Below are 71938 nucleotides of genomic sequence, written 5' to 3' on the forward strand. Positions count from 1 at the left end.
TTAAGGCTATGTTTACCTTGCCAAGTTTCACTAATGTAAGTTGCATTGGTGTACTGCCAACAACATCTGTATATCCCTTGGATGTATGTATGCTTGGCTGCTTATGATGGCACTGCACATACCCACTAAGAGTGGTGGCAGCTATAGAAAAAGTGGTGCACTACGAATCGGTATCCCAGTGTGTCCTGTGCTGCCATCCAGTGCAATGCCTTATGGGACATTTTCACAATGCTTTGTGGGATACTAATGATTTGCCCACGGATTCCTGGGAACTAGGAGTCAAGTTCCCACACAAGCTTCTTTACCTTCCTAGGTTATTCAGGAGCAGGCAACTCATACCTGTTGCCTGGGTGCCTTATGTCATTAAGGATAATGGAGATTCGGGGGAGGGGAAGGTGGGTCCCATCTGAGATGGGGAATTAGGTGGAAATCCTCTAGTCATCCTTCTGCAGAAGTTCTCTTACTCATATGAATATTTGTAGTTGGTGGTGCCTCCAGAGAGACAGATACTATACAAACCTATAGGTATGCCTCAGTTGCCTCCAGGAACAAAAAGTATAAATATTTATACAGGCAATAAAACACCCAAAATAGAAAACACAATTTTATTTAAAAGGTTATCTGAGCAACATACAATGGCAAATGCAGTGGATTAATGCAGCGTTAGTTATTATAACTATCTGAGGTCAGTAGGTAGCACTTCTATAGTTCAGCTAATGGCTGCAGCTTTCAACTGCAACATAAACCTAACCAACACTCTTATTATACACAGATCCACCCCATTCCTGAATGCACCGTCTCCTTTAAGTTTATAGTCCTGGGCTCTCCTTTGTGCATTGGCATGCTGAAGTTCAGGCTAGTGCTCTGTAAGTCTGGCAAAGGCAATTTAGTTGAAATAAAAAGGAGTGAGGTGATTTTGAACTGTGACCAGTTTAGGATTGCACAGTACTAGCTGATAATACAGACAGTTATATCAGAGAGCAATAGCCTGTGAATTTGATCATACAATAAATCCCTCCTTCTTCTTAGACTTAAATGTAGCCACACAGCCTTAACACTGCATCTTCAGCACAGAGAGCATAAACCCAGCACTAGCATGTTGTCAACAGTAGCTCAGTCTTAACCCTGGTCACATATCTTCAAACGCTGCAATTCAACAAAAGGACTCCATCACAGCTTTTCTTTGCCCAAACCACAGAAAGGAGCAGCAACTCTCAGTTTCTGACCTGGGAAGCCCAGTTCAGTTCCAAAGGGCACCCACCAGGGGATCTGTAGTCCTTGATAGCCAGTGTCTAGTACACAGAGGTTGGTCTAATCAGAATATCTCGGATAGAGTTCAGAGGATCCTCAAATAAAGGCCTACACCATTTTTTCCATCCCATAATGCTTGTTCCATCCTATAATTTTTGTATTGTTTTTATAACTCCCACAGTCCTGTGCTCTGCTTTTTTAGTCTCCGCCATATCTTTGGAAGAAGCATGGACCTTGCAGAGCTCAATGCAGTTCTAATGACTGTTTCTAATATAGGATGCACAATTCTCATAGAATATCAGGGTTGGAAGGGACCTCTGGAGGTCATCTAGTCCAACCCCCTGCCCAGCGCAGGACCAATCCCGACTAAATCATCCCAGCCAGGGCTTTGTCAAGCCTGACCTTAAAAACTTCAAAGGAAGGGGATTCCACCACCTCCCCAGGTAACGCATTCCAGTGTTTCACCACCCTAATAGTGAAAAAGTTTTTCCTAATATCCAACCTAAATCTCCCCCACTGCAACTTGAGACCATTACTCCTTGTCCTGTCATCTGCTATCACTAAGAATAGTCCAGATCCATCCTCTTTGGATCCACCTTTCAGGTAGTTAAAAGCAGCTATCAAATCTCCCCTCATTTTTCTCTTCCGTAGACTAAACAATCCCAATTCCCTCAGCCTCTCCTCATAAGTCATGTGTTCCAGACCCCTAATCATTTTTGTTGCCCTTCGCTGGACTCTCTCCAGTTTTTCCACATCCTTCTTGTAGTGTGGGGCCCAAAACTGGACACAGTACTCCAGATGAGGCCTCACCAATGTCGAATAGAGGGGAACGATCACGTCCCTCGATCTGCTGGCAATGCCCCTACTTATACACCCCAAAATGCCATTGGTCTTCTTGGCAACAAGGGCACACTGTTGACTCATATCCAGCTTCTCGTCCACTGTCACCCCAGGTCCTTCTCTGCAGAACTGCTGCCTAGCCATTCGGTCCCTAGTCTGTAGCGGTGCATTGGATTCTTCTGTCCTAAGTGCAGGACTCTGCACTTGTCCTTGTTGAACCTCATCAGATTTCTTTTGGTCCAATCCTCCAATTTGTCAAGGTCCCACTGTATCCTATCCCTACCCTCCAGTGCATCTACCACTCCTCCCAGTTTAGTGTCATCCGCAAACTTGCTGAGGGTGCAATCCACACTATTCTCCAGATCATTAATGAAGATATTGAACAAAACCAGCCCCAGGACCGACCCTTGGGGCACTCCGCTAGATACCGGCTGCCAAATAGACATGGAGCCCTTGTTCACTACCCGTTGAGCCTGACAATCTAGCCAACTTTCTACCCACCTTGTAGTGCATCCACACAGCCCATACTTCTTTAACTTGCTGACAAGAATACTGTGGGAGACCGTGTCAAAAGCTTTGCTAAAGTCAAGGAACAACATGTCCACTGCTTTCCCTTCATCCACAGAACCAATTATCTCATCATAGAAGGCAATTAGATTAGTCAGGCATGACTTTCCCTTGGTGAATCCATGCTGACTGTTCCTGATCACTTTCCTCTTGTCTAAGTGCTTCAGAATTGATTCCTTGAGGACATGCTCCATGATTTTTCTGGGGACTGAGGTGAGGCTGACCGGCCTGTAGTTCCCAGGATCCTCCTTCTTCCCTTTTTTAAAGATGGGCACTACATTAACCTTTTTCCAGTCTTCCGGGACTTCCCCCGATCGCCATGAGTTTTCAAAGATAATGGCCAATGGCTCTGCAATCACATCCGCCAATTCCTTTAGCACTCTTGGATGCAACACATCCGGCCCCATGAACTTGTGCAGATCCAGTTTTTCTAAATAGTCCCGAACCACTTCTTCCTTCACAGAGGGCTGGCCACCTCCTCCCCATGCTGTGCTGCCCAGTGCAGTAGTCTGGGAGCTGACCTTGTTCGTGAAGACAGAGGCAAAAAAAGCATTGAGTACATTAGTTTTTTCCACATCCTCTGTCACTAGGTTGCCTCCCTCATTCAGTAAGGGGCCCACACTTTCCTTGGCTTTCTTCTTGTTGCCAACATACCTGAAGAAACCCTTCTTGTTACTCTTAACATCCCTCACTAGCTGCAACTCCAGGTATGATTTAGCCTTCATGATTTCATTCCTACATGCCCGAATGAGTTTGTAGGACTTCAAGTACTATAATAACCAGAAAACAATTTGACAGCTTCCTTTACTTTATATTCCTTTCCTAATTCTAGTAACCTGTGCAATGGGACAAAGCCAGGAATGGCTTAAAAAGCAAGGAATTGAAATTAGAAGGTCTGAAAGTCCTTCTTTGAAGACTTTCAAGTTTAACTGATATTTTTCTTATGGGTTTGTTTGTTCAGTAGTGTTTTTGTAAACTGTTATTGTTTTAGCACTAAGATTTATAAAGTTATTGGGACTATTTCCCCTTAAATGCAGCCTAATATCTATTAGAATGAAGCTACTCCCCCATTTTAGAAGTATTTTTTCATATTTGCGCAACATAAATTATTGCACTGTGACATCACAGAATATCTGTTCGGACCTGATAACAAGGGATGTCAGTTTATGCTTATTGGACTTTGACTTTTACCTAGTTACCAGAAATTTATTACTAGCACTGAATAAAGATCACTATGTAATAACTCATCATTCAGAGTTCAGATAAAAACAGATTACAGGATTTTTTTTTAGCCCTTTGAGCAGGTTTCCTGCATTGTAATAGTGAATATTTCTTAGGTCCTGGTTTTGCCATAGAACCTACAGAGCTCGTTGAAAAAGCAGGGCCCTTATATTTTGTTTCAAATAAGCATCGGACCCAACAAGTACATTACAGTTATTCCATTTTATTTAAGACTATACTTTATGCGGGGGGTGGGCGGGAGAGACCAAACAATCGTGAAAGCAACCAGCCACAAAAGACTTTTCAGATATTACATGTTCATTATTAGCCTATACTTTTTAGAACTATACAAGCCACAATGACGTTATTGGTCTTCACTGCTGAATAAAGATTTTTACCCCTCTCCCACCATACCGCTGCCCCTTTTAGTAGCAAAGACAATATTTTTCAGGGTCACTACATGGAATCCAGTTACCTGTGGATCTGGGATGTCTTCAAGATAGGAGTAAACTGTTTCCTTTGGGAAGACCCAGCTGTAAATACCATCTTCAGGAGGCACAATGATACATGCACCCTGAGAAGACAGGCGAAAACAAAAAGTCTCCCCCTAAACACATCTAAGTACAGAATAGCCAATGACAGTACCTGCAGGGCTGCTGTCCTGATGGCCCCTTCCAACACGTCCATATTTTTGTTCATCAGCATCAAAGCCTCTTCAGGAGAAACTGGTATTTTGGTGTCCTCTGACAACAGAATTGAGCGCTTGTACACTGCTGCAATGTAGCTGTCCAAGGCACAGGCCTTCAGGACAGGCAGAATAAAAGCTGCAGTGTAAACATGAGGCTGGGAACAGGCCATATTTGAAGCTTGATAGTTGCTCAAAATGACTGCAAGTGCAGGCAAGGTGAGGGGGGACTAAATCAGAAAAGGGATTGCCTCGCTTGGGAAACGTATTCCCTATTTAATCAAGGCATTCTGTTGCAAGAAGCCAACACTGTGCAACACACAGTTACCACATCTAGAAAGTCTTACACCATAAAGGACAAAAGGCCTGCACAAGTAATGCTGTGCCATTTTAATTACCTTTTTGTTGCCATAGAAGTCACTGGGAAAAAGCTGCAGAAACACAGCAGTGCTGATGTAGAAACAGAGCAAGTCTGTGGCAGAGCCAATGGTGTAAATGTAAACAAACTTGTTTGTCTTAGCGATTGGCTGAACAAGAAGTAGGACTGAGTGGACTTGTAGGCTCTGAAGTTTTACATTGTTTTCTTTGAGTGCAGTTACTTAACCAAAAAAAAAAAAAATCTACATTTGTAAGTTGCACTTTCATGACAGATTACAGTACAGTACTTCTATGAGGTGAATTGAAAAATACTATTTCTTTTGTTTATCATTTTTACAGTGCAAATATTTGTAATAAAAATATACATTTTGATTTCCATTACAACACAGAATACAATATATATGAAGCCAGTAGAAAAACAAGTAGGGGAAAAAGTCACAGCAGGATCTGGTTACTCTTTACCTTGTTACTTATTTATACATGCCGGGCTAAATCCTTCTGCCTTAAATCACACAAGCAGTTTCTTTACTGAAGTAGGATCGTTTGCATGAGTAAACCAAATAGGATTTAATGGAAGGAGATAAAAGATGAAAGGAGCCGGAACTCCTAGGAACAGCATTTTAATAAATAAAACTGATTTTAAAAATAGCTGATACAGTTAGACAATCTTGAGAACAATATTTTAGTAAGGAAAACTAATTAACAGCACACCTTCTTTAACCTGTTTGGGCCCAGAACCATTTTTAAGATTAAAAAAGCCCCAGAACATTAAGTTCTGAAGTTGCACAGATTACCAAGATTATACAAAATAGGTGAGAATAATCTAATGCTAATGAAAAACCCATCTGAACCGAGCTTTCACTGGCCATTCCAGAAAATAAATTGCTTTGTTACTAAAATCACTCCGAATACACTGCTCCAAAGTGGCACAGAGGATGAAAATGATACATACACTACAGCTAACTGGGAGCAACAGAATACTTATGAAAAAACAGACCATACTGACCTTTAACTACCCATTCTGGGCAACAAAGTAGTTATGTATTAATAAAGCCACTAGAGCTGTTGATTAATCGCAGTTAACTCACGCAATTAACTCAAAAAAATTAATCACAATTAATCGCAGTTTTAATTGTGCTGTTAAACAATAGAGTACTAATTGAAATGTATTAAATATTTTGGATGTTTTCCTACATTTTCATATATATTGTATTCTGTGTTGTAAAGGAAATCAAAGTGTATTATTTTTATTACAAATATTTGCACTGTAAAAATGATAAACAAAAGAAATAGTATTTTTCAATTCACCTCATAGAAGTACTGTACTGCAATCTCTTTGTCATAAAAGTGCAACTTACAAATGTAGATTTGTGTGTTACATAACTGCACTCAAAAAACAATACAATGTAAAACTTCAGCGCCTACAAGTCCACTCAGTCCTACTTCTTGTTCAGCCAAATCGCTAAGGCAAACAAGTTTGTTTACATTTACAGAAGATAATGCTGCCCTCTTATTTACAATATCACCAGAAAATGAGAACAGGCATTTGCATGGCACTTTTGTAGCCAGCATTGCAAGGTATTCATGTGCCAGATATGCTAAACATTCATATGCCCCTTCATGCTTCGGCCATCATTCCAGAGGACATACTTCCATGCTGATGACGCCCGTTAAAAAAAATGCGTTAATTAAATTTGTGACTGAACTCCTTGGGGGAGAATTCTATGTCCCCTCTGTTTTACCCACATTCTGTCATATATTTCATGTTATAGCAGTCTCGGATGATGAGCCAGCACATGTTAATTTTAAGAACACTTTCACTGCAGATTTCACAAAAGAGGGTACCAATGTGAGATTTCTAAAGATAGCTACAGCACTCAACCTGAGGTTTAAGAACCTGAAGTGCCTTCCAAAATCTGAGAGGGATGAGGCGTAGAGCATGCTTTCAGAAGTCTTAAAAGAGCAACATTCCAATGCGGAAACTACAGAACCCAAACCACCAAAAAGAAAAAAAAAAGAAAAAAAAATCAACCTTATGCTGGTGGCATCTGACTCAGATAACGAACATGAACATGTGCTGGTCCACACTGCTTTGGATTCTTATCGAGCAGAACCCATCATCAGCATGGACACATGTCCCCTGGAATGGTGGTTGAAGCACGCAGAGACATATGAATCTTTTAGTGCATCTGGCACATAAATGTCTTGCGATTCTGGCTACAACAGTGTCATGAGAACGCCTTTTCCCACTTTCAGGTGACATTGTAAAAAAGAACCAGGTAGTATTATCTCCTGCAAATGTAAACAAAAACTTGTTTGTCTGAGTGATTGGTGTAATAAGAATTAAGCCTGAGTGGACTTGCAGGCTCTAAAATTTTACATTGTTTTATTTTTGAATGCAGTTTTTTTGTACATAATTCCTCATTTGTAAATTCAACTTTCATGATAAAGAGATTGCACAACAGTACTTGTATTAAGTGAATTGAAAAATACGGTTTCTATTTTTTTATAGCACAAATACTTGTAATCAAAAAGAAATAGAAAGTGAGCACTGTACACTTTGTATTCTGTGTTGTAACTGAAATCAATATATTTGAAAATGTAGAAAACATCCAAAAATATTTAAATAAATGGCATTCTATTCTTGTTTAATAGTGTGATTAATCATGATTAATTTTTTAATTGCTTGACAGCTCTAAAAGCCACTCAAAACACTCAGTTTCGACACTGGATAAAGAATTAAAATATTGCATATAATACAACTAAGTGAAACTGACATAAATACTGCTTGAAAAAAAAACAAAAACTAATCTTCAGGTGCCCACTCCAGTCAGTATATCAGGGTATCCAGAACTACATATTGTTATGTTATTGTTTGGGGATTGATACTGCTTTTGGGGATTGATCCTGCTTTGAGCAGGAGGTTGGACTAGATGATCTCCTGAGGTCCCTTCCAACCCTGACATTCTATTGGGGGGGAGGGATAGCTCAGTGGTTTGAGCATTAGCCTGCTAAACCCAGGGTTGTGAGTTCAATCCTTGAGGGGCCATTTAGGGATCTGGGGCAAAAACGGGGGATTGGTCCTGCTTTGAGCAGGGGGTTGGACTAGATGACCTCCTGAGGTCCCTTCCTACCCTGATATTCTATGATCAGAGCAAAAAATATAAAGGTAAAGTGGGCCTATACCAAGAAAAAAACCCTGAGTTTTAACCCACACAAAGAATTCTAGAAGTATCTTTATTGAAATTGATTTAATTTGTAAGTACACTAAAATCTTCATTCTTTAAACTTGTAGAACATTTATGGTGGCAAATATTTTACAGAAGATACTGGTTACTTCCAATTAATGCTGTTTTCCACCTAAAGATGAAAACCCTTTGTTGTTTCTCAAATGCTTAAGATGGCATAAGCTTCTTACATACATTTACAAATATTTTGTACCTAAATGCCAGGCTTCATATAACAACTGCCTGATATTGTTGTATGAATAGCAAGATGTTTTATGTACAAATATAGCAAGGTAATTTGATGCTAGACTAATTAGCAATGTTAGAAGCCATTTAAGTATTGAATATTTATATTAATGGGGAAATTAATTACTGGCAGTGCACAAACAAACCCTCACCCAATACAGGAAAAAAATTCTCAGAAAATGAACTGGGACGGGAAGAAAAAGAAGTTATTTGGACCTTTATGGCTGCAATACAAACAAAGGCAACTACAGAAATGTTGCACATTCTTTAAAACAGACTATATATGGAGGAGCGGAAAGTGTAATTTAAGCCAACCCCAAAGGCCTGGAACCTAAGAAATAGTGCCCATTTAAATCTAAACAGGCACAAAAGAGGTGTGTTTTCCTACAATTTCATGAAAATAAGAAGGGCATAAAAGACTCTGAAGTGAGCACCTCGTACTTACATTCCCTGCTACTCTGCTAGCTGAAAAGCATTACCCAATACACCTTATCCATCTCTCCAAGCAACCTGCCACAAACAGATAAGAAAACAGAGAAGAAGCAAGAAGAAACCAACCCAAAGACACCTGCCCAAACTTTTAAACATGGATTGATAAAAGAGAGTTAATTAAGACACTGCCAAGGGGTTAGATTTAAACTTGTAAAATGATTTTATTGGGATATTAAAATTAAGATATTAACAGTTTCTCCTGTTAATCACCAAGTGGTTAGACCATGTATTCTTGGAGGAGATGAGGGCTAAAGATTGGTAAACAGAGACACAGTGAGATTTAATTGGATTTAAGATTCTTAATATTGGTTAATTGGCCCCTTTAAGACAGCTCCTTAAATGGCTTCTTCTAAGTAACTAATTTAAATAATTTTCTTCAGTTATAGTTAAGATTGCTTAATTTGCTGGCTATAAACTGACTAGTTATTTATTAAAAACCAACAGGTCCACCTGCCCTGAAATCTCAGGAGCGCAATCTCTGTTTAAAGCTCTCCACAAAGTAGCATACATTAAAAGGAGTGTAATGGAAATAACCAGTTTATAATTTGTGTTCAATGCTTTAATAATAAAATAACATTAAAACATTGATTATTTGCTTGGTGTTAATCATGGTATCACCTAAGGTATGTTAAAAAAACAACCATAGGAAGGACTAAACAATGGAGCCAGTCCACTGAATTGGCAGTAAAGAGAAACAATTATTCAAAATACGCCTATACCATTTCTTGTTTCTGTAAGTTGATTTTTTAAGTAATTTTCAAAGGAAAAATTACTTGGCATCCAACAATTTTAAAATCCCCTTTCAACTCACACATTTCATTTTGACCTTTTCAAACAGAGGGAGGCTCCCCATCCTGCCCTGCAGCCAGGAAGCGTGGGCTTCTGAGGACCCAGGAAGCTTGAACTAGTTGCAGGCCAGGTGAGCAAGTTGGTAGGAAACCTGCCTGATTTCCAATAGAATTGTGTCTAAAACACCACCTTTTCATGAAACTTTTGATTTCATGATAAAACTGGCATTTTCCAACAGAAGAATGGTTCCATCATGAAGTTTCCCACTAGCTCTACTGCCTGGGGGAAGCAAAGATGAAAATTGCAAATCTCAGAAAAATCCAACATCCTTTCAGCCAAGATTCTCAGTGTACTGTGAAGAGCTGTCTTGTGTAAGCATATCTGGGGTGGAAAAGTCAGTCAAGTTTTGGAAGCAGCTTTTGTTGAGGCTGTGGGTTTCAAAATTATACCCAAGTCCTCAACAAAAATGTCTGTGTACAGATATGAATCATAGAATATCAGGGTTGGAAGGGACCTCAGGAGGTCATCTAGTCCAACCCCCTGCTCAAAAGCAGGGCCAATCCCCAATTAAATCATCCCAGCCAGGGCTTTGTCAAGCCTGACCTTAAAAACTTCTAAGGAAGGAGATTCCACCACCTCCCTAGGCAACGCATTCCAGTGTTTCACCACCCTCCTAGTGAAAAAGTTTTTCCTAATATCCAACCTAAACCTCCCCTCTGCAACTTGAGACCATTACTCCTTGTTCTGTCATCTGCTACCACTGAGAACAGTTTAGATCCATCCTCTTTGGAACCCCCTTTCAGGTTGTTGAAAGCAGCCATCAAATCCCCCCTCATTCTTCTCTTCTGCAGACTAAACAATCCCAGTTTCCTCAGCCTCTCCTCATAAGTCATGTGCTCCAGCCCCCCTGATCATTTTTGTTGCCCTCTGCAGGACTCTTTCCAATTTTTCCACATCCTTCTCGTAGTGTGGGGCCCAAAACTGGACACAGTACTCCAGATGAGGCCTCACCAATGTCGAATAGAGGGGGACGATCACGTCCCTCAATCTGCTCGCTATGCCCCTACTTATACATCCCAAAATGCCATTGGCCTTCTTGGCAACAAAGACACACTGCTGACTCATATCCAGCTTCTCGTCCACTGTCACCCCTAGGTCCTTTTCCACAGAACTGCTGCCTAGCCATTCGGTCCCTAGTCTGTAGCTGTGCATTGGGTTCTTCCGTCTTAAGTGCAGGACCCTGCACTTATCCTTATTGAACCTCATCAGATTTCTTTTGGCCCAATCCTCTAATTTGTCTAGGTCCCTCTGTATCCTATCCCTGCCCTCCAGCATATCTACCACTCCTCCCAGTTTAGTATCATCCGCAAATTTGCTGAGAGTGCAGTCCACACCATCCTCCAGATCATTTATGAAGATATTGAGTTGTCCTGCACCAAAGAGTCTCATTCAGAACTCAATTTCAGAATATTTAGGTTAAAAAAATAATTGTTTGCGATAGGCACCTAGAAACAGGAAGGGCTATAGGATGCCAAGACGGAGAAAGAGTCCCTGACAGCCTATCAAACAGGGTTATCAAGGGCAAGCGGTCAAAGAAGGGTGTGAGAGACAGCATGCTTAAGCAGCTAGACCAATCATGAACAAAACATCCTAATTTTCCAGAGGTGTTCAAGTAAATAATACTGAAAACAAGGTATCACTGGTTTCATTATCATAAGCCAGCTGACCAACTTGCCACTGGCCCCATCACCCTACGATCCTCTTCTAGCATTTAGATTATCTTGGGATTCAGCTTCTGCTGACTTCAAGACTGGTATCAAAGGCATGCAAGGGATTTGAGCTACCCCAGATCCCAAAGCACATAAAACCAGAGATTTGGTGTGATTCATAGTCCGGCATGCACAATGGGGAATCACTGCAAGTGTGCCTTTGAAGAGAGGCAGGGAGCACTGCATTGGAGCAGGTGGCAAGAGCTACCCCCACCCTTCCCATTCCCAGAGAGAGAGTAAAGCACAAATAGGAACCACATGGGAAGAAGCAGAGGTGGTCAAATTTGGAATTTCTGTTCCATAGAATATTACAACATATTGAAAAAAATCCATTCTGTTGGAAAGTTTTTGACTAGCTCTAGTGAGAGGTTCCTTACCAAAAAACAAGTAGCACTTTGGCATCCTCCCCACTACAAAGCAATATCCAAATCAAGTGGAAACATGGTTTAATTATTGCTGCATGTTAATAGTACAGCTGGGGACAGGGAGCCTAAGGGTGAGAAGCCGGGCTGGCCTTACCATGAGGCGGCTGCCTCAGGTGCCAGACTGTGGGGGGGGGGGGGCGCCACAAGGACCCAGAGTGTAGAAAATTGTGTGTGGTGCATATGTATTCTCTCTGCTCTAGATGCACAGAGATGGTGGAGTGCTGTGCTGGAGGAAGGAGGGCACAAGAGACATAACAGGCAGGCAGGAGAAAAGGTGAGAGGCAATAACAGAAAGCAGCAGGAGCTGCAGGGAGAGAGAGGAGGAGGAGCCTCTTATGTACCTCTCTAGCACGCCCAGGAGCCTGGACTGATTAACACCAGCTTCTCAGGGAGCTTCCTGTTTCCTGCTGCTTCCCTGAACCCACTTGAGGAGAACAGGCAGTCAACTGAAGTAGTAGGAGCCAGTTAGCCCCTTAAGACGTTGATATCTTCCCTCACTCAGGCCCTGCTACCAGCCTGCTTATTTGTCCCCTTCAACTGAGTGTTGAGAGCCACTATAGCTGGCACAGAATAGCAGTCATGAGTGAAAGAAGAAAACGCCCCTCTGGGGCAGCATTCAGAAAAAAAGAAAGAAAGCAAAGGAAGCTTTTCTATCTAAGCAAGAAGGAGCTGTCCTGAGATACATAGACACAAAATGTTCACGGCGAGCCTTCCAGCCCCAGTGAGGATGTGAGAGGTTTGAGGAGATGCCTGTTCTAGTTAGTCAGAGTGCAGGTGACCCGGCAGCTACTGCAACATCCACATCTCCGTCTCAAATGGATGTAACCCTGCACATTTCTGAAGAAAAGTGTAAATCAGAGAAGAGTGTGGTGGAGGTGTAAGAAACAGCTGCTGCTGAGTTTAGTTCCTTAAGTCTAGATGATCCAGGACTGTGGACCCACTTGAGCAGCAGTCTGAGGGACTTCCTTGTACTGCATGGGCCACAGCAAGTGAAAAACTTCATGTTCCCCAAAGTCAATGAAAATAAAAGTTTCCATCCAACACATTACTAGTGCGAAATCCCCAATAGTGACAAAGTGGAGAGGCCATGGCTTACGTACTCAAAAACCCAGAATGCTGGATACTGTTTTTGTTGCAAACTCTTTCAGTCTAGTGTTCCAGCCACATTGGGTTCTACAGGAATAAAGGACTGGAAAAATCTGGCTAGAAATCTAGCATGCCATGAGAAGGCAGCAAATCACCAGAGAGCATTCCATAGGCAGAAAGAGTTTGAGAGGAGACTAAGGTTAAAGGCCACCATAGATGATCAGCATCAAGAGAGGATTGCATCAGAGTCTCTTTAATGGCAAAATGTTCTGAACAGGCTCATTGCCATTGTGAGAATGCTTGCTACCCAAAACCTAGCACTGCATGGCACTTCAGATCAGCTGTATGTGCCACACAATGGAAATGTCCTTAAAACTGTGGAGCTGATGGCTGAGTTTGATGCTGTATTCCAGGAGCATCTAAGAAGAGTCACCGCCCAAGAAATGTGCGCACAACATTACCTTGGAAAAACAATTCAAAATGAGATATCACAATTACTGGCAACAGAAGTCAAAACAGAAGATTGTGGCAAATCTGAAGTCTGCAAGCTATTACTCTGTTATTCTGGACTGCACACCTGACATCAGCCATACGGAACAAATGGCTTTAATGGTGCGTTTAACAGATCCTAGTGAGAAGGTCCCTGCAATGGTGACTGTCAGAGCATTTTCTAGAATTTATTGACACTGATGATACTACAGGAGCTGATATGACAAATGTGCTTCTTCAAAAGCTGGAAGATACGGGAATTGTGATAGCTGACATGAGAGGTCAGGGCTATGATAATGGTGCCAACATGAGAAGAAAGAGGAGTGCAGACACAGATCCGAAAGTTAAACCCTTGAGCCTTTTTTGTCCCATGCAGTTCTCATTCATTGAACTTGGTGGTCAGTGATTCAGCATCTAGTGAGGCTGCTGAATTTTTTAATGTAATTCAAAGCATCTGTCTTTTTCTCTGCTTCAACTCATTGATGGCAAATTTTGAAGCAACATCTGGGAACATCCTCTCTGACACTGAGAGCCACACGATGGGAAAGTCGAGCGGAGGCGATAAAGCCTATCAAACACCAAATTGGGAAGATAGATGATGCCATAGTTGCCATTATGGAGGATAATGCTATGACAGGAACTGTTCGTGGGAGAAAATGGAATCACCAGAAACATACATAACTTCAAATTTCTGTGTGGCTTAGTGTTGTGGCATTACATATGGTTTGAAATAAATGTTGTAAGCAAGAGACTCTGAGGTGTTGACCTTGATATATCTGGAGCAATGGAACAACTGGACAAAGCAAAGTCATACCTACAGTCTTACCGGTCAGATGAGGGATTTTGAAACGTTCTGAAGAGTGCACAGAAGTTGGCAGAGGAACTTCTCACTGAAGCTATTTTCCCACCCATTCAAGAATACAAGAGTCACCGAAGAAGATGACATTTTGATTACGAGGCATGGGATAATCCCATAAGAGACCCCAAACAACAATTCAAAGTTGAATTATTTAACCAGGTGCTAGATTGTGCAATGCAGTCAGTTGAATAATGTTTCATGCAGCTCAAGGAACACAGCAATATATTTGAGATGTTGTATGATATTCTAAAACTGCTCACTATACCTGAAGAAGACCTACACCAGCAATGCAGGGCACTAGAGACAGTGTTGACACACAATGACATGCGTAATATTGTTGCGAGTGATTTAGGTGATGAACTGAAAGCCCTTTCAAGATACATTTCAGCAGAATCAACTCCAAAGGCTGTTCTGGAACATATGTGCACAAATAAGAGGCCACCCTCTTTCTAAATGCTTTTGTTGCTCTGCGCATACTTCTAACACTTCCTGTAATAGTTGCCAGTGGAGAACGCAGCTTCTCCAAGCTGAAGTTAATAAAAACACATCTACGCTCCACAATGACACAGGAGAGGCTGGTCGGCCTTGCAACTATCTCAATAGAGCATGAGCTGGCCCAGACTGTGGACCTTCAATAGGAAGCAGTTCAAATCTTTGCAAATAAGAAGGCTCGGAAATCACCACTTTGATTATTCAAACAGATAAAAATGCCAGTGCTTACTATGCAGACAAGTTACATTTGCTGTTCAGGCATTTGAAAGATAAGTGTTACTTAAAATTTTTGAACAAGGCTTTTTAAGTTGTTAGTTCTCCTTTATTGGGGTAGGTAGCAGAGCAGTACCATGAGAGTAGAAGAACAGGAAGAAGGCAGAATTGAGATCTTTCAAAGGTTTGGCCTAAGCGAGGGGGCATGGGGGTGTCATTTGAGCTCCCCGCCTCAGGTTGTGGATCGGCTTTGCTGAGAAGGTGCCATCAGAACATGGCTCCAGAGATCAGGAGTGTCCATGTCACTAGAAGTCCTCAGAGTAGAAGCTAAAAAAGCTACCAAAACCACTCCCCTCACTCTCTTCTCAAGTAAGGGTGCCAAAAATCTCTCCTAAAGAGACAGAGGAAACCCCCACAGCTTCTATAATACCAAAATCCTTAGCCAAGAGAAAGGGCTACCTCTCCCAGTTCAATATTGCGACAGTTGTCATCAGCCAAAGTGCTTAAAATCCTCTTGGTATACAGCAAAAATGCTGCTGGCAGGTCGATCTTAACAAAAGCCCCTTGAGTTTGGGGCTCACTCCCCTCACTCCTAATTGCCTTCAGAGCCTATTTGTTTCTCCAAGACTTTGGGGAAGGTTGTGGTAGGGGTGGGGTTTATCATTAGAGTGCTGCTGGCTGCTCTCAAGACGTGAGGCTCACTGGGTGCTCCTGATACAAGTTATGGTGCTTTACAGCGATGGCAGAGTGCTCAGAGCTTTTTGAGACAGAAATCTTTCATGTATTTTTTATATATTGAAGAAATAAACTCCGCTATAATTGCAGAGGTAAGTGGCCCAACTGGCATCCACTAGTAATACAGGCCCAAAGTCCACCCAACTCCATCTTCATCACAAGCCAAATTCAGTCCTAGTCTAAATAGGCCCAACACCATACTACTTTAATATGACCCACTGTGTAAACTCAGCCCTCCCACTTTAGCCTTTCCTTCCCACTCCTGAGTTTATTAGGATGACATGGGAGATTGCGGACTTCCTTTCCACCCTCACTTGTAATCTCATTTGGCTAAAGAAATTCACAGAATTTAGAAATAAGAAGTTAATTGGCTTTATTTAACAGATCACTACGATCACTGCTTCACTATTTCAAAATTCCCTTTGAACATCTTATAGTATATTTTGATATTTTTAACCACTATCTTCCCCTTTAAAAAAGTAAAATACACACACATTGGGGGAAAAAAAATGGTAGTGACAGACTCTCTGGAATAGTCCCCAGCAGATATAAATACAAAAAGTAGAACATCTTGAAATAAAATTCTTTCACATTGGACAAAACCACTCTTCAGAACACTGTACAGTGAACACAGATAAGCAGACTGACATCTAATAGTTACCAGTTCAACCAATGCACAGCAGGAACATCCGAAAGAAAGGCATTCGATATTTAATATCCAAGTTTCAGAACAACCCTGGAGCAATGTATTGCAATTACAAATAAACCACAATTCATTGTGCATTATGGGAAGATATCCCTCCGCCCCCCAGCTCTAGAATTATGCAGCATTGCATGTTTGTGCGTGTGTGAAGTCCACTCTTCTCATCACTAAGTTAACTATAAAAAATGAACAGTGATCCAAAAATATTTCTGGCTATGTCTCACTAGCCAAAAGGTGAACTGTTTCTTCATTTGTACCTGGAGGAGTCTGCAGGCTGGATCTGTTTGAGTGGAGGGGAAAGGAAAAGAAGAAAAGGCAATGTGTGACAGAACTTCTGGATACTTTTTGCATACATAATGCTAGCATTATTTAACAAACACACAAACAAAAAAGCCAAACAAACAAATACAAGTGTGGTCTGTGCCCCCAGAAGTTTCTTTCCTTACTAAGTTGATTTTGTTTTCTCTTTAATGAAAGCCTTTTAAATCTGGTTGGAAATGGATGTAAAGAATAGAAGTACCACAGTACCTTCTTCTTCGTGAGGCCTCTAGGATATAGAATATTCCAATAGCTAGTCCCTTTAAAGAAATGGACACCAATTATTACAGTTGTAATATTTGTGTTATATTTTACAGTTGCAGTCTGCAATAAAAGCAACAAGCAAGAATACTATCTTTACTTACACTTAGTAATGCCCATCCTCCTTGTATGGCGGCAGCCCATTCAAACCCCAGCCTCTCATTTAGGAATCCACCTAATGTTGGTCCTACAAAACCTCTAAAAATATCAAAGAGAAGTATGGGTACCTCAAAGAAGAGATTACAACATCCACAGCTAAAAGAGATTCTTTATCACAATACGTTGAGACAAGAGGTTTCAGATCTATAACTTATGTACAGATAGCACATCAGCTGGCAGACCTCTAATGAGTAGTCCCATGCAAGAGTGGTTTGACATAAGGACTGTCAGTGTAGTCCATGCACCAATTTGAGGTTCTGTGAAGTGATGGGGAAAAAAAGCTACGCAGAATATAAAACTAACCTGTGTTTTCAGACTTGTGTCTTATTGACTCCTGTGTCCATGCAGAGTCCCACTGATTTAAATGGGACCATGCCCAGGTCTGTGCTAGAATTCAATGCAGGAGTGGGGCCTTGTGTTCAAAGTTAGACTACTTATACAGGGGCCTGGTTTTCTGAGGTGCTGAGAACCTTACAAGGTCCATTGATTTCCATGTGAATAGTGCGTGTTCAGCTTTTTTGAAAGCACAGTACAGTATCATTCTCATGCAGTATCACAACATTATTGTTTACAATTAACTTCACTTCTTGTAAAAAACTAGTTCAGTTTACACAACCTAAAGACATATTTAGCAACAGGAGGGGACTGGTACAGGTGACCTTGCACTGTACACATCTTTACTATGTCCACCAGGCTGCTGTCATATACCCAGCATTGCTCTCAACTCTCAGTAGGACATCCAGCATTTCAGTCACTCAGCAGAGAGCATCCATTCTTGTTCCGTTAAATCCCATCAGTTGCGGATGATAAATCAGGGCAGACTAACACTCTGGAAAATGCTGTCCAAAGCTATGGTTTGTGCTCCTGTTGCCTGTGTGCTGCTAGCAACACAAGCAGGGTGGGCAGAGCACTGGCTGTGGCATACCTCACGTCTTCCTCAGCTTCCACTCACTTGATGGCAGCAACTGGGTGAGAAACTCTGGGACCCCTCCTCTCTATCCAAATACATACAGGGCCGGATTCAGGGGCAGGTGACCCAGGCAACTTGGACTTGGGACACTAGGCTCAGGGTGCTGTTTTTCTCTTTAAATGACAAAAAGGGAAAATAGAATGTTTGAAGTAAAATGTTTCAGGTATTCCACATGTGGATTCATTTATCTTGGATGATAAATCAGGGCAGACTAACACTCTGGAAAATGCTGTCCAAAGCTATGGTTTGTGCTCCATTTGGTAGAGCTCCTTGGGAAATACAACATCATGAGTGAGCACCTACATCATCAAGTAGTTCATAAAGAAGCTATGGACCATTACTGTAGCAAAACAATTCAAAATGAATGGATTGACCTTATGGAAAGGAAGGGACTTAACATATTGATGTGGCTTGACAAAGCGAAGTACTATGCCGTAATAATGGACTGCAGTCCTGACATTAGTCACAATGAACAGATGTCATTTACAGTAAGATTTGTTGATAAGGAAGGCTGTATCCAAGTAAAGAAACACTATCTGTTTCCAGTCAGTGGATGGGCTCTACTGGAAAAAGCTTAACAGAACTGTTTATGAATGTTTTGAATGAGAATAAAATAAAGTTTCAGGATTGCCGCAACCAAGGCTACAACAACAGCATGAACACGAAGGGAAGAAACAATGGCATCCAGGCAAGGATCCTGGCACTAAATCCAAAAGCTTTCTTCATGCCTTGTGGTTGCCATTCCCTCAACCTAATTGTGCCAGATGCAGCAGCATCTTCTTTAGAATCAGTATCTCTCTTCAGAGTATTGCAAAGGATATACATCCTGTTTTCAGCATCAGCTATCAGGTGGAAGATCCTCATGGATAACGTGACAAATCTGACCATGAAGCTGCTAAATGACACTCACTGGGAGAGCTGTATCGACAACAGAAAGCCAGTGAGCTACCAAGTGACTGAGGTTTAGGACGCCCTGATAGAACAGGTGCAGTCGAGTAAAGCAGAGGCCAGAATCCGACCCGAGGTGCAAAGCCTGGCAAATCAGATCACGGACTTCAAATTTCTGATCTCAGTTGTGGTTTGGCACAATATCCTGTTCCAAGTAAACGTTGTAAGCAAGGCACTACAAACTCAGTCAATAGACATTGCAACCGCTGCTACTTTGACAAGGAGCTGCCTTGATTTCCTTGTGGCCTACAGAGATAATGCATTTGAAGGTGCATCACTGCTGCCAAAGAAATGGCAGAAGACTTGGGAGTTGAGCCTGTCTTCAAGGAAAGTTGTATTCATTGGAAGAAGAGAGAGTTTGGTTATGAGGGGAGAGATGAGGTGATGGGAAGCTCGGAAGAAAAATTCAGGAGGGAGTTTTTTTGCTCACTCATTGATGCTTCTCAAGTATCCATCAAAGAAAGGTTTAGACAAATGAAGTACCATGAAAAGACCTGGGGTTTTTTGTATGCCCTTAGTAAGCTGCCAGTAGACAGAAAATCACTCGAACAATTATACAGATCTTCACTGGATGCAGACACATGGGGTATGTTCGGATGTCAATGATAAAGACCTCCATGTCGAATTGGACAACATCCATCACATTTTGCAACATGGGAAGCACTCTTCACTCCAAGTTCTCCAATTCATTCGTAATGCAAAGCTGAAGGACACTTTACCTAATGTGTGGACAGCTTTGAGGATTCTGTTCACAGGGCCGATCACAGTCACGAGTGGTAAGCATAGCTTTTTGAAGCTCAGGCTTATTAAAAATGTATATCTGATCAACGATGGCTAAGGCTGCGATTCTGCCATGGAGATAGTGGAAGTCACGGATTCTGTGACCTTCCGTGACCTCAGTGACTTTTGCAGCTGCAGTGGCCAGTGAGGCTGATCCCGGGGCCAGCTGCTCGGGCACCCCGCAGCCAGCCACACTGGCCCTGGGGAGCCCCCAGAGCAGCTGTGTCCTGGGGGCTCAGGAACTGCTAAGTTTTAGTCGGGGGTATATATATAGTAAAAGTCATGGACAGGTCACAGGCCATGAATTTTTGTTTATTGCCTGTGACCTGTCCATGACTTTTACTAAAAATACCCATGACTAAATCTTAGCCTTAATGATGGTCAATGAGAGACTGACATCGCTTGCTATTTCATTGCTTGAAAACGCCATTGGCCAGTCTTTGGATCTCTGACACTGTACTTCAGCTCACAAGGGCAGAGGTGAGAAAACCTTCTGAACTAAAGGACTATGGCAGGAGTAGGCAACCTATGGCAAGCTGATTTTCAGCAGCACTCACACTGTCCAGGTCCTGGTCACTGGTCTAGGGGGCTCTGCATTTTAGTTTAATTTTAAATGAAGCTTCTTAAACATTTTAAAAACTGTATTTAGTTTACATACAATAGTTTAGTTTAGTCTAGTTTAACAAATGTTAAAATGTATTACTGGCACACGAAACCTTAAATTAGAGGTGAATAAATGAAGACTCGGCACATCACTTCTGAAAGGTTGCTGACCCCTGGACTAGAGTTAACATTCTAAGGCTGTCTCCTACTGTAACACTATTTAATACGGCTCCACCCAGAGTTGGTGCACAGTTCAATTTTGTGATGTTCATATACTTCAGTTATTCTTAAAATTAAAAAGTTTCTATAAGCTTAGAGGAAAACATTTTTTATATATGGCATGAATAAATGCAGATTTACAGATCCTAGCATGCAAGTCTTATATGACAGGGATAAATCATGCATGCAAATCGTGCATCAAAGTCATGAAATGGTCTACAAATGCAAAATTTTTATATATATAAATTTTCAAAAGTTTAACAAATGAGGGGAGGAGCACCAAAGGCACTCCTTGCCTGGGGCGCCATTTGGTCTAGAGCCAGCCCTGAACACACACACCCACCCTCAAAATGCCAAATTAGCCACACATCAAACTGTCCAGACAATGAAGGGGAAAAGGTGGCAATTGGCAGGAGAGCAGAGGGGGAGACAGAGGGAGTAGTGATGGGAACATCACTATATCCTTCATCTCAGGCACAAGCGTCCCTCCCTGTACTATTGGGAGGTTCATGGTCACTGTCTTTAAACTAGCACACACCAAGAGTTTGGATAGCCAAGAAGTAACCACACACAGGGGAAGTGCAGGCTCACGCAGCCTTAGTCACCAACAATTATTTCTTGATGTGAAAGACACCACCATCTAAAGGAAGATTAGTTCAGACTCCATCCTGTTATCCCTTTCCTGCACATTTTGAGTCACTGCAGAACATGCCCACCTGGCAGCAATTAAGTAATGAGCCTTTGGTCCAAGGTTAACTTTTATGCCTGTCATTGTGTTAAGTGATTTTTCTTTATCAATTTGTCACTGGGAGACTGGCCCCTTTAAGAGGAAGCAGGGTCCAGCGCATCTGTGACTGACTACCTGCTGCCCAATTAGGCTTAAGAAGAGGTATCCGGGAAACAGGAGACATGGAAGGGCTACCCATGGATCTCTCTCTCTCAACACAGGGAAAGAAGGGAAAAAATTACACAGGCAGCAGCTGAAACGGTCCCTGAAGGAAGCTACTGGGAGCCTGGAAGCACAGACTTTGGCAAACCAGTAAAGTGCCTGAAACCACTATGGCTTATTGCTAAAAGCAGCCAAGTCGGCAGGCTGTAAATTAGCCAAGTCAGCAGGTTTAGCTTAACAAAGGCATGGGGGGGTGGTGCCACAGAGAGGGCAGCTTGACCCACATCCTTCTTGATAAGGATTGTGTTGAAGTTGCTGATACATGCGTTTTAGAGGAGCAGGATGTGCCCCAGGAATGTCTACTGGGGCCTCAATGCTGCAAACTCTGGAAAAACCCACACCTGGTTAATCGATAATCAGAAGGAACCTCTCGCTTGACCATTGAAACTGCTTGCTTAACAAGTTTGCTTTAAGGGACATGTCATTCTATTACTAATGTATAAATAAGGGGAAAAAGTTTGAGGTAGGGGGACTCTTCAGGCCTGGACTCTCCCTCTGGATGCATCTTGTGTTTCCCACTGGCAGTGTCTGCCACTGTGCCACTCGAGAGCCACACTCAGCTTTGGTAATTATCAAGGGTTGGGGGTGTTTTACTAACCTCTTGCAGACGTGTGTATAAGTTCTTGAGACTAAGTAAAGTTTAGCTTGAAGTGAAAGCACTCTTGTGTTGTCCGGTTTGTGCCAGCCATCTATTGGTCGGACGGCCGTGTCTCCCCTGATTTATTTCCTGACACCACCTCTCACAGAATAAAAAGTTACCAAGAGCTTTGGGTTGGAAGAATCCTGGGTAACACCCCCTAGAAAGAGGGCTATGCAACCCCTGAACCTGAGGGGACAGAGACTGCAAGCCAAGGCGGCTTCATTTTGAATCTGGACAGAAGAGACTTTATTTCAAAAAAGTCTTTGGACTTCATAAAGTAGAACCCAAGCAGGGGAATTTCATGTTATACCTTTGGACTTTGTGGCCTTCTTAAGGGGTCCTGAGAGCACAGAATATTGAGGTAGGACATTGAAGAGCCATACTTAGCCAGCAGGGAGGTGCTACAGGGCAAACCAGCTCTTTTACACACTTAAGCAGCCCAGCAACGTTATAGTAACACAGAGCAACCAAAACACCAGAAGTTTATAGAGCATGACTGCGTACCTACCCAAGGGACCACACTGCACCACAGAGCCCAGACACCAGTCCCAAAGCACTTAGCCCCTGCTCGAATCCATTCTCACTGGAGAAAGACAGACAGGTTATTCCCACTAAGTACACTACTTTCCTTTTAAAGTGCTCCATTGCTGGGGGAGGTGGGGAATGTCCCCCCCCCACAGGGAAATATGAACTACATTAATATACCCACAAGTGCAGCCACTACAGCACAGAGAAGTTTCTCTGTGCAGAGGATCTACCACCTTTTCCCCCATGTCTTGCCTATTAAGCCATCTGGCACCACCTCCCTAGGAGAAGGAAGATAAGGACAATGTTAAGTGGGATTCCCAGCACTACAGTGTAATCACCTTTGAGAGTGTGATAAGTAGATATTAATATCACACACAGTCAGTCAGTCTTGTGATGGGGTATAGGAGAAGGAAAGCTGAGAGAGATGGGTCTGAAAAAGGGGAAAGCCCTTGGTTCCAAGGAGAAATACACATTGGCTAAACATGGAACCAAGAGGACCTCAGCCCACTATGGCCAAGCAGCATGAGAGATGGGAAACTGTATTTTAAGTAATCCTGACTCCTGCGGATAGAATTGTTGCTATGGTGTCTCCCAGAGAGACAATGGTATTTGCTGGATATTAATCCTTCCAATGACCTGTAATAAAAGTCCCCTTAATAAATACATACATTAGTCTTATGGCTTGCTATGCAAACCACCAAAACCAGCTGGACCCCATGACCCTATTGAGATCATCACACCCCCTTACCAATAGATAAAATTCAGAAGTGCTTAAGTGATATAGAAGCCCAGCTCATTTTTTTAAAAAAGCCAGAAAGACACTTGACAAGAGCCTAAGTCACTTTTTCAAAAGATTCACCCAACATCTGAGGCTCAGATCAATTAATTAATTAATTACTTCCCTCCTCCCTCCCTCTCAGAGAATGAAAGGGTGGCTGGAAATTGTTTGCAGAGCTTCCCATTATTAGTAATATAAACAGATAGAATTACTTACTAAGCACAACTGAGCATCTCAGGGAACAGTGGGATAGAAGTCAACGCAAAGGAAAAGCCACAAAAAACCAGCACTAGGACAAACATCCAGAGTTTGCTGCAAAATAAGCATTTAAAGAAGTTTTACGCCATTCCTTTCAAATTAAACTTTACTTTCATTAGTTAGGACTGTTACACCAGTTCTCCATGATTCAGAGATTAGTTTTCCCTTCAAAACATCGTTAGCTGTAATATTTGTTTTAAATCATCCAGTAAATAGCCCTGCATGTTTTGACAGAAGAGATTTCTTAAGAGTGCAGCTCCAATTTGAAAAATGGACTTTGTGAAAAACAACAAAATTCTGTGATTCCATTTTTGTTGCGTCAATGATTTTCTTATGCAGGGAGCTCAGTTTATAAACAGAGAATGGTTTTACCAACTGCTGACCCTGAAAATTCATCCTGGGATAGTTAAATCCAAGATATGGTCTTTGTTTCACAACACTAAAGATTCTGCAGTCCACAGTTACATCGGTGTAGAGATAGAGGATGGGGGAAAAAAAAAAAAACCCTACAAGCTACTTCCTGAAGTTTCTCCTCCACTCACCCCTCCTCCCCAAATGTTTGAAATTGGTTATGTTCTCCTTCAAAAGTTAGAAAAAAAACAACCAGCTCTACACCTTTGCAACCCTGGCCATCAGTGTCATTTCACAGATGTAATAGAATAGATCATTGGAAGACAATAGGGGTAGCACAGGTGGCTTTACAAATGGAACACAGACACTCTTTGCTTTTTTTGGGGGGGGGAATGATTTTCCATTGAGCGGCATTTCAATGTCATGAATATTCAAGGAGAGATAGGCACTGTAGTTTATTTCAGTGTAGTTAGTTGAGGTAGACATCAAATGCAGGCTATAGCATTTACCTCATCTAGCTACACGGAGGTTAAACAAATAAATCAAAACACAGTACCTGTCTCCCATTAGATATAACATCAAGATGGCTCTCTCAGTGGGAACTCTTCCTCCCGCCCTGTGAGGACATAGCTGTAGTTGCTTATGCATCCCAAGCACTAACCAAATAAATCACTTTGCTCTCCCACAGCCATGTTGGTCCTGGAGGACTTACCAGTAATAACAAAACTAAACTTTATTATTCTCCACCCCACACACAGACTAAAGTGAGCAGATACAACTCTGAAGAGGCAAAGGATGCAGGTCAATACAGAGTTATTTTTTCTAGTAATTTTCTAGTCATTTTTTAATTATAACCGTATGTAAGTATTCTGAAGCTCCCATTTGTAGTCTGCTGCTTGAGCAAGGAAAACAGTATCTCTTTCCAAAAGCTCAGTAGATAAAATCCTCTTGTATTGAATGGCTACATAAAGTGGTCATAATTAGACAGAATGCCAATTAATGGGGAAAGCTCACTTGATAGGGTTAGAGATAAAAGGCGGTAAACTGTACCTTTCAATGTGCAAGATGGGAGCAGGTCCTAACAGGAAAAAGGACAGTGCTGCCAGTAAGCCCCCAACGACCAACCACCATTTCCTTAGGTGCTGAGGAAGAGAAATCAAAAGGTCTAAAGAAATCCAAACTCAACCAAACTCTTATTTGCTAAACTAGCACATATGCAAAAATAACTTGTGTAAGGTGCTTCTGGCCCACCAGGGAAAGGAAGATACTTGGGACTCATTCAGATGCATTTCCCGTCCTTCAGAAGCAGTTCAAACCTCTTGTGGGTGAAAGCAGGGAGTGGGATTTAGAACAATAATTTTCTAGAGAAAGTGAATATTTTCTCCCCATCACAACAGCATACGAGTCCTTACACTTAACATTTGCCACTCAGCATTAGTTATGGCAGCACAGTATCTCCTATTCCCAGTGTAAGAAGATGCTGCAGATATGACCGGTATTAGAGGCAAATTTGTTTAACTGGATTACCTCAATCCCAAGCTTTTAAAAGTGGCCCCTGGGAAAACTCCTTTACATTCTGACTGAGGCTCCATAGGTAGATGTATGGGAGAGGCACTAATTAGTACATTTCCTATCATGCCCTCTCCCCGGCAAGTGTGCCTACTGTGGCGATTACATCAGGAAGCTTGCAGATGACAAAATCAGGAGGTAAGGGTATTTCAAGTCACTGTGACTCTCTTGCAAACAGACTCTGCTACCAGGGGCCCAAAGCTTGGTTTTCACCAGCAGTATGATTCAGGACCTACTTTTCAGCAGTATTTAAAAAAAAAAGTTTGCATGTGATGCTAATGTAATATTAATCGCTCCCAATACTATCAAGCGCTTGCTGCCATACAGAGTTGACCATGCATCTAATTTTGGATGTTCAATGTCTCTGGTAAATGGCAAAAGACCACAGGAAAAGCAGTGGCAGCCAATTATGTAGCAAAAAGTGACACATACTATGTCAAAATAAGTAGACATTTGCACTTGTGATCAGATAAGGCTTAAACAAAGATCTCCAAAGGTAAAAGGCTGTCACCAAAGCCTCCTAGCCCACACACATACAGAGCTCCTTTGAAATATATTCCTATGGTGAGCTTTTCATTAAGAGTGTCAAGATATGGCTGGCCAGTACATTTGTCCAGAAGGGGGAAAATTTTTTTTTAAATTTCCTTATCGTTTGTTCACCACCCTACACCCTCTCCCTCCTCTCCACCCCAATTCCAGCTCTACCTGGAGTAGTGATTCTTTACATCTAAGAGGCAGATCATCCATTTAGCCCATGTAAAACTCCAGCTGTGTATCAGCTATAATGTACATAGAAACAGTAAAGATAATGAACAAGTGTATTTGTGATCTTAGTGTAGCCCCAGATCCTACAAAGGGATCCACTGACTTGATGAAAACGTGATTCAGTGCAGGTGTAAAGGCCTGGCAGATGGATCCTTTTGCAGAATTGGGGTCTTGGTCTAAGACTTCAGAAATGAGATTTCTCTGCTTTTTTACTTTGCATATTTAAGCTAGTCACGTACATAGGACACTATACAAGCAACAAGAGATTTTACTCACTGGCATTTTATCACTTAGAAGCCCAAATAATGGCGAAGACAGGGAGTAGGAGAGTGCCAACGCTAGAAATACTAAACCCACATAACCAGCTGGTAATTTGAACTGTAAAATACAAAGTTTGTTTTTTTTTAAAAAAAAAAGCACAGAATGATTGAAGTATTCCATAAGAATCACATTTTCAGTTAAGTGGCTGAAGCCAATAATTTTAACTCCTTATAAAATATATTTTTCAATACTTGCTACTCCAATATCAGCAGTAGTTTTGGGGTTCCCCCTTAACCCCAAATCTATTCAATTCATCAGATTCCATCACTCCATAGACATGTATGGCTCAAGTGTAATCTCAAAGGTAGACAGAGATTTGCCCCCAATCCTGAATGCTGCATTTTAACAGCTCAGAATCTGGGGTGTTTGAAATCTATATCTCAGAGTTCAGTACAAGTGGCTTTTGTATTTACATCTCCTCCAGTGTTTAGTTTTGTTAATAGTAGATTACTATAGCATTTGTACCTTCCTACTAGGTGAATTTATTTTACAGCATGACTTGCCTTTAAGATTTCTTTTTTCCAGTTTAAAAGCTATAATTTGATATTTTTTTTTTAGTAATAAACCTTCTGTTGTTGTAGCCATGTTGGTTCCAGGATATTAGAGAGACAAGGTGGGTGAGGCAATATCTTTTAATGAACCAACTTCTGTTGAAAGAGACAAGCGTTTGAGCTACACAGAGCTCTTCTCCAGGTCTTGGAAGGGCTCTCAAAGTGTCACAGCTAAATACAAAGTATGGAACAGACTGTTTAGCATCAGTAGTTAGCATATAGTCTAAAGGGTCCATTAATGTGAAGTAGCTCATTAACACCCTGCTCATAGGTCAAAAAGGTGGAGTAGTGGGTTACAGATTGTTGTAATACACCATAATTCCCATGCCTTTATTAAAACCATGATTTTAGTGTCTAGCAAAGTTATGAATTTAAGAATGTTCTGTCTTTTGAAGGTGCTGTCCAGTTTTCCTTTGAGGTGGAGGAGGACGACTGAGAAGTCAGATATGAATAGGGTGACCAGATGTCCTGATTTTATAGGGACAGTCCCGATATTTGGGGCTTTGTCTGATTTAGGCACCTATTATCCCCCAGCCAATTTTTCACACGTGCTGTCTGGTCACCTTGGATATGAAGTGATTGTTTTGTGAAAAGTGTCCGCCCATTGGTGATATGGTTTTTGTCTTTTGTCATTTTTGTTTGTGAGTTCATTTGAGAAAATAATGACTGTCTGGTTATGAGTTGTTATTGGGGAATATAGTGTACTCAATGAGGTACACCACATGTTGTGACTGATATGCATGTGTAGGACCCATGGATCTCGAAGGCTGCACTGTGGGGGGTATTGATCATTGTAGCCATAGAGATGTGTCTTCAAGTTTTGCTTCTGTTATGGCAGGATCTGGTGCCATTTGGAGTTGGTGGGTTCTGGTCTGTGGAGAGCTTACTTCAGATGACCTTGGAGAGATGAGGGGTTGTTTCAAGGCCAAAAAATGGGATTCAGGAAATATTTCTTTCAGGATGAGGTCCTCACAAAGTATGGGTTATAATTATTTAATGATACCCCATAGGGGTTCCAGTATGGGGCAACTGGTAACTTAAATCTGTCACAACCTATCTGCCTGGGGTGTCAGGTGATCAGGCTGAGGCCACAGAATCGTTAGGGAAGGAGATGGAGCACACTAAGTGACTAAATTTTAAAGCTTTATTAATAAAATAAAGTAAAATAACAGCAGAGAGTGCTGGGGATTCCCCACATCACTCAGAGGAAGGAAGAAAGTATTAGTGCCCCAAGCCCTAACCCACTTTCATACTCACACACGTACTACCCAAAGCTGGCCAAGCCTGAGTGTAATGTAAGAAGAGGGTGGAAGAGTGGACAGGAGTTCTGTCCTGTGTATTGATTGTCCAGGGTCCGCTGTTGATCTCCAACCTGCCCTGGCTCTTGGGAGGATTTTTAAGCCCTTGGTTCTTCTGGGGGCATTCCGTTCAGGGACCTCTGTCCCCCATGCTCTTTGTACCAGTCCAAACCAGCTTTTGCAGCTTCCTCGGCTTTCCCAAAACACTTACCAACTTCAGGGATGTGAGGACAGTTATTTTTCACTTGCTGACCTTCGTCATCTCACTCATTTTCGCAGCCCCTGCAATTTTGTTCAGCAGGTCTCCTTTTTCACAGCTGGTCAGGGTTGGAATCTCAGCCCCCTGTCTTTCTTGGCAGGTAGAAGAGAATTTGTTGTGTGCAGTGACCTTGGGCTGGAGGAGTCAACTTATCTTTGGGTTTAGCTGGAACATTGAGTTAACCTTCTCCTTTCTCCTCCCCACCTCCCCTTTTGGCCTCTCAACCTGCAAAGAAATTTTTCACTCCACATTCATACTTTGCCCTTCCCAAGATCCTTTCCTTTACATATAATAGCATTAGCAATATATAGAACCCTTGTGCTTCCCCAGGGGACTCCCTGAGTGGGGGGGCAGTTCTATTGTGATAAGGTGACAACTAGGGTTGTGCAGAGACTGTTTTATTTCCATATTGAAGAAGAAGATTCTCTCAGGGTGTTTGGGGGGCCTGTTCCCTGATGCAATCTATGTCTCTGGTGGAATGTCCTTGTCTGGTGAAGGCAGTTTTAAGTGTCATAAGATATGGATCCCGGACTTTCTCTTCAAAGCATATTCTGTGATATCTGAGTGCCTGACTGTAGATAGATTTCTTGGTGTGTTTTGGGTAGTTACTGAATCTGTGAAGTCAAGCGTGGTGATCCGTGGGTTTCTTGTACACAGTTTTCTGTAGGGATCCATTGTTTAAGCTGATTGTGCTGTCCAGGAAGTTGATGCTGGTGAGGGAGTGTTCTAGAGAGAGTTTGGTGGATGGGTGGTGGCTTGTTGAAGTTGTGGTGGAAATCTCTGAGGGAATTTAGATGAAAATGCTATCCATGGATCTCTGGTACATCATTGGTTTCATGGTGCATTTGTCCAGAAATTCTCTCTCAAGGTGACCCATGAATAGGTTGGCATATTGGGGAGCCATCCTAGTACCCATGGCTGTTCCCATGATTTGAACAAACTGTTTGTTGTTGAATTTGAAATTGTTATGGGTGAGGATGAAATGGAGAAGTTTGGTGATGTGTTTGGGGTGAATATCTGAGTGTTTATGGTCTTGTAGATATTTGGAGGTAGGCAGTGATGCCTTCATTGTGAGAAATGTTGGTATAGAGGGGGTGACATTCATGGTGGTAAGGATGGTGTTTTGAGGGAGCTTGTTAACGTTGCAGAGTTTTTGCAGGAAGTCTCGTGTCCTGGATGAAGCTGACCTTTTGTGTGGTGAGTGGTTTGAGGATGGTTTGTATGAGTCTGGATATTCCTTCAATAAGAGTGCCATGGCTAGGTATGATTGGTCTGCCTGGGTTCCCTTGTTTGTATACCACAGCAAGCATGTAGAAGATCCCTGGGGTGGTTTTGTGCAGGACGAAGTTGTAGAGTTTCTCTTGGAGTTGCTTGAGGAAGGATTTGATTGTATCTTTAAATTCCTGGGTGAATTGTGGTGTGGGGTCTTCTCTGAGTTTGTTATAGTAGGCATTGTTGGAAAGTTGTCAGTTAACCTCATTGATGTGGTCATCATGGTTGAGAATTACGACAATACTCGCTTTGTCTGCACGTTTGATCATTATCTAGTGGTTGGATTTCAGGGACTGTACAGCTACCCTCTTGGCAGTGGAAAGATTGTGCTGGATATGATGTTTGTTAAGGATTTCACAGTCTATTTTTTTCCTGAAGCAGAAAAAGTGTGGTTTTGTCCAATGTGGGGTGTCCAGTAGTGTTCCCTCTAATTTTTCCCACATATATGTGGAATGAATTGTTATGTGCACCATCACCTCCATATTGGTGCACATAACAAAATTAATGTGGCAGGAGGTGGAGCCAAGGGGTTCAGAGTGTGGGAGGGGGCTCAGGCAGAGGGTTGAGGTGCAGGGGAGGAGAGCTCCAGCTAAGGGTGGGGGGATGGTGACAAGGGGCTCAGGGCTTGGGCAGAGGGTTGGGGATGAGGGCTTTGGGGTGCATGCTGCCCCAGGGCTATAGGAGAGACACCCCCCCCCAGTGTTCTCTCTCCGCTGCAGCACCTGGGTTCAGGGGGGAGAAGAGGTGCCTCTCCCTGCTGTGGCAGCTCCGAGGCTGGGGCCACGGGATAGGTGCCTCTTCCCCATCCGCGTCAGGTCTGGGCCGGTCTGGGTTGCGGCCGGGGTGCCTCTCCCACCCACAGCTGCAACAGGTCCGGGGCAGGGACACCTCTCCCCCTGCCGCAGCAAGTCCAGGGCTGGGACCAGGGGATAGGTGCCTCTTCCCCATCCACGGCAGGTCCGGGCTGAGGGAGGGGAGAAGGAGGAGGGGCACCTCTCCCCCAGCCGCAGCAGGTCCGGGGTGGGGCTGGGCTAGGGGCAGCGGGGAAAGGTGCCTCTCCCCACCCCAGCAGGTCCAGGGATGGGATGGGAGAGAGATGCATGTTTGCGCAGCTTAGAGGAAACTTAAGTGTCCAGTCAGATGATTCTTTTTTTCTTATGACTGTGGGTGGGGATGTAATAGTGGTGGGTGATTTTGTCACTGTTGTGAAAGAATACTTGGAAGCAGTCAATGGAAGAGTTATTCTCATTTTCCCACATGTTAGTACAGTATCAGGGTCTGTGGTGGGGCAGAAGTTTGGTCCCTTGTAAAGAACAGATAATTCAGCTGCAATTAGGGGTACTCTTGATAAATTGATGATGTTAGGTTGTCATACCTGCATGAGGAAATAAGGAAATCGATCAACAGAGCCAGACGTGTACCCAGAAGCCTCCTATTGCAAGACAAGCCCAAGAAAGAAACCAACAGAACTCCACTGGCCATCACATACAATCCTCAGCTAAATCCTCTCCAACGTACCATCAGTGATCTACAACCAATCCTGGACAACAATCCCGCATTTTCACAGGCCTTGGGAGGCAGGCCAGTCCTCGCCCACAGACAACCTGCCAACCTGAAGCATATTCTCACCAGCAATGACACACCGCACCATAGTAACTCTAATTCAGGAACCAATCCATGCAACAAACCTCGATGCCAACTCTGCCCACATATCTACACCAGCGACACCATCACAGGACCTAACCAGATCAGCCACACCATCACCGGTTCATTCACCTGCACGTCCACCAATGTAATATACGCCATCATGTGCCAGCAATGCCCCTCTGCTATGTACATCGGCCAAACGGGACAGTCCATATGTAAAAGGATAAATGGACACAAATCAGATATTAGGAATGGCAATATACAAAAACCTGTAGGAGAACACTTCAATCTCCCTAGACACACAATAGCAGATTTAAAGATAGTCATCCTGCAGCAAAAAAAGCCTCAGGACCAGACTTCAAAGAGAAACTGCTGAGCTTCAGTTCATTTGCAAATTTGATACCGTCAGCTCAGGATTAAACAAAGACTGTGGATGGCTAGCCAACTACAAATGCAGTTTCTCCTCCCTTGGTGTTCACACCTCAACTGCTGGAAGAGGCCTCATCCTCTCTGATTGAGCAAACCTCGTTATCCCTAGCCTGATTCTTGCCTGCATATTTATACCTGCCTCTGGAAATTTTCACTACGTGCATCTGATGAAGTGGGTATTCACCCACAAAAGCTTATGCTCCAATATGTCTGTTAGTCTATAAGATGCCACAGGACTCTTTGCCGCTTTCACTAAATAAGGACACTACACCAGAGAAGAGGATCGTATCACAGACCAGACCTCCCTAATAGCCCAAGAGAGCTTGCTCCATTACAGAACAAACAAAAATTTTGATTGCATATACCCACTTGACAGTTACCACCCCACACCAGAGCCCGTATAGGGCATCATTAAACAATTACACACCATGCTCAATGGGAACTACATCCTGAAAAAAGTCTTTCCTGAACCCCCTCTTCTGGCCTTGAAGCAACTCCCTCCCCCCAACCTCACCAAGCTCCTCATCAGAAGCAAGCTTCCTGCAGACTAGGGCCCACCAACTCAAAATGGCACTAGACCCTGCCAGAACAGAAGGAATATCTCCACTGCTATAATGATAAATACTTCACCACAACACAGCTTTCAAGATCCAGTGGTCCTACACGTGCCTATCACAATGTGAGGTTTACTTCATCCAGTGCACTCAATGCCCCAACAATCAGACAATCACTATGCTGTCAAATAAACTCGCACAGAAAAGTGATAAGACAAAAACACCATATCACACATGGGTGAACACTTTTCACAAAATTATCACTCTGTATCTGACCTCTCAGTCCTCCTCCTCAAAGGAAACCTGTGCAACACTTTCAAAAGATGAGCCTTGAGCTTAAATTCATAATGTTGCTAGACACTACGATCAAGGTCTTAATAAAGATACTGGCTTTATTACAACAATCTGTAACCCACTAACCCCACTTTTTTTTCTATGACTGGAGGGGTGTTAATGGGCCACTTTAGCATAAGAAATTAATACATATTGTAAGGGACCATTCAAGGTAAACAAGCAGTTCCACTTTGTATTTAGCTATGACACTCTGAATACCCTTCCCAGACCTGGAGAAGAGCTCTGTGTAACTCAAAAGCTTCTCTCTCTCACCAACAAAAGTTGGTCCCATAAAAGATCATCTTACCCACTTTGTCTCTAATATATAGAGAGATTCAGAACAGGGCATGGGAGGGAGAGGAAAGTGGTCTCAGTGATTCAACAAACAATAGAATAAGAAGTTAGAATATTGTAGAGTAGGCTTTGTTCGCTTGTCATTTGCCTTTCCCTAGTTTTATAGGCCAATGGCATGAACAATTCACAATTCTAGATTTGAAGAGCTCAGTCAATTCAAATATTCCAAGATTGCAGCTATTTCAATTAAAACCTCAAAATCTATAAATACTCTTCTTACCCAATCACATGCACACGAACCCCCTGCCACTCACACATGCATTATCTGTTCATCTTATCCAGAGACTTTAAATGAAAAAGAATCAGGAAAATTTTGCACTTGGCAAAGTTGCAATTAAGCTTGGTTTTCAAGTTTCCTGATGGGGAAATATAATGACGACATCATTAATACATACCTAATGATTTTGTTAGCAGGCACTTTATTTCAGCATGTCATACAAGCATACAAACAAGTTACATTATCCATCTTAATGGATAAGTGACAAGGCCGAGATAGCGTCTGCAGAACAGACTGTTGAAACAGTTTGTGTGGTTTTACAAGCAGAGGTGGAGCCAAAACAGCTTAGCCCCAAAATAAGATGCTTTTGCTTAGGACAATGTTCTGTCACAGTGACTTATCCCAAGGACAAAGCATTTACTCATTTTATCTGACAGACAGGGGTGCATGAAAGGGAGAGTTGCAGTCACAGTTTGAATACCTTAGGGAAGGAACTTGTGCAACTGGAAAAAAATTTAAAAGAGCACTGTGGAAATCAAATTACTCTGAATGGCAAGTCAACAATATACAGTATTAAGCTTGGCTAATGCCGATGACAAGCACGTTTCTTAAAAAATCCAATTTATTAGGACATCCATTTTAAAATATTTGAATTAAAGTAATCCATATTGCTGAAGTCATTAACCCATCTCTTGCACATTAAGATGACTCACCTTCTCTGAAACGAACAGTGACATAGTGGGATCCAGAAAGCCTAAACACGCACTTAGTGAAAGTCTAGTAAAACAGAGAAATAAAACTTTTGGCAGAGTAATGAGCATCCACAACGAGTCCTTGGTAGCGATTGCATCTGTTTTAAGAGAAGAAACGAAACTGTGTTCTTTTGGTAGCATGGGTTGTGTTTAATTTGATATGCTCATAACCCACTCTCTTGCTTCCAAGATTTGGTATTCTCCCACTCCCACTGCTTTAAAGATGGTCACCTCATACACAGCCTCCAAAATTGGAAGATAGACAAATTAACCGGGGGGGAGGGGGAGGGGAGGAAGAGAAAACAGAACTTAATTTTTTCTATTTAATGCCTTCATCTTAGATTAAAGTAATTGAGCTATTGCCTATTAAGTGAAGCAAAAATATTAAATACAGCCATTTCTCTACAGTACACCATCTGCCATTACATAAAATCAGACTAGATAATCTAATAATTCATTCTGGCCTTAAAAAGAAAAAATAACAAACACATTGTGCATCATAAAACCACATGTGGAAGTTCTCCCTTTTCAGGGTATTCCTAGTTCAGACATGTGCTACCAAAACAAAAAAGATTTTCAGTTGTCAAACCAAATTCATAAGTGTATTCATGCAGTTACCTGATCAGGCTTCCTGCACCTTGGATACGAACTCTAGACAAGACACATTTCAGGTGCCATTGTGATGTCTTTTCATTTCTAAGTTATGTTCCATTGCCCTGCTCCTGCGCACACTTCAATATGTGCATGATCTCGATGTGTGTACAATGAGACTGCTACTCATATGCGTCATCTACAAGATCAAAACCTATGACTATTGTATAATGACTTCCACATAGCAAAATTCCAAAGCTGCATAATTCAGAGTATTTATATCCAAGCTATACACATCTTTCAAAGACAGACAAATTGTTAACCAGCATATCCCATCTAGTGGTAGTAAGCAGGATACAGACTCATATGCATGTGTAAAAAAAAAAAAGAACAGGAGTACTTGTGGCACCTTAGAGACTAACAAATTTATTTGGGCATAAGCTTTTGTGGGCTAAAGCCCACTTCATCGGATGCATAGAATGGAATATATAGTAAGAAGATATATACACACACACACATACAGAGAACATGAAAAGGTGGAAGTAGCCATACCTTAATTAATTAAGATGAGCTATTATCTGCAGGAGAAAAAAAGGAAAGCTTCAAAAACAGACTCCAATTAGAAACTGCTGAGCTTGAATTAATATGCAAACTAGATACTATTAACTTGGGTTTGACTAGAGACTGGGAGTGGCTGGGTCATTACACATATTGAATCTATTTCCCCATGTTAAGTAGCCTCACACCTTCTTGTCAACTGCCTAAATGGGCCATCTTGATTATTACTACACAATTTTTTTCCCTCCCCTGCTGATAATAGCTCATCTTAATTAATTAAGGTATGGCTACTTCCATCTTTTCATGTTCTCTGTATATGTGTGTGTGTATATAATCTTCTCACTATATGTTCTGTTCTATGCATCTGATGAAGTGGACTGTAGCCCACGAAAGCTTATGCTCAAATAAATTTGTTAGAACAGGAATACTTGTGGCACCTTAGAGACTTTTTGCGGATACAGACTAACACGGTTGCTACTCTGAAACGTGCGTATTATATATATGTGCTTTCTCTCCTGTGATTTATTATAGTTACTTACCATCCCCTCACTTGAAGCTTTATAGAAAGCCCACAAAGTGTTTAGCCATGCAGTTATTATCCTCCAAAGTTATCACGTCTCCAATGTTCCATTAGTTTTGTAGTCCAGCAATCTGGTGATGACTACCTTCTAATATTAGGCTGTTCATATTATATGGACCATTAACTTCTAGCTACCTTTTCTCCCCAGAATGCATCAGGGTTCAAAATACTGCATGCAGCTGAATTCTCTTGTATGTGTTAATTATATCTTGAATTGTGTGGAATACAATACATTGGAATCCCTTTGTCCTCGGTACTGTAAGCCTCCAACTAGCCTCAAAATGCTACTAAGCAAAGACAACTAATCATTTCCAGTCCCAAAGCCCAGAGACACATGTAGAAAACTCTCACTGCATTTCAATGCAACAGAGAAAGCTAGCATTTACAGGGATGGACAGAAAACATTTGGTTCATTCCAAGCCACATGCACCCATTATTTTTAGTTATGTTCAACAAGGACCTGATCCTGCACCATTAAAATCAGTTGCAATTTTGCATAAAAGACTTCTTATGCCTGATCCAGCTCCAGGAATCTCATACAGATAGTTATACACAAGAAGAATTAAAATATTTTACTAGAGTATGCATCTATCTATCCATCCATCTCAAATTTGAAATACTGAGCAAAGGAAGTGGGAGGAGAAGAGCCTACCGTATTTTGGTAAGAGGTACATGTTCAGAGGCACCAGGATCAGCACTACACATCCTAGCACTATGAAAGGGACTTCATAGCCAAAGGACTGATACAAAAAGCCACCTATAGGTGGGCCCAGCACCAGTCCAAGCCCTGTAAATGTTTCAAGACAGCCCTAAAGAGGAGGGAGAGAGAACAAACATCAATTTTTGGGTGCATCTGAATTCTTCAGCAACAGTCTGGAGACAAAAATCACTTCCTATGAGGAGCATTCAGTGTGATGAGTTGGTTAGATAGAAGTGAGGCTCTGTCATTGATCAAGAACTAGACCAAGTCACAACCATCAACAACCACCTTCACATGCAAGGACAGCAAAAGGAGTCTGAAAAGTTGTCTAGGTAAAGGAATCTGATCCTCTTATTACAGCACAGAGAGGACAGGACCAAGTATAGTTCTTACTTTTTTGGTATTAGCCACTCAAGTACTGCCTAACATACCTGGTTCCTGGGGCAAAATACCTCCATTGCTGTTCCATATACCCAGTACATCTGCAGGGATGCCAGCAATGAAGTGACTACATTTCCCAAATACAAAATTACATTAGAACCTGAAGGGGAGAACTTAGTAAGCATATTGCAATGAATTATCATTAAGTCACCTCTTTGGGGCTTGGGTGAAAGATGCCTTAAATTAAATAACTTTTCTACCTACATACAATTGGTCAAGTTCAGCCCCTGCATCTATCTAATGAAGTCCATCAAGTCACAAAATGGGTATGTTTGACCCACTAAGTCTGGTTTCTTTTATCAGATGCTACCTCAAAGAATAGGATGAAGGGGGCCTATGTGGACTTAGTCTCCATTAGTTACATCAGGGGTAGTCAACAGGCGGACCGCAGGCCAAACCCAGACCACCACATGCTTTTGAATGGACCCAAAAATCTATTTACTTATCATATGTTTTATAATTATTTTCTCTGGAGTCTGGACCGTGACCAAGAAATTTGGATTTTGACAAAAATAATTGACTACCCTTCAGTTACATCGTTGGATCAGCCTATACTTAAGCTAAGAAATGTTCCTGGGGGGGGGGAAAAAAAAAAAAGAAGAAAAAAAAGGAGAGTCGTTAGCCATAATATCCACTGGGAAGTGATAGAACAGTGACAAGAAGACCCACATAAGGGCATGTCTAGACTAGAAAGATGTACTGCTTGCACTATATGGGTAATGCTTTCACCAGTATCATTATTCCCATGCAGGAAGGAGAAAAACTGCCCTGGTAGAAATCACCTTTACACTAGTATACCTGTGTCTACACAAAGGCTTTTGCCACTATGACTATTTTGGTTAAAAAAGGCCACCCATAATTAAAATATGGGTAAAACTTAAATGTATACCAGACTTGTGTCTCCACTTGGTCTCCTTTGAGTTAATTTGCTCACACACCCCCAAAAAATTAGGATTACTTCTATCTAATTGAACAGCAGCACCAATTCCTACTCCAAGTCTCCAGCCATATCCATGTCTTAGATCCCTCCTCCCATTGCTACTGGTTTGCTGTCTTTAAAGCAAGGGCACAGGATTAGTATCATGCAGGGTTTGGTCAACACTCCCTCCCTTCTGTCTACTCCTAGTGAAGCCATCACCAATGCAGCTGGACACAACAGCATAGGGCACTTCGTAACAGTCCCACTTAGGGTGGCCAGACAGCAAGTGTGAAAAGTCAGGACAAGGGGTGGGAGGGTAATAGGAGTGTATATAAGAAAAAGGCCCAAAAATCAGGACTGTCCCTATAAAATCGGGACATCTGGTCACCCTAGAATGGAGGAACCTTTAGAAGAAAAAAAAATCCCAGATGTGATGGTTTAACTTCTCGCTGAAGCACCTGGTTAAAGCGGATTTGATCCTTAAGCAGAAAGCTGTAGGATAAGCCAGATCATTTTCCTTTGTTGTGTGATGTCATATGACATACGGAATTCAGTTTTCATGAAGACTAGATTAAGTGGTTGCATTTTTAAAAAGCTTTCAGATTGTACGTTGTCTGTCAGTATCCTACCCATGTTTCAAAGAAGGCTGGTAAATGGATCACAAAAAGAACATAATCAAAAATCCCTCCTCAACTAATCCTCAGAAAGACATGAAGGTTTTTTGGTTTTTTTTGTTTGTTTGTTTTTTTAAAAAAAAAACACTCCTGCATATGTTACTGAATGAGCTCAGTTTTACATCCTCATTCCTTCCATTGTTCCAGGACTTGCATAACTTTTATTGCAGTTGAATCATGATTATTCACCTAGGGATATATAGTTTTTTTTTTTAATTCAAATTAGAGATTTTTGTCAGGCTTTTTAAGTTTGAGGAGCTTATATTAGACACCTGACATGATCTGTAGGGTTACAGTGGCTGTCTGGTACGCACAATGCACAAAGATGTAGGAGAGTCATTAAAACACTTTTATTCTGGACGTTCGGCCATAATGTGTAGTTCTGTACATACCATTACTGTAGCTATGTTATTGGGAAAAGCCTTTGCAAGAATAGAAAATGAAGCTGTCACTGCTGTAGCAAAGCCCATGGCATCCATCGCTCTAACCAGAAAACACAAACCAATGAATACTGGCCCATCAGGTGCTCTGTCCAACAGACTGAAAGAACAAGGAAACAAAACAAAATGAAATAAAACAAACCAAAAAGATAATAGCTTTAAACAGTATGGTCTAGTGATCAAAGCACAGGGCAAGTCACTTGCCCTTTGTCAAATGGGAATAACTCTTACCTATCCATCACAAAGAAAGAGCTTGAAACATTTAGACACCTAGCAGGCAATGCAGGCTCCCCCACCTCCAGAGTCCAAGGACAGTGTCCTGATGAGAAGCTCAGTTCCACTTTCACTCTCAGGTGCTGTGGAAGGTGCTGTCCCAGGACCTGCTTGGGTGCTCCAGCTTTTGCACGTATTTGATATATTAGAAGCTCCAGTATCTCTAGTGTATGTCTATACTGGATTGTAAATCCATGCTAAGACTCAGGTTTGAGCCCAGACCTCCTTTAGCATCCACACACAAATATTCTGACTTGGGTCAATAAGCTCTCAGACCCAGGTCCTAGGACATGGGTGGAAAATTAACACGAGATAATATATGGAAGAGTCAATTTTGGCTTATGCCCCAATGAAATGATTATTGGGGGTAGCGGCATGTAGCTGCTAAAGGCAAAACACATGCCAGCACCCTTGTGTCACCCCCCCACTCCCAGCCGCCACATTGAATTCAAAATGGATTCCGGGAAATGAAAACAAAAAGTTAAGCAGTTATGATGAAATTTTTTACTAAATATTCAGCCCCTCCCCTTGTGTCAAAGATGCTTTATGGAGATAAGGAGCCTTTTACTGATAGTACATAATGCCATACAAATCGGTACCATTGGACCATGCCAAGCTGGCTGTCCAATTACTCTCAGCTGTAATGGGGATGGGGGAGAATTTATAGCCCACAGGTGCCTTACTAACTGTCCAAAATGCACCTGGGGTTGTATCTACTCCAGGAGTCCTGTATTAGGAGTCCAGAAAGATGCCAGGAAAGGGGGGTGCTTTTCAGTCCCTTTTACTGAGCTATGATCCAAACAGGGGAGGGGTAAAAAGTTATTTAGGCTATGGATGCCCTATGAGGAATCCAGGCTGTCCTTGGTGTGTGTGAATAGTCTGTGGGTGCCATATAAGGAGTCCAAATTGATCTGGGGGGTCTGTATGTAACCATGGGGGCTGTAGTGTAAGCTTAAGCTGCACTGGGGTCAGTGCAGGACTGCAGGGAGCTTGCAGGGAGGCTTCACTATCTGCAAGAGAACTCAGCACCCTGTTGCTTTCCCCACAAGTTTTCCACACAATCCCATTTGCTGATGATTGCAAACTTTTCCCGGAGCACAGACTCCAAACGGGTGGTCACATTTCAGTGCAGGGCATGCTCATTAGGGCCTCCTCCGTAGGCCCTTCCACTAGTAGATGTACTGGCCAGGCACTATAAGTCTAAAATGATTAGAAAACCATAGGTAGTAAACCATGACAAGTGGTCGCCCTTCTTCCACCACAAGGGAAAAAATGGACTGGAATGTTAGAAATAATTTAAATTGATTTTGTAAATCAGACCTTATCATAATGTGATTGGGCTTTATTCTTAGAAAAAGTTGGTTCTTAGATACTGTTGAGAGTTGAGCAGAAACCAAAGTATCATTTTTGACCTTGACTTTTGCTACAGATGAAGTCAAACTTCTTTTTGAAATACTCAGACAATAATGTGTTCTTTCATTTGTCTTGCCAGCCCTTTCACCTCTGCAGGGCAGTCAGTCAACCAGGACCTTTTTAGGGGTCAGGGGAGGGGGCAGCCATATGCGGCTACAGAGATCAAGGAGGAAGCAGGAAAGAAGAATTGATAATCGACACCCTGGATAAACCAGGTCATCAGAAGCAATACCAATGGGATGAGGACGTATGCCAGGCTGACAGAGAGAGAGGCTGCAGCACATTAGAAGAGATTGGCAGTATAGTTTCTGGAGCCGAAGCAACACTTGAGGGAGAAAAATCAAGTGCAGCAGAAAGGTTAGGGAAGCTGCTTGTGCTCAGGGCAGTGAGACTGAAGGTTCCAACCACCGTTACATCTGTACCTCCTGCTCCTGTCCCACACCCTGAGCCCCACCACGCTACTGTATCCTGCAGCCCCAGAACCCTTTGGACTATTCTGTGATCGGGTGGTACATGCTACAAGGCATGAACCCCAGTTGGAATGGGCACGTGTGCCACATTCATTCTTCCAGTCCTGTGAAGCAGCCAGTGCATACATGACACACTAGAAAGGCCAAAGAGAACTGGGGTGGGAGGCACTCAGGATTGGTGAAACAGAGCTGGAGTTTTTTTCTCTTGGAGTGGACAGGATTATGAGTCAGTTAGCCACCTGTCTCAGCAAGAGAAAGACCAACTTAGTGGTGCTGAACTGGTACCAACTCCCTGTCTCACCACTTTGTTAGCCACCCAAACAATCTCTGGAGAAGCTGTGCCAGCCTTTACTGTACCCTGCAGGTTAACATTGTAATCCCCATGCTCCCTAGAAGAGTGTTCCCTGTAATATCTAGATCCTGTCACTAGACACTCGCAGAAATTACCAAGTTGGCTGTCTCCAAAGAGAGCGTACTCATCAGCCTGTTTTTCAGTTCAAGATTCACACTTTAAGTATAAAAGCACAGAGATAAATTTATAATAAATCCAAGAATAAGCTTATTGATTAAAGCCACAGGCATAAGTGAAACTGACTAAAATGGTGAAAGGAGAACTGGTTACAAATAAGTATAACACTTCTCAGAGACTAATCAAAACTTTTAACAGGTGGAAAGCTTTGCCTAAGCTAAGTTTCTTGCCTACAACAACCTCTCAGCATCACCAGCCTCAAGGCCAGGATCTAACTTTCATGGAAGCAAAAAGCACTGTCCATTTTGTTCCCTCAGTGATGGACAAAATGTTGTTTTATTTCCCCAAGACTCATTGTTTTGATCTCGGACACAAGACAACCTTCTGGGCTTTAAGCATCTAACATCATCTTATGCTGATTACTCATTTATGGTTAAGCTGATTGCTTCCCTCCCTCTCTCTGAACTTTACTCTTTTGTGTTTCTGGCTTCCCTATTTACTCTGCAACAACGCTTCTCTTATCTAAGCTAAAGATCCCTGTAGCACCCCAAAATACTGTGGGGTTTGCTCATCAAGCGGGTTACTACCAGAACAATTGTGACAAGAAAGTGGGGAAAGGGATGTGCTGAACCTGTGACATATGAGGGTGGCAGCTTGGAAGTGCTGCTGGACCCAGTCTGCCAAGTCCAGGGGCATATGAGGGTGGCAGCCCAGAAGTGCTGTTCGACCCAGCCTGCTCAGGCTTACTCTATTCCGGTGCAGTACCTGTGGCATACAAGGGTGGCAGCTTGGAAGTGCTGCTTGGCCCAGGCTATTGAGCCCAAGGACATATAAGGGCCAGCTTGAGAGTGCTGATTGACCCGGTCCACTCATACTTGCTCTGTTAATGTGTGTGCGCTCATCTGATTTGGGGGCTGGAGGAACCCAGTCCTGGGGAACCTACATCCTGCAGGACACCTCCACTGGGAGGGGACTTGCAGAAGGGAGGAATAGAGTGCCATATGAAAACAAGTGACACAAGCAGTACAATAGAATTACAGAACCCCTGCCCCCCACACCCCCAGAAGAGTAACCCTAATAAATGAGCATACCCCAAAGTAATGGGCAAATCTGGTAACAAAACAGCCCCAGTAGGATTTCAATCTGTCAAAGGCACACTGAACCACCATTCTACAGCTACTGAAGGTGTAATTAACCTTTTTTGCCAGGCCTTCTGAGATCAGGGTACTGTTTCATAAGCCATAAGAGGTATGTGGAATTCCCTAGAACAACAGTAAGGACAGTTACTCTATTTTTGACCATCTCATTTGGTGGGAATAGTGTCCCAGCCTGTCCATGAAGGTAAAGTCCTGTTCTGCAGAAAACCTTGGCACCATGTACTTTGCTGGAACAGCCCACATTAGCACCCATGAATTAGCCTCCGTGGTCAACCAGGGCCTCCATAATGATTGAGTTGTATCACTTGTAGTTTATGCACTCATGCTCCTTGGGGAGAGCAGATTAAGGACACTGGAGTCCCATCCATGCCCCAGTGCAGTTTGGAAAGCCCACTCTCTCAAAATTATTTCAGGGACTTCGTTTATGCCCATTAACCTTTAGGTAAATCTCAGTTCCAGTTACCATGCAAACATCCACCAGCACAGCTCCCACCATTGACTTGCCAACACCAAACTGGTTAGCCATGGATCTGTAGCAGTCAGGGGCAGCCTTCTTTCAGATGGCTATAGCAACCTTGCTCTTGACCAGCCTGGCCTCCCTCACATGTGTCCTGATGCTGAAGTGTCAGGGCAAGCTGATGACAAAGCTCCAGAAACATCTGCTTCTTCATGTGAAAGTTCTGGAGCCACTGCTGGGCATCCCAGGTCCACATGATCTGATCCCATTAGTCGTTCTCATGGCCCTGCTCCAGAAGCACCAGTCAACACATGGGGAAAATCTGCAGTTATAGCAAGAATCATGAACAGCACCCACCATCTGGAGTCTGCTACATCTGTATTCCTTTCTGAGAAGTGCCTCCAGTAGGACCAAAAAATCACTATTAAAATAACCACCAGCGTCTCATAGACACTCTACTGTTTCCTGAAATGGGAGGGAAAGTGCAAGCTAGACAAGTTCTTCCAACAGTGCTTCACCCATGGTTATGGCTCTGGTTCTTGGTGGGGGGGGGGGGGTGTAGACCCAAAGATGACTCAGCTGGATGCGTTGGCAGGCTGAGACAACTTCCAGTCGAGTGCTGTAGGATGGACAGTCAAGTTTCCCCACAATACACAGTGAAACAAGGCCTAGAATGGCTACAGCTAGAGGCTACACTAGGAAGCCTGGAATATGCCCCAAGAATAAGGTTTGACTGTGGTCAGCATAGCACAGCATGCGTCAGCATGCGTCAGCATGATTGCGAGACCCAGGTCCAGAAATGATAAACTCAGGTTCCCTATGCAGTGTGGATGCAAAACAAAGATACCAAGTCTGCAGACTCAGATTCCACAGACCCACGATGACAATGCACTGTAGACATACCTCTAGCAGGACCGGCTCTAGGCACCGGCAAAGCAAGCACGTGCTTGGGGCGGCACATTTCCAGGGGCGGCGTTCCAGTCATCCATTTTTTCGGGGCAGTTGCGCCATTTAGACGAGGCGAGGGCACCGCGCTCCTGGCCGCAGCGGGAAGGGGAAGCCCCAGCCCTGGGATGCTGAGCTGCCAGGGCCCTGCCGCTACCTGGGGAGGAGAGAGCGAGTCCTGCCGGGGAGCCAGGGCTGCATCACCTCATCTGCGCACTGGCTGCTGCGCTGCCTTGTGCCTCCCCTTATATCGGGGCTTCTCTGCGCAGCCAGGCAGGGGAGGGGGGAAGCCCCTGCAGGCGCTGGGAGAAGGTGACGTCACTCCCTCCGCTTCCAGCGCTGCCTGCAAGCCCCAGCCCCACCTGAGCTTGGGGCAGCAAATTTTTTGCTTGGGGTGGCAAAAAAACAACAAACAAAACACAACACACCCGTAGAGCCGGCCCTGATCCCCAGTGCCTGAACAGGAAAAGGAGAGTTCTACCGGCTGCTGGGAAGGGGAGGGAAACAGTCTCTAGCCCTCCTCCAACTCCCCTGCCCCGCTTTGGGGGCAGAGGGCCAGCACAGCATCCTTCTTCCCTGTGAAGAACTCCAGTGCCTTCCTCCGTTACTCCTCGTAGTTTTGACAAGCAACATCCCCACAAAGCTGAACTTGATTTCACAGCTGCCCAATGGGGAATAGACACTTTTTAAAAATAAAGCCTACACATTGCACAAGTTGGTGCCTTAACCCCTACAATGGCAAACAGGCAAAGTTTCCAATTTCCAAATGCATTTAAAACAATTGAAAAATCCCCTCCTTTTGTAAGCTAGATTTTGTATGCACTTATTACCATACTTACTTGAGGTTTTTCCAATAACTAAACAGCAAATTGCATTTATGGCACCTTCCAGACAAGGGTCTCAGTCCTAAACAAGCCTTATAGCCCTAGGAGTTAGGTAAGTATTATTCCCACTTTACAGAAGAGGAAAACTAAGAAAGAGAAGTTAAGTATTCAGCCCAATGTCAGAAACAGAACTGAAGTCTTTTGACTCCTACCCCTGAGTTTTAACAGTAAGACCATCTATTTTTCGTAGAATTAACAACACAATGCAAATTTCACACTACAAATAAGATGCAAGAAAACACACTCACCCAAACAGAATTGTAACACATCCTGAGACAAACATCCCAGCTACAAACATGAATTTGGCTCCAATTTGTACAAGCTGCAATTGGTGAAGAATAAATATTACATTTTAATTATCTCCAGTCCATTTTTATCAAGGAAATTTGGGGAGTTTTGTTATGAAATAAAAACCACTGTGTGTACATTCTAGAAAAAGATCACTGACTCCCCCCACATTTAACTTGTAACCAAACCATTTAGAGTATTTTTAGGTTAAGTGATTTAACCTACTTTTTCTCCCCAACAGTAAGTCACTGGTAGAGCTAACACTCTCACAGCCATTTGCTGTAGCCTCTATACAGTGGCAGAATGCCCCAGCATTCTTATACCAATTTGATGGAGTGACTCAATACATCCAGCATTGCCTATAGTAGGCAGTAATGGTGCTATTAAGGTAAGTGATGGAAACGGCCATTTTCGTCAGCTCCTCCTTTGCTCATCTAACAGACTAGAAGCTAATCCAAGACAACAGGGTATGCAGTGCAGGGCATATAAGCTCCAGAAGGCAGTAAACACAGGATCTGTGGAAGACTAATTATTCAGGGAAAAGATCATTCTGTCATAGAAGCCAATTTTAAAAGAAACTAGTGACCATCTCTGAGGTAGGGAACGCACCTCACTTCTCCCCATTTTCAGAAATGCCAGAGGCAAGACAGCATGGCCTGCTTTCACTACAGTCTCTACCAGCTAGGAAATGGATGGCTGAGGGCATAGCCTATGGCCAGGTCACCTTCAACAATATAACCCTGTGGGACTTCTAATTGCATTCTAACCCTCCCTTAGCATGAGCAGATATTTCAGTTTCTTTGGATTGTTTGGGTCTAGAGAACCAGTTCCTGTACTGCAGCCTGTTTTCCTGAAGCCAGTGGTTTGTCCTGCTTTCAGTGAAACCCTGAGATGTCTGATCACTGATATAGGCTACTCACTTGTCTCTTCCATTAGTAATGAATTGTGCATTTCACACAGCAGCACCCCCAGTGGAGGCCTCTCAGCTGCTCCACAGCCCCCACTCACTTACCTTGCAGTTGAGAAGTCACATGCACTCCTAAATATTGTCAAGATACATAAAGACTACAACTCCAATCAAAGCTACCTGTGGGGCAACCTCGTGGCTCAGCAAGAGGAATATTTTCAGCCTTTGTGAAAGCACTTGGAGAAGTGTAACTTATGTGGGGGGAGGTAGCAGAAGAGAGAGACGGATGTAGACTGATGGAAAGGAGCGAGAAAGAAGGTAAACTTAGAACTGGTCAGGAGGTGGGTAGAAGAAAATGAATGCAATAATGTAAATATATTAGCAGTGCTGAGAAAACAACCAGATGCCTCTTTTTCCTCCTCTACATTACCGGTCTATCAGGGGTGAAAGTAAAATTGAACTCCTACTGGTACGGTATCGCCCCAGAAGGGGTGGAGGCCTCAGGCAGAAGGGGTGGGGCTGGAGGTCAGCATCCCCCAGCCAGCCCATCTGCACTGCCTGGCTCACGCCACCCGGGGCTCCAGCAGTGATTTAAAAGGGTCCAGGGTGGCAGCCGGAGCCCCAGGCCCTTTTAACTCGCCGGCCCCAGGGCAGCTGCTCCTTTCACTCCCCGTTGGCAGCCCGGGGAGGGGCAAAAGGGGCAACAACATTAAAATGCTGTTGCGGCAGCACTTAAGTAGACCCTTTAAAGCGCTGTCGTGGCAAAGTCAGCTGTACAGACCGGTACTGGTGGCCACTTTTACAGCAACCCATACTGCCTTACTTTCACCCCTGTGGTCTGTTGTAAGGGCTTTTATTCTTTTTCTTGTAGATTGAAGGGACTTTACATTGGAAACACTAGAGGTCTAATGACACTTTTATTGAAAAGATTTTCAAGTACTATCCCCCTATTCCCCCCCCCCACACACACCGTCCACCCTCCCCCCCCCCCAAAAAAAGGAAGGGGCAAAAGATAACACACTCTTAACACTAAAAAAAGTGTAGTTAGGGCCTTAAAGCAGCCTGTACACTAAACTTAAGAACTATATTTGATAGCCATATTTAAGGTAAGAACCTAGAAGACATTTTCCAGCTTTAAAATGTTTTCTTGCATGGTTTAGCTCCATGCCCACTGACTGGCCAGACTGTAATCACTGCAGTGAGGGGGTGGGGGTGGGAGGAGTGTCAATTTTGAAAGAGACTAACAAGGGGTTTCTCAAATCTTTGAGTACTAGTCACGAAGAGAGGCAAAATTGAAATTAAAAGAAGATACTTCAAAAAAAAAAGTGGACAGGAGAACTTTTTTTGATTACAGCATATTCTGGCCACAGTTTTGACTAGGGCAGTTAACTCACAAATGAATTGCGATTAATCACACTTTTAAACTGCACTGTTAAACAGAAGACTAATTGAAATTTATTAACTATTTTGGAATTTTTTTTGTATTATAGTCTGTGTTGTAATTGAAATCTAAGTGTATATTATTTTTTATTACAAATATTTGCACTGTAAAAATGATAAACAAAAGAAATAGTATTTTTAATTCACCTCATACCAGTACTGTAGTGCAATCTCTTTACCCTGAAAGTGCAACTTACAAATGTAGATTTTTTTGTTACATATCTGCACTCAAAGACAAAGTCCACTCAGTCCTAATTCTTGTTCAGCCAGTTGCTCAGACAAACAAGCCTGTATACATTTTCAGGAAATAATGCTGCCCTCTTCTTATTTACAATGTCACCAGAAAGTGAGAACAAGCATTTGCATGGAACTCTTGTAGCCGGGTATTGCAAGGAATTTACATGCTATATATGCTAAACATTCATATGCCCCTTCATGCTTCAGCCACCATTCCAAAGGACATACTTCCATGCTGATGACGCTTGGAAAAAAAAAAAAAAGCATTTATTAAATTTGTGACTGAACTCCTTGAGAGAGGATTGTATGCCCCCTGCTCTGTTTTACCCACGTTCTGACATATTTCATGTTATAGCAGTCTCTGATGATGACCCGGCACATGTTGTTCTTTTTAAGGAAACTTTCACTACAGATTTCACAAAATGCAAAAGGTACCAATGTGAGATTTCTAAATATAGCTACAGAACTCCACCCAAGGTTTAAGAACCTGAAGTGCCTTCCAAAATCTGAGCAGGATGGGGTGTGGACCATGCTTTCAGAAGTCTTAGAAGAGCAACATTCCAATGCAGAAACTACAGAACCTGAACCACCAAAAAAGAAAATCAACCTTCTGCTGATGCCATCTAACTCAGATAACAAAAATGAAAATGTGTTGGTCCGCACTGCTTTGGATTGTTATCAAGCAGAACCCGTCATCAGCATGGAAGCATATCTTCTGGAATGGTGGTTGAAGCATAAAGTGACACATGAATCTTTACTGAATCTGGCACGTAAATATCTTGCGATGCTGGCTACAATAGTGCCGTGAGAACACCTGTTCTCACTTTCAGGTGACACTGTAAGCAAGAAGCGGGAAGCGTTATCTCCTGCAAACGTAAACAAACTTGTTTGTCTGAGTGATTGGCTGAACAAGAAGCAGGGCTGAGTGGACTTGCAAGCTCTAAAATTTTACATTGTTTTGTTTTTGTATGCATTTGTTTTGTACATAATTCTACATTTGTAAGTTCAACTTTCATGATAAAGAGTTTGCACTACAGTACTTGTATTAGGTGAATTGAAAAATACTAATTTCTATCTTATGGTGCAAATACTTGTAATCAGAAATAAATATTAAGTGAGCACTGTACACTTAGTATTCTGTGTTGTAATTGAAATCAATTTGAAAATGTAGAAAAATCTAAAAATATTTAAATAAAGTATTCTATTGTTGAACAGTGCAATTAATTGTGCTATTAATCATGATTTATTTTTTTAATCGCTTGACAGTCCTAGTTTTGACCTCTTCTCCTGGGAGGTCTGTCTCAGAGAACAAAGCACACAAACTATTGCTTCTGACCCAGCTGGCTGAATGTGCCGTCAGAGAGAAAGCTGCCTTCTTTTTTTTAAAAAAAAAAGAAAAAAACAGCAGCTTCTCTACTGTAGAGACTGTAGAGTGCTTGCTGATGGTCAGCAGAGTAACTTAGTCTCATGCTGCTGGATGTCTTCCTAATTTCTAGCTGAATTTACAGGTGTCCAGACTCTTCATTGAAAGGAAGAGCGCAGATGTCTGTAAAAGCAATTGGAAAATAGGAAGACAACATAAATATGTTTACTAGAGTATGGAGTGAGTCTCAGAGTGCCCATAATTAGTTTTTCCTGACCACTAAACACCCGGGAATGGGTGACAGCGAATGGATTACTTGATGATTACCTGTTCTGTTCATTTCCTCTGAAGCACCTGGCATTGACCACTGTTGAAAGACAGGATACTGGGCTAGATGGACCTTTGGGCTGACCCAGTATGGCCATTATTATGTTTACATATCTTTTCACTTGCTTAAAAGAGCAAACATATATGTCAGCAGTCACAAATTGGTTTATCTGGACCAGACTCTGAGTAAGGTTGTTAGGTCCTATTCCATAAGGAAGTCAGTACTGAAAACTGTAGAAATACTTACATAATTGCCTACTATTAAAGAAGTCAAGAAATTAGATAAAGCAAAGCATCCAAAAATCAGTCCAACGACTGTGTCACTGGCACCCTTTTTCTCTGCCTGTAAAAGGAAACACCATGACAGCCAGACTTATAAGATGGACCAAAAAAAAAAAAGAGAGAGACCTCAGTACACAAAGAAAAATGTTAGCATTAAGTAAAATACTTTTAATCAAGTCTTTCATCTTCATCCTTCTTACATTGTACCTGCCAGTATGGTCATAAAACATTTTCTCTTTTAAAGAATGGGAGATTCAGCAGTAACTCGACAACAATTTAAAATTGCACCACAATTCAGTATTTCTATAGTCAGGAGCAGAAGCAGCATCTATTCCACGTGGAAGCAGGTGTGAAGGAAGGAAATTCTAAGTTGCTTTGCTGCACTACAGGTCAGCTAATTGGACCTTACTCAGGGACAGAACGCATTCCCTAAGTCTGTACACAGGTGGAACCTGGTGTGCACAGACCTCATCCCCCCTGCAAGGAAGTGGCAAATGAAGGAATCTGCGGTCTCCACAGCCTGGTTCCTGTACCCCCACATCCCGGGCTGCCACAGAGGACACCCTGAAAATTTTGGATCCATGCAGAGGAAGGGTGTGGAGTGGGCAGGGGGAAAGATGACAACATCTCCCCACTGGCCTCATAGAAATTACCTGGGAAGAGGTAATATGTTCTGTAACTGTACTTTTCCTTTCCGCTAGAACTACGCTGCCAGGGGGGAAAGAACCAGAGTGACTCCAGCACTGGAACAGAGGTACAAGGCCTCTGCGCAGAGAGCACTGGCCTCTCAGATCCTGGTGGCTATGCAGCCTCTGGGGGCAAGCTTTGAAGATCACTCCATCAGGCAGGTGAGTGGAACACTGAAATGCTCCAGGAGAAAACCCTTGTAGCCCTCTCTTGTAGGCATTGCCCCAAGGCCTGCCTCTCTCTCTCTCTCTGAGCAATTGCTTACTCTGATGTGTCATGGGGCTCTACATGCATTTATTTATTTTTCTCAGCTTGCACATTAAGTTTGCTCAGTTTAATATGACAATAAAGGTGGTTTTCCTATCTGCCAGCCAGGCAAATTTTAGCCTGGGAAAGACTGAGGGGGAAGTCATAAGTGGATCGGGGAGGGGAGGGAAGAGTGATATCCAGAGGATAAGGCATTGGAATGGGAGTCAGAAGACCTGGGTTTTATTCCTGGTTTTCCTACTGACCTGCTATGTGAGGCAGGGCAAATCACTTCACCTCTCTACGATTTAGCTGCCTCGGTTAAAATAGGCTGCAAGTGCTTTGGGACAGGAACTGTCTCTTACAGCGCCTGGCACAATAGGGGCTTGGGCTCACATGTAGCCCTAGTGGTGATGCTGCAATATAAATGATCTAATTATTTAAAGTAGAAGTAACTTAAAAAGATCTACAAAATATGCAAGTAATTTGAATAATAGTTTGCAGAGCTGTATATTGTTTACCTCTCTTGGAAAAAAGGGCCCCAGGATTGAATAGCAAATCATCGAACTGAAGTTCAAACAAGCTGTTGCTGCCATCGTGAAGAGCTGATCTCTGGTAAACCTGCTTGACTCTTCACTGGGAACTTCTGGTCTGCCATTTTCTAAAACTACAAATATTTGTATTAGGCTCTGATAAACTGGGACACAATTTCAAGCTGTCTGTTTACAAGAGATGTGCAGGAATTTGGAATTAGTAACCTAAACCCATGGGTCAGGAAAAGGTAATTGATGTTCTGCCATTAAGAGCCCTAAAACCCACCATTTCTGAATATATTACTGCACCGTTTTACAAGGCAGTGTCTACACTGCACAGCTTACAAGCCTTGGTGCAGCTGTAAGGTAAGCAGTGTAGCCACTCTTCTTGACAAAATAAAACCACCCCACAACGAGGTGTTTTTTTCCCACACCCCTGAGAGTAGGGTGACCAGACAGCAAATGTGAAAAATCAGGACAGGGGAGATGTGTGCGGGGGGTGGGGGTGGGGTGTAATAGAAGCCTATATAAGAAAAAGACCCAAAAAATCGGGACATGTGGTCACCCTACCTGAGGGACAATAGTTTTAATGAGAAAAGCGCAGTGTAGACATAGCTTAAGTGAAACCCTTCCCACAACTCTGCAAGCTGACCTGTATAGCCTCTTGCACCCAGGGTCCCCTTAACTTCTGAGAGTCTCCCAGTCTCTTTCTGCACTGAGCAGCTTGCAGCATCAATTATATATATATAAAAAAATCTTGCCACTGTGACTCACACATAGCTCCACTGAAGTTAAGTGGATTACTTGTGGGAGTGAGAACTTCCCATCTGAGTAGTGGCTGCCTGATCAGACCCCAGGGCACCTTTAAGTGAACTGTCAACTTCTAGCATATAAAGTTGCAGTAGTTTGTCTGCACAGTATTAATGTGCTATAAAAAGGTCTATACCTCATCCCTCACATACACTTTGTTTCTGGGTCTCTGGGCTGTAAAACAATCAGCTTACAAATAAAGATGTAAGAAACATTTAAGATACAAAAAGAACAGGAGTATTTGTGGCACCTTAGAGACTAACATTTATTTGAGCATAAGCTTTTGTGGGCTACAGCTCACTTCATCAGATGCCTAGAATGGAAGATATTTATACATACAGAGAACATGAAAAGGTGGAAGGAGCCATACCAACTGTAAGAGGCTAATTAATTAAGAGGAGCTATTATCAGCAGGGAAAAAAAACACTTTTGAAGTGATAATCAAGATAGCCCATTTGTGAGGATTTCCCCATGTTAAGTATCCTCACACCTTCCTGACAACTGTCTGAAATGGGCCATCTTGATCATCACTTCGAAAGTTTTTTTCACCTGCTGATAATAGCGCCTCTTAATTAATTAGCCTCTTACAGGTTTCAGAGTAACAGCCGTGTTAGTCTGTATTCGCAAAAAGAAAAGGAGTACTTGTGGCACCTTAGAGACTAACCAATTTATTTGAGCATAAGTTTTCGTGAGCTTATGCTCAAATAAACTGGTTAGTCACTAAGGTGCCACAAGTACTCCTTTCCTCTTACAGTTGGTATGGGTACTTCCACCTTTTCATGTTCTTTATATATATATATATATAATCTTCTTACTATATGTTCCATTCAATGCATGTGATGAAGTGAGCTGTAGCCCATGAAAGCTTATGCTCCAACAAAGTTGTTAGTCTCTAAGGTGCCACAAGTACTCCTGTTCTTTGCCAGCTCTTTGTATCCATCAAAGAAGGTTTGCAATAGATAGTATTTAAATTTACTACTTTCTTTCTCTCCACTCCGCCATGCGTATATTTTAAGCGTTCCTGATATTCTGCACTCCAGAGTGAGGTTGAGGCCAGAAGAGAGTTCCCAGAAAAACAAAGATACCCTTTTGCTCTTTTTCCAAGGTATTTTAAGACAGTTATTTAACAGGTTTGGCTTCAGGCCCCACTAGTAAGGCTTTTCGGTATTTGTCTAGGGTCAAAGAGTTTTTAAATAGCCAGCAAGAAACTTTCGAGTTCGTCCCTTCATAGCCTTTATAAACAGACAAAAAGCTCCTGCGAAGCTTCAGCTACCCTTTACACAAAGTCAAAAAGCCAATTGAACACATTACCCAAGAACAGAAGATGAAATGGGTCAATTTCAACAGTGGGAGATGGAAACATGCACGGCAGTATGTGCCAGACAGCGATCTTCGTAGTTCTGAGTTCTTCTGATGTGCAGAGTTTAGTTACAAAAACAACCAAAGGGCTGGGGGGGGGGGGGGGGGGGGAGTGCAGACAAAACGCGTCCACTGCCCTCAAAGTTGCAGTTACTCAGAAAAAATCAGGTCCCACCTTAAGGAAACGCAAACCACTAACCTCAACAAAAGAAGTCAGCCGGGTTTCAGAAGCGTTCAGACAATGCTTGGGTAGCCACCCAGTTTCTGCGAGGGGGGACCCACAACCCAAAAGGTTAAAGAGAGCAGGATCTGAAAGAAACAAGTTCTCCTACACTCACCTGGGGTTTGCAAAGTCTCCTGCGTCTCTGCTTCCCAGCTGCCCATAGCGAGGGGTCATGGATATCGCAGCCCAATGTAGCTTCCCCTGAGTACCAACGTCCCTCTGAGAGTCTACCCCGGTTTTGCACAGGGAAGAGATCCTGACCGCAGCGAAGAACAGATTTAGGACAGTAGCTTCAGATGTTAGTGAGCATGCTTAGCCCACCCTAAACCCGCTCATTAACCGCACGGGGGGAGCGGCTGACACAGCTGTTCCCTCCTAGTTTTTCACTGACAAGACACAGGCTGCTTCACCATATTTGCTTAATCCGCCAGTCAGCGGCTTTAGGACATATTGGTCCTTTTTCTACCCTGAGAATTTGTGAAGGGTGACAAAGAACAGCTGCGAATTTATCGTCACAGCAAAACAGGGACATTACACCTGAGCACTGGAATCACATCCATGGAAATGTTCTGTGGTTATTCTGACAGGTTTCAGAGTAGCAGCAGCGTTAGCCTATAGCCCCAAAAAGAAAAGGAGGACTTGTGGCACCTTAGAGTCCACTCCTTTTCTTTTTGGTTATTCTGTCATTCAGTGTTCCAAGCGCAAGACAAACCTGTGAGAGCCACACAGGGGTGTGTGTGTGTGTGTGTACTATGTGCAGCATGGAGCAAAGTAAGAGTGAGCATTACCTAACATTTAGGACAAAGACTATAATGATCATCTAGTCTGCCTTCCTGCATAATACAGGCCACAGAACCTTATCCAGTAATTGCTACATCAAGACCATAACTTCTGTTGGAGCTATGTTTTAGAAAGACATCCAGTTTTCATACAAAGACTCTGAGTGATGGAGAATTCACCGCATCCCTAGATAATTGTTCCAATGATTAATTACCCTCACTGTTAAAAAGTTGCACCCTGTCTTGCTTCCTGTTCCAGTCATTGGCTCTCATTAGGATGGTACACCTACAGGAGCTGTCTATAACTCAAGCTTCAGCCATTCATGATGCCAAAAAGAGCTGCCATTTCCAGTAGAATGTGTTGATCTTTATTTGCTTATGCTTTGATCAGCAGTGAAATAGTTGACATTGAGATTTACATCATCATCATTAGGGTCAACATCCCCTGGAGATGAACAGGAGCAATTCATAGTTTTCTGGGCTAAGGTTCAGGCAGAAGCTTAGGATTTTTCTTCCATTCTCCCAAAGATTTCCAGGTGTATATTTTTTGAAGCAGATCTAACTTATTCTGCTCCCGTGAAGACACAAATAGGGCAGCAGCTCAGCTGTCCCCCTGTGCAGGAACAATGGAGGTGAGGAACAATTTTGAAAGACATCCCAAGAAGACAGGAATCTGGGCATGGTGGGTGGGTACGGCTGGATGCTGGATGTTACCTGTTTTAGGTTTTCAATAAAAAAACCCACCGAGTTATCTAATGTGTATTTCTGACCTGCTGAAATTTAGTGGTTTCAGCCTAGGTCAGTTCTCTTTCAACTCAAAAGGAAACTTCTATAGGATGCAAATTGAAAACTTTAAATTTCACAAAGCTTCAAGAAAGTCTTATTTTTTCCTCTTACTTGTTCATTTGAGTTTTTGTGTACTTTTTATGTTATTGACATTCATTGCACATTGTGATAGACACTTTTCATGTACGGGGTGGGCCACCTATGCCCACCCTCATGGCCAGAAGTGATACTGCAGATACACCTCACCCTACATTGTCCTACTGGGGTGTCAACAAGTGTGCTTGCTCAGATCAGGGCAATGAGAAACCAAGCACACTAATTAACATAAGTATGTCTCCCTTTTAATTAAGCTCCATGAAAGGAGCAGTTGGAAATCACTTTAAAGGCCCTTACCTCAGGACTAAGGTTCAGAACTCCCAAATCTTAAAAGTCCAAAACAAAAGTCTCGCTGTTGTCAGTCTCTCTGAGCTACAGAGAGAGAGTGAGAGTTCTTACATGCTCTTCCTTCCAAGCTGGCAGCAATCTCAGATAATGGGGCTAAAAGGAGACTTTGTCCTACCCACAACTGCTCTGGATGGGATGGCATAAGAGTCTGTGTGTGTGGAGACTGCTGCAGAAGTCACTGTGAACAGATCAGTGGATCTATGTGGTGCTATCAGCTGATGTTATAAACTTTATTCCTGTGGTGCTTGGGGGGCGGGGTTGTGTCCCCAGGCCAAAAGTACATGTAGGTGTAGCTGGGGAAGCTGACTTGGGATCGGCACGCAGAGGGAGGATGAAGAGACCAGCAATAGGAGTACATGTTCAAACGGAAAGAGAGCTTGCTTTGAAGCTCCCTGCTGTTGGGGAGCAGCTGCCAGAAGGAGCTTTGGCTATGGAGGAGTGGATTAGGTCCCCTTACTCTTGCAGATGGTTTGCAGGGCATGCCCTCCATTTTCAGTTCTGCATGGGGTTTAGAGGAGGGGCAGGGATACAGTGGAACTTTAACACAGTCAGGCTGTATCAGAAATGTAGAGGTAAAGGGCAGTTTAGCAACCACACATGTGACTTCCTCTTCCCCTGTGAGTGGAGATGGGGGTAGTACTGGGATCTCCTCTGTTGTAGGAGCTCCATTTGCTTTACTCCACTCGGGATTATTAAGGGTATGAGTGGACGAGAAGGAAAAGTGGTCCAAACAAGGCATTTTTTTAGAATCTGAAGTGGTGGTTTTTTTGTTTTGCTTAACCATGGGGATCCCAGCAACACAAAGGGAAAAATCGGGGCTGAAGAGAGAACATGAAAGCCTGTTGGGAGTTAGCAACTGAGGAATGGTGACAATAAGGAAGGATCTGAGGTATCTGTTTCCAGCAATGGGTCCTCTTAGGGGCCACCTAGGAAGAATCCTAGCAGCAGTCACAGCTGGCAGGACTGATCTTCTGGGCGAGATTCCTCATAATGGAAGAATTATTTTAGGATGCCTCAGCAGAGATAGGTGATTTGACTGCTGTATACAGGGGATGGGGACAAATGTCCAACTAGCAATGTTGTTGTTGGGACTCCGGTTAAAATAGTTAGGATTGCACAGCTGAAAGCTGTGATATGTTTGCCAGGCAGCAGAGAATTCTGCTTCAGCTTTTACTCTTATATTCTAGTGGATTTTTCTGGGAGCAGTTTGGAAGGAGGAAGGGGACTAGGGATTGAGAGTAACTGTTTTGTTACCCCAACCTTGATTAAACCTGTAACTACTTTCTTCCACAATTAAAATATCCATGAAGCAGATCTTCTGATCTGGGTTCCATGTTACGTTAAAGTGGTGCAGCCTCCAGTTAAAGCTGATTTAGGGTTTGGAATGGTGAACTAAAGGCCCCTGTCAAGGCTGATTCCCCAATCTAGCGCTGCAAGTGCAGAAGATGGGGTCCCACAAGCAATGAGATATAGGGAAATTAAAGGTGCTAGCGCCCCTTGCCTTTTGGCACTGTCCTCTGGCAGCCAGAATATGAAAGGCAGAAGTCCATTACCTACCTGTATAGCCCTGACCAGGCCAACAGCCTTTCCTGGGTTTTATCCTTTCCCAGGTGCCCCATGGTTGGTATAGTGTGGGCCAGCTGTAGGAGCTCCCATATAAGGGGTTTAGGCATCAGGTTAGAAGGTGCCTCTGTAGCTGGTACAATGTCTAATTTCTCCATTCAAACTGGGGAAACACTGGGTGTTCAGTCTGTCACAAATATTCTGACAATGAGTAAAGCACTCTTGGAGTGTTGAGTCTTCGTGCTGGTCTGCCACAATGTGGAAGTTGTGAGGCAGGGCACTGTACTCCAAGACCGTAGCTTAATCTGAGATGCCCTTTTGCTGGGCACCAAGATATCTGGACTGCTGGGCTGTTCCCTTTCCAAGATCCATCCTCTGAGAAGGCCCTCCCTAAGGCTCCATGATATCACAGGCACAGGTCCAAGCTCTTCTGTCCTTCCTTTGCTTGTTCTGCAACATGAATTTAATGCAAGTCTCAAAAAATCTGAATAGGTGGTGGGGAATAGATCCAGGCATCTTCTGAGTAGGCTCCTTCTTGCCCCTCCAAGAACTCAGACATTGAGAGAATGGATTCTCCTCACATGAACCCTGGAAGATATTTCCAGTCCTGCCCTAGTAGCAGCAACCAGAGTAAGCAATCCAAGACTCCCACCCAGTCAGCCCACCTGGTTCACTGCCTGTAAGATTAGAGACATCACCATGGATGCACAAGAATCAAAGAGGTTGTCCTGGATTTAAGACCTTGGGCAAAACCAAGTCCCTTTGATGCAAGGTGTGCCTGCAGCTCAAGTCTAGCAGACCTTCCATGATAGTTTGGTCCAATTTTTACTTGGACTGCTTAGGGAACGAGGGGGGCTTACACGTTGGTTGATTGCCTCCCCAGACAGACTGAAACAGCACCTCAGACCATCACATTCCCTCAGTGGGCATTCACACTTGATGTGACCCTATTCCCTACAGCAATGATAAATCATTGGACTCTCCCCAGTGGGTGGCCACAGCACCTGGGCGGCTGAAGCTTTGAAAAAGTCAGTCTTTTCAGTTGGGGCTGTGGCCATGGGTGGACCCTGGTTCCAAAGTTGAGTAGCTCTGGGCCAAGCTCTCCTGCAAATGTTTCTGGGTCTCAATGGTGTCATCTTTTGTCCCCATTCCAGGCCAGGCTAGCCCATTGTGGGGCTGGGTTTTCCAGCCCTGGGCACCTTCGCCTCCAGGAACATTTCAGTCATTTCCAAGGCAGCTGCTACAGACAGTGGCCAGAATAACAGATCCACACCTGTATCTGAGCTGGGAGGACATGTGAATATTGCTTGAAGACAATTGTTCATTAGTTTCCCCCGTGGTCTTGGTCTCCAGATCCTGGAGTCATTGGGCTACTAGTTCCCCAAACAAAATAAACTACATCGGCAAAAGGACTTTTTTGTTTGTATAACTGCATCCACACTAGGGCTTTTGCCACAGAATAGCTATGTTGTTTGGGTGGAATTTTTTTCACATTCCTAATCAACATAGCTATAATAGCAAAATGTGAGTGTGGACCAGGCCATAGCTTTCTAGGCATTCTGCCTTCTAACTGGCAGCTCTATGGTGCTACATCTGAAGTCACTCAGCTCACCCTGCAGACTTTCTGGTGTCCTTGTGTGGTGCGCAGAAACTTTGCCACCATTACTTGCCCAAGTAACATTTCTGCTTCAGGCTTTTAGGCCTCATTTCCAGAGGTGCTGAGCACTCACTAGTCCAGTTACAATCAATGCATGCTCAGGATGCTCAGCACCTCTGAAACCAGGCCCTAGGATTTTTCCAGACTGATCTACTATGCTTTGGCTATCCAGCTCTGTCTTATGTGCCTAGCAGGTATTTTTAATACACAATCACCAAAACTATCTGGGCACCAATTATATTAAGATTAATCACAATAGGGCAATGTAAGGACAAACGTTCCCAGTTATCTAACTTTAGGACACCACACTCCATGTGGCAGAAAAAATAGAATGATTTTTTTATAGTGAGATTAAGAAACTTTAAAATCCTTTCCCAGTCACCAAGAATAATAAAGTTATACATCCTTCTTTGCAGCTATGTATTTTGATGGTCTATAGAATGCTCACAGTGACTGAGCAGTGATATTGTTTCTCTTCTTTCATTCCTCCTACAGAGCTGCTGCAGGAGCCTGAAGCTGTGAGATTAGAAGGTTCCTCAGAACAGACTTGATCTGTGAATATCTGCCTCCAGAAAAACAAAACAAAATCTCTGTGGTAGAGTAGAAACTGCCCCTTGAACAACCTCAAGATGATGATAGGGGAAGAAACATTGTTGGCGATTCTCAGTTGAGCAAAAGGACAAGGGCAGAATGTTGGCATATGTGGCACAAATATAAGGAAATCAGGGAAAGCTGCAGAGAGAGGGATTAGAGCTGTGAAAGGAAGAAACGGTAAACCAAGCCTCCATTTTTGAAGGCAGAGAGAAACAATCAAAACAATCTGTTCAGGGAGATGATGAATACTTTCCGTATACCATCACTGCCCCCCTTATAGCTGTAGCTTCCTTACATCAAAAGGCCCCCACGATTACAATTCAGCCCTCTCCCCATTCCTTGCCTACCTCGGTCTAGTGATCTCTCTCAAACACCAGCTTCTTTGTATCCATCCTCTACTTTTAGGACCTGATTCTCTTCTCACTCATTCTGACATAAAGCAGGATTCACTCCACAGAAGCCCATTGACTTACACTCATGTAAAACCAGCATAGGTCAGAGAAATTCCTAGTAACTACTATGAGCACCACCACACAGGGTTTGTAGGCAGCTCACAAGAGTCAACCATTAGCTCCCATTATGGATGCTTAGCAGTAATTTTAAAAAGTAACATTCTGCTGGAACAGTCACGTTTAAAAAAAAGCTATGAACTTTGTATGCTGAGGTATAGCTTTTAAGTAGTTAAGTGTGCACTGTTATAGAAAAATGGATTCACTAAACCAGTGTGTGGACTCTTATGTTTAAAAAGGGAAATGATCAAAATGGTTACAAATATTTATAGATTGTAACTTTGGAATTGGCACTTGACACTGACATGTGACAAGATTAAGAGCCACAAACATGGGTTCACTTTGAGGCCTAAAAGGAGGAAAAACAAACCATTAAAGTGCTTTCTTGCTTATATCAAGCCCCCAGCAACTTTTCAAGTCACCCTCCGGTCAGGATCCAAACTCATGACAAACTCATGCCTTGGTGCCCCAGGCTCTTTATAAATGCTGTCACTTCTTTTGACCTTAGCAGCTAGCCAAAAAATTAGCAGGTTTTTCCAGTGAATAGGAGAAATTGCTGATATTCAAGTAGTTCTTTGATGTGGTTTTGTTTATTTACAGAGTCCTGTGTCTCTGAACACAGAAGGAATCAAACAGCAGGAAACAACTTCATTGCTCACAGCACCAAGAACACTCTTTTCAGCTGACCTCTCCTGACTTTTTGTGGTCAGGATGAACACTCTTCATCCTGACCACAAAACCTCTCCCCAGTTTTCTTCAAAGGCCATACACCATGCTTGCAGCAGCTCCTTCAGGCTGTTCATTTGGCTCTCTTGGTCCTCTGTGTTCTGCCAGTTTCTCTCTCTCTCTCTCTCTTTCTCTGTGACCTCAAACAATACTCAGCAAATGCTCTTGGACAGGGTCACATATTCCTTCTGCCTTAGATGAGGGATTGTCTTTTCAGTTATGTTAACTGAAAGGAGTACTCACATCTATCAATCTTAATGTGCTTTTAACTTAACCCACAACAAGGTTTCACCCACCTCATAACAATACTATTGATGAAAGTCTGCATTCATTTTTAATTTTTTTGTCCACTACATGAAAACACAATAAGAATCATTTCCCCTCAAAACACCATGGGAATATGCATTTCTCACTCTGGTACTGTACATTTGTAAAGGCCTGTAAAATATTTTTGACCCTTCCTTCAAGAGACATAACTGACTGCTGTCCGCTGTGATCACACCTCTCTGAACAGGGCCAGCCCCAAAGATTTTAGGAAAGTTTTTTGACACATTTTATGTAAAAAGAGAGATGCGAATCTTCCACTTGTGCTGAAGTCTGTGCACAGTTATCAACATTTTAAAAAGTGTTTTTAAGAGTCATTTGTCAAAATAAGCTGGGAATGTGGGAGTCAATGGATTGTCCAGTTGTTAGGGATTTTTTGGGTGAATTTTGCTGAATGTTAGCACTTTATAAACCTTAATTAATCATTTCAACACTCCTGTGAAGTAGCATTATTATCCTCATTTTACAGATAGGAAACTAAGGTTACATCTACCATACAAAGTTTCATTGATGTAAGTTACATTGATGTACTACCAATGACATTTGCATATTGCCTGAGAGTATGCCTCTTGTCTGCTTGCGATGGCACTCCATTACTCACCAAGAGTGGTAGCATCTATGGAAAATGTGGTGCACCATGGATATTTACATAGATATTTATCCCTGTGTGTCCTGCGCCGCCATCCAGTCCAATGCCTTGTGGGACATTTTTACAATGCTTTGGGAATACTTGTGATTCGCTCATAGATTTCTGGGAACTTGGGATCAAATTTCCATAAAGCCATTTTCTCCAACACATAATGCTTGTTTCATTCCATAATTTTTGTGCTGTTATTACAACTCTCACAGTCCTATGCTCTGCTTTTCCATCTCTGCCATCTCTCTGGCAGAAGCATGTGCTCTGCAGAACTTCGGACAATATTAATAACTGCTGCTGATACAATACACATGAATCTCCTGTATTTGTGGAATTTCAAGTATGACTACAACCATGTGTGTGAGGAGGAAGAAGAGGAGATGTTTGATGATAATGACTGGGTGCCGATGCACAAAGCAAATAAAAATGGCAGGTTGCTGTTGACTCTCACAGAGCAGCTCTACATGGTGGATTGCTGCTTCTGGGACCAAGAAACAAGAACTGGCTGGTGAGGTCACATCAGAATGCAAGTTTGTGATGATGAGCAATGGCTTCAGAACTTTCAGGTGCAAAAGGCCATGTTCCTGGACCTGTGTGCCAAGTTTGCCCTAGCCCTCCACTGCAGAATCACCAGAATTAGAACTACATTGACAGTAGAAAAGTGAGTGGTGATCACACTAGAGAAACTTACAATGCTGGATTGCTATCGGTTGGTGGGAGATCAGTTCGGAGTTAAAAAATCCACAGAGGGTTCCATTGGCATCCAAATGTGCAAAGGGATAGTTTTCCCGTAGTTATGCAAGAGCTGGTTGCATGATGCTTACATCTTTAAGAACACAGGTCTTTTCCAAGAGCTGCAAGCAGGGATATTCTTCCCTGGTTGCTACATTCCCATTTGTGCTGTTGAAATGACAGTAGTGATTCGGGGGGACCCTACCCTTTGCTTCCTTGACATCAATGAAAGATTCATCTATTCCAGTGGTGGGCAACCTGTGGTTCACGGGCCACACGCGGCCCACCAGGGTAATCCACTGGCGGGCCGCGAGATAGTTTCTTTACATCAACCATCCACAAGCACAGCGGCCCGCAGCTCCCAGTGGCTGCAGTTCGCCATTCCCACCCAATGGGAGCTGCGGGAAGCGGCGGTCCGAAGGTTGCCGTCCACTGATAAATTGGCTGAGCAGGTGCAGGATTATTGTTGAATGTACTTTCAGTAGAATAAAAGGTTCTGGTGATGTTTACTAGCTAGACTGCATCTCAGAGAGAAAAAATATCCCAATGGTTATAGCTACCTGTTGTGTTCTGCATAATATCTGTGAGATGGGGGGGAAAGGCTACCAGCAGGGTGGATCAGCTGTCTGCTGAGTTTGAACTGCCAGGCACAAGGACTATTAGAAGAGCCAGCCATACAAGGGCACCATTTAGGGATGCCAGGGGAGGGCTGCAGCCCCTCCACCCCAAGTTTTGTACCACCAGTTGGGAGCAACGCTGCTTGCTCCTCTGCCTCCTCCCCTCACTAGCTGGGAGCGAGAGTGACGCACACTGCTTTCGTCGCTTACTCCTCTCCAAGCCGCCCCTCACCAGTCAGCAGCAATGTGGTTCACTCTTCTTTCCCCTCCCCTCCCTGGGCTGGCAATTCTTTGCTTGGCCAATAGGAATGAAGAGGTGTATCTGGCAGAGCCAATAGCAGGACTGGGAGTTTCAGCAGCACTTTTTTCCAATTAATTCCTGAAACAAACAGGCTCAGGGAGTGGTGTGGGGAAGGAAGCTCTGGGCTTAGGTCAGAAGATGCTTGCTGCAGATTTCGCCATTCACCTTCACATGGTGACATGTTGCAAAGGCAGGAGCAAGCCCCTTGTGACACCAGTAGATACAGGGCTGCTCAGGCTGGAGAGGGGGTAGCTGCCCCAGGCACATTTGGGGATAATTATCCCCACAGCCAGCCCAGCTTTGGAAGTTTCAGGCAGCAAGAGTAGAGCTGAAGAATGACCACCTGGGATCTTTCCCTGCTGCCAAGAAACAAACATGTGCTGTCACTAGGGTTGTCAACTTTCTAATTCCAGAAAACTGAACACCCTTGCCCTGCCCACTGCCCCGCCCCTTCCCCAAGGCCCCGCCCCCTGCTCACTCCATCCCCCCTCCCTCCATCATTTGCTCTCCCACACCCTCTTTCATGAGCTTATTTTCACGGAAAGGCCCAAACAGGCATATTTTTTGTTTTGACAGATGTATTATGCTAAGTCCAGATTTTATTTGTTACAGGACACTAGAGCTCGCAGCAAATTAGTCAAAAAGGGTAATTTAAAAAAATGAAATTTCACAAACATTTTCATGATTCTTTCCCTCCCCTCTTCCCATTTTTTATAACCAGCTCCATGTTTTTTGTTCACGAAAGTAATTATAATTTTATGTGTGGAATTAGGACCACACATTATCACAGCTGCAATGGGTCCATTAAAGGCCCACTCCTGAAGCCCAAGAGCACAACCACAGAAATGCACACCTGCCCAGATACCTATAAAAATAAATCTGTAGAAACTGACTCCCACACCTACATGCAGATACATGAGTATTCATGTGTACACATCAAGCATGCACTAACACATATAACTCCACATTATTTATTATTACAATTGTTGTTTAGTGCCTGGAGACCCCAACTAAGATCAGGGCTCCAGGGTGCTAGGTGCTGGACATACACATAAGAAGAGAGAATCTGCAACAAGGAGTTTATAATGTAGCTAGACAAAGGTGGGGAGAAATGTCTGAGACGTTGGCTCTTCTATTATTTTCCTTGTTTGATCTAATACATCCCTTTTTAGCTGAGCATACTTCCACCTACTGGATAGAATATATATTGCATAGGTCATTCTATAGTTCCCTGTACAGAGGTGTAACAAGCCTCATGGTCCACTAGTGGTTGCCTCCCATAACCTGGATGGAAAGAAGTGGGGCAAAATTGTATCAATGCTGTGGGTACCAGCAAGGTGATAGAGGGATACATTGCAGAAAAAGGACGGACGATTCTGGTTTTGGTTTCTTTAGTTACAAAGCTGTGGCTACCAACTTTTGTTCTCCTTCTCCCCCCACTCCCGCCACACACACAAAATCAGTTTTTTTGTTTCTGTGTTTTTTCATTCTCAGAATTTTCCAGTCTTTGTATTCTACTTTGACTCTTTTCTGAACACATTCTTAGGCTACAGAAATCTTTTCAGACACAGTGGAGAAGAATATATATAAATGCTGAATACTGAAACGTAACATTTACAAGGTGTGGGATGTTTCTGGTTTAAATGCGTCTTGTTAACAATTCCTTTAATGTGGGAATATCTGAAATTCTTATAGTAGGTCCGAGGGTAGTTGTCATGTTTTTGAAATGTATCTGGTTTCTGACATACAAATGTGTATTTAAGAACTGTGGCTAAATCTCCAAGGTCTTAGTTTTACTTCTGAATTAATTCACACCCATATGTCATTGTCAAAGTTGGTTACTGAAACAAAACAGATCTCATTTGTGCCATTGAAAATATACCCCAAAGTTTCAATATAGTTCTGTAGTTCTTGCTTTATTTGTAAGTATTACTCTCATTTTACAGTTGGTGAAACTGAGGCATTCTTCAAGACTGAAAGTATCTTCCTATACGCGTGAAAAACACCTGGCATAGTGCAGGCACTACTAGCATAGACATGACAAGTGACTTTTACCAGATCACATAGTGAGTTTGTGGTGGAGCAACTGGGAACAGAACCAAGATGGCCTAACTCCCTCTCCCCTGCTGTAACCACAACTGCATCCCAATAACCATCTCATAGTCGAATTTCGTCTTAGGCTGTTGGGCTCTCAATTTATTTGCTATCTTATACAAAAAAACTTTGGCCTGACAATGTCTTTTTAATTATTATTGATACCTGTATTACAATAGTGCCTGCAGGTTCAAACCAAGATCTGGGCCCCATTGTTCTAAGAGTTGTACAAACACTCAGGGACTTGTCTATGCTGCAGCCACAGCAGCGGCAGAGCCAGGGTGTACCTGTGCCACATAGCGACATAATAGCGTCTATGTTTTCTACAGTGACAGGAAGGGGTTTTCCATCGATGTAATTAATCAACTTCTTTGAGAGGCGGTAGCTAAGTCGAGAGATGAATGCTCCTATCAACCTAGCTGCATCTAAAGTGGGGGTTAGGTCAACCTAACTATGGTGCTTTGGAGCTGAGGGCTGATGTACACTACAAACTTACACTGGTATAGCTACGTCTCTCAGGGGTGTGAAAAATCCACATGCCTCAGAAGCTCTCCCGCCAACATAATGCTGTGCATATGAGCGGTTATGCTGGTGTAACTATGTCGCTCAGGGGGGGCGTCATTTAGGCTATGTCTACACTGCACTTTCATCGTTAAAATTTTTGTCACTCATGGGTGTGAAAAAACACTCTCTGGACAACAAAAGTTTTAATGACGAAAAGAGCCGGTGCGGACGGTGCTTCATCAGTGAGAGATGCTCTGCGGCCAATGAAGCTACTGCCCCTCCTTGGGGGTGGTTTTATCTTGTCCACAGGAGAGCTCTCTCCTGGAGACAAAGAGTGGCTATGCTGCCTGCCTTACAACAGCAAGGCTTTAGCGGCACGGCTGTGCCACTGTAAGGTGCGCAGTGTAAGCACAGCCTTATTTGCAGCCATCAGAGCCATAAATTATGCTGACATAAGCTGTAGGGTAGACATAGCCCCCTGGGAAAGGAGGTGGGGAGGAGTTGAGCTGTGGGAATCACTGATCTTCTTCCCGCTGGCGGGCCCACGGGAGAACTGACAAACAGCAGGGCTTTGTGGGAAAGGAAAGGGGAACTCTGAGCGCAGGGGCCACAAAGGATCCCAAGCAGACATGCCAAACCCGTGGGAAAACATGCAGAAATTGGGCTGGTTTTTGGCTTAATTGGCTTGAGAGTTGCTTGTTGGCTAGTTTGGGGCTTGTAGCGCCTTTTTGGGGGTGGGGGGGGGATCAGCGCCCGGGCAAGCACCGCGGGCAGGGGGATCTGGTCCCAGGGCCTGTTGGGGCTCTTAGGGATCGGCTTGTTTTGAACTGGGATTAGCCTGACTCGTGGCTCAGTGTGAAAGTCGGGTGCTTATCTACCGCGCGGAAGTTGGCAACTGTGACCCCAAGACGGGAGCAAGGGGAGCAAAGGCAAAAGCAGAGGGGCGCTGACTCCACCAGGGTCTGTGGGAGACGCGCGGACTGGCCCCGGTCTCCTTCTCACAGGCGGTTCCCGCCAGCGGCGCGGTTTGGCCCGAGGCAGCCGGGCCCCGCCGCTCCGCCAGAGGCTCCCGCCCGCCCCGGCACGTTGCGGTGGAAAAAAGTTTGGGCGGAAACACGTCACCCAGCTCGGGGGGGGGGGGGGGGGGGGGACACAGGCAGAGGCGACTGGGGGGGAAGGTTTTGTTGTCAGCACTGCTTGTGAACGGGAGTCAGTGACTGACAGACAGTGACACGCACGCACCGAGCAGGGCGCGTTCGGCCCCCGCCGCCCCCCTCTCCAGGGCTATCGCCGGGGATCAGGCGCTTCTGAGGACACCTCTTCCGGGAGCGCGCGGCGCTGCCGGGGTCCTCGCGCCCTTAAGTAGGTGCCGCCGAGGGCCCCGCCCCCTCTTTCGCTGGTGACTCGTAGAGGCTGCGGGGTGAGTGGGAGCTGGGCCGCGGCGCGGATTCAACCTCCGCCCGCCCGCCCGCCGGGGCATCGGGCCGGGCCTGCGGCCACCGCCACTAACCTTCTCGCTCTGCCTCTTGTGTTTCAGCAAATCCCGGGCGGGAGCGACCCCCACCGACCATGGCCGAGGAAGGGTGAGAGCCGGGGCGGGCGGGGGGCGAGTCGGGGGGCGCTGGGTCCTGGCAGCTCCGCTCGGGGAGGGGGAAAGACGCGGCCCCGCCTGGGCGATGCCGGGCTCAGCGCGCCACGTGCCGCCCATGTGGCTCCGCCGGGCGCTCCTGGCCCGGCCCAGGCCTGCGCGGCCCCGCCGCGTGTTGGGAGCCTGCGGGGTCGCCGGGCCGGGGGCTTCACCCGCAGCGGTGGGAGTCGGGCCGAGCTGCAGCAGGATTGTGTGTCCCTGCGCGCACCCCCCCACCCCCCCGGGCGGTGTGCTGTTGCTCCGGGGCTCCTAAGGCGGGAGGCTGGCAGGTGAGCGAGGCGCTCTGTCTCTGTGTTCAATTGTGTAGCATTGCTGCTGGAGGTGTAATGGATGTTAACACCGCCCTGCAAGAAGTGCTGAAGACCGCACTCATCCACGATGGCCTGGCTCGTGGTATTCGTGAAGCTGCCAAAGCCTTGGACAAGTAAGTCTTACGCTGGGGCTACGTATTGTAGCGAACAAATGTGTTTGTTTAGTTGTGTTAATGTAGGTGCAGTACCTGGTTTGTATAGGTATTTAGATATATATATTAGCCTGAAAAGGTTTTGGCTTGAAATCTGATCCTTCTGTCTACTGCTATACATAAACCCCAAAATTACAGGTTACAGTCCCAAAATGCTGGGTTTCCTGTGCTTGTGTTATGTAGTTGCATCATGTAACTGAGTGCACACAAACAAAAATAGCTTTCATGAACAGTTGTGGGAGTTTTAGCACACACAACATGATTTTAGTTTAGGAAATCTGTGTCTGAGTGTAGTTTGCTTGAGCCTCTACTTTAAATGTAGTTTAAGACTAGTATGGCCCTTGTTTTGGAGAGCTGATACATTTCTTCTAGGCCAGGGATTATTGGAAGATTGAGTTTTTTATAGACAATATCAGTCTACTAAACTTAATAGTGTGCCTTTAACTGGGGATAAAAATCTTCTCAAGATCTCCTTGAGAATAGGTCTATTTGGGAAAACCTGTCTTCAGCTTTTTGGTAACCTTTAATTTATTTTCTGGTTTCATTCGATGAACTTCTATATAATATATTGCAAAGAAAATCTTATAAAACAGAACAGGAAGCTGAAACTATGTCTGTTAACATATGGTATGTGAGTTGGTCTCAGAGCACACAGTGGCAAAGTAAGATCGAGATGCATGTGTGAATAATCTCTTTAGGTTCAGGTATATAATAGCTTTCAAAACTCCAATAAAACTACAGTGTTTGAATGATGACTCTCAAAAATGTCGGATACCCCTTCACTCTTTTTATGAGTGATAAAAGTAGTCTGACAAACCTGTAAGTTCAAGGGAATAGACAGAAAGATAATATAAAAACAGGAGTGAGAAAAGAAAAAGACAGACTATGTACAGTCAACTGCCTAAAACATACTTTAGGAAATACAGTTCTGTTGCCAAAAGAGACATTGCTTTTTGAGCTGCCTATATGTAAAACCTTATTTGTTGTAGGCTGGGTGGGGTTCGGGGGATATTAGCACAGGACCATGGTTAGTATTGATATTTAATAGGCAGATTCTTTCAAAGTGTGTTAAGTACAGTACTAGGAGCCTGCTTTTAGCCACATTCATCTCTTCAGATGATCAGATGTGTGGTGCAGGATGAAATAGATGGAGTAGCATCATGGTTGTAATCAGGTCTGGGTGTAATGACTCGGATCCTCGTGATATTCACATCTCACTTCCATTTCTTGCATGAGGAGGATCAGGAGAGATCAGAGCCAAACCCATGCCCAGGATTCAGGTGGATCCCATTCTTTTTCAATGGTGCCCTCCCGAACCTTTATCCAATATATGTTATTCATAGAACTTTAACTTGAGACATTGTGAACAACTACAGTAACTCCATTCCAGTCGCCAGCAGGGGAATAAAATTGCATACAAAGTTCCAACAACTCCAGTCATTTTAATGGTCAAAATGCATAAAGTAAAGATATAAAATTCATGGCTTGTGCTGCTGGGTTTTTTCTTGCCTGGACTCCTGTAACTGCCTTCTTTCAGGTCTCCATCACTCCCATCTTCCTCTTCAAACTATCCAAAAAGTATGTATTGCAATAGTGTACAGAGGTCCTAATAAAACTTGAGGTACTGTCATGATAGCTGCTTTGCAAACAGGCAGACAAGATCCCTGCCTTGAAGAGTTTATAATTTAAATTTCAAATATAACTAGTGGACGTACATTTTTACTTCACAATCATAGTTGTGCTAATGGATTGCTGTCATTTGAACTATGCAGTGAAGGCCTCACTTTTGCAGTTGACTGCTTGCTGTAATATGGAGGTGTGCCTATATGCAGTCATTTGGAGAATCTGGGCTCTAACTACATTACACTGCATTAAATCAAGGGCAGCGGTTCCATGTAATCAATGGTTTTTGAGATTGTTTCCAAAACTGAAGTGGATTCCTGTCAGTTAAACTAGAACTCTGATATTGATGCAGTAAATCCTTCTAAAGCTTGATTAAAAATTATTTATTCTCTTGTAAACTGAATCTGAACATATTGGTGGGATCAGATAGGTTTTACAAAAAGTTGTTAATGCAGGCAAATAGACATTGAATATTGTATTTTAGTTCATGGCTTAATTACTAATGAAAATCTATTGACTTCGGAATAACTTGTGTAACTTGTGTATAAATGTTCTTTGTTTTAGACGCCAAGCCCACCTTTGTGTACTTGCTTCAAACTGCGACGAACCCATGTATGTAAAGTTGGTTGAAGCCCTTTGTGCAGAACACCAGATCAACTTGATAAAAGTGAGTATTGAAACTTCAGTTACAAATTGAGAGCTGTATCAGTATTGTATTTAAAAATATACGTGGTGCCATAAGTGATCTGATACAGTAGTCTACTCAACCAAGACCCATTTCTGTTGGACTAACAGTTTAGTGCTATGAACTAAGCATATTAACACTACAAAACCACAAAAGTATAAAATATAAGGCAGAGGAAGAAAATTAAGCTTTTTCAGTAAGTAATGTTGAAGTCCAAGTAGACTGTGATGCATTTTGTGCATTGTAAAACTCAGTGGCTGCCACTTCTGCCTACAAATGAATTTTGTTAGTCTGAGGCTCTTAATTGCAAGTCAAAGCCACATTTACTTTCTTCAGAATCCTGTTAGAGCTGTACAATGATGATAGTTTGGCTCCCTCTACTGATATTTGTGAGGAAAGCAGCTACAAATGTTACCCAATGTTTCTGAGTGTACAGCGGCTTTGATCTTATTCTGAATGCACCAAGGAAAGTGCAGTTCTAATGTACTAATGTCTTTAACAGGTTGATGACAACAAGAAACTGGGTGAGTGGGTAGGTCTCTGCAAAATCGACAGAGAAGGAAAACCCCGCAAAGTAGTGGGCTGCAGTTGTGTGGTTGTCAAAGTAAGAGTACAAGTTTTTTCCATGTTTCCTCGGTTTCCAAAAAATAAGTAATAAACCTAGAATATAGTTTTAAATAGAAAAATATTTCTACTTTGAAAATTCAGTGCCAGTTTTCTGTTCCAGAAAAACATTGTTTCCTGTATTGAAAAAAATAGGCATACGTGAACTAACATTCGTATTTTATAATTAACTTTAGTGGTATTTTTAGAAACAAAAAATTTTACCGATCCCAGCTCAATATAATGTGTTTTCTTTTGTTGCTGGTTATTTTATAAAGCATAACTAGACATTTGAGTACAGGATTGGTAGAAAACAGTAATGTTTTAGCCTTCAAACAAATTTAATATTACCCTTTATTGGAAAAGATCTGATTCTGTTTTAACAAATAACCAAATGCCAGTAAATTATGTCTGCTTAACTTGAAA

General features: G+C 43.2%; 2 protein-coding genes and 3 non-coding genes across 5 annotated transcripts in view; 4 read left to right on the plus strand and 1 right to left on the minus strand.

Moving 5' to 3' along the window:
* Positions 1 to 16680: 16680 nt before the first annotated feature.
* LOC140908254 (MFS-type transporter SLC18B1) lies at positions 16681 to 54004 on the minus strand. The gene is made up of 14 exons (XM_073335205.1): positions 53953 to 54004; positions 51820 to 51965; positions 50331 to 50426; positions 45770 to 45843; positions 39406 to 39553; positions 36932 to 37088; positions 34512 to 34648; positions 26840 to 26941; positions 25280 to 25371; positions 23837 to 23932; positions 22823 to 22897; positions 17151 to 17244; positions 16996 to 17045; positions 16681 to 16747 (listed from the first exon to the last, which is right to left on the minus strand). The coding sequence occupies exons 1-14, from the start codon at positions 54002 to 54004 to the stop codon at positions 16681 to 16683; spliced, it is 1386 nt and encodes a 461-aa protein (XP_073191306.1).
* A 13834-nt stretch (positions 54005 to 67838) lies between these two features.
* RPS12 (ribosomal protein S12) overlaps positions 67839 to 71938 on the plus strand; it is a 5796-nt gene continuing 1696 nt past the window's right edge. Inside the window, exons 1-5 of the mRNA XM_073337349.2 lie at positions 67839 to 67910; positions 68028 to 68073; positions 68446 to 68562; positions 70789 to 70891; positions 71412 to 71513. Coding sequence (XP_073193450.1) covers positions 68060 to 68073; positions 68446 to 68562; positions 70789 to 70891; positions 71412 to 71513 — 336 coding nt within the window. The 5' untranslated portion in view covers positions 67839 to 67910; positions 68028 to 68059. The remainder of the gene's footprint in view (positions 67911 to 68027; positions 68074 to 68445; positions 68563 to 70788; positions 70892 to 71411; positions 71514 to 71938) is intronic.
* Positions 69344 to 69418, plus strand: LOC140909832 (small nucleolar RNA SNORD101). Its single transcript, XR_012158369.1, has one exon. It is a non-coding gene; the product is annotated as a small nucleolar RNA SNORD101 (small nucleolar RNA).
* On the plus strand, positions 71258 to 71346 carry LOC140909845 (small nucleolar RNA SNORD100). Its single transcript, XR_012158381.1, has one exon. It is a non-coding gene; the product is annotated as a small nucleolar RNA SNORD100 (small nucleolar RNA).
* LOC140909844 (small nucleolar RNA SNORA33) overlaps positions 71907 to 71938 on the plus strand; it is a 134-nt gene continuing 102 nt past the window's right edge. The window contains exon 1 of the small nucleolar RNA XR_012158380.1: positions 71907 to 71938. This exon is cut by the window's right edge and continues 102 nt beyond it. This is a non-coding gene — a small nucleolar RNA (small nucleolar RNA SNORA33).

This window comes from Lepidochelys kempii, chromosome 3 (assembly GCF_965140285.1).
Source record: "Lepidochelys kempii isolate rLepKem1 chromosome 3, rLepKem1.hap1, whole genome shotgun sequence".
Classification (NCBI taxonomy): domain Eukaryota; kingdom Metazoa; phylum Chordata; order Testudines; family Cheloniidae; genus Lepidochelys; species Lepidochelys kempii.

What these genes read in the sequence shown, in the direction of transcription:
- LOC140908254 (XM_073335205.1), bottom strand. Translation starts at nt 54,004, where the DNA reads ATGTTTCCATCTCCCACTGTTGAAATTGACCCATTTCATCTTCTGTTC. An exon ending in ATTTCATCTTCTGTTCTTGG is followed by an intron (nt 51,966 to 53,952) that starts GTAATGTGTTCA and finishes AAATATTTGTAG; the next exon opens with TTTTAGAAAATGGCAGACCA. An exon ending in CACTGTTCGTTTCAGAGAAG is followed by an intron (nt 26,942 to 34,511) that starts GTGAGTCATCTT and finishes TGTATTTTACAG; the next exon opens with TTCAAATTACCAGCTGGTTA.